Here is a 72,089-nt window from a genome sequence, read left to right on the forward strand (position 1 = left end):
TATTATAATTAAGTCTGTGAAAACAAATTATTCCACCAAATATTTCAAAACAGTAATTTTTCATCATCGCTAAATGTGATGAAGTGCTTTGTGGTTACTTTAAACCATGTTTTAATTAGACTACAGATCAATTATAATAATATATTGTTATAGAAGATTTTAAGTATGTTTCCCACTTCTATGAGTTTGATTATTTATCAGTTTGCATCACTGCAATTTTGAACAATGTTACGGCACATGACAGATTTTTCTCATGTTGTTGAGGCCTATTAATAAATGATTATCAATCACTTGTTTTTTGGTAAAATGATAATGGAAAACGGTTTTGATTACTGATTAATCACTTAATTGTAATACTAAATATTTTCTCCTTAAATTTGAGGGATTACTGAAAATCTCTTTTTTTGTATAGTTAATATATCTGAGTTTTGTACTGATGGCTGAACAGAACAAGAAATTGGATATTTTATGTATTCTGTAGTTATAGGTTTATGAAAAAGTGCTGAAAGATGAAAGTTTCAGAGGAATAATCTTGCCTAAAAACCCTCCTGCTATCGTTCAGCCACTGAAATCCAGATTGATTTCAGTCTTCATTGTTTGGTTACAGCTGTAAACAGCGAGTAGGAGTGTCACATCATACAATAGGCTACATTCATTCTTCTCTCCTGATTAATTTAATTGAGTTCATTAATTTGAGCTGTGAAATCCAACATGATTGCAATTAGCACTGAGAAGAAACTGAATGCGTGCACATCCAGGTTGAAGTATACGCATGCAAATATAAATAGCGCTGGAGGTCACAAAAGTACAATAGTCGAACACTGTTGGCTTCATATGAATAATTTAATTTGAAAACATTCTCTTATAAGGACGACATTTCGATTCAACAAATCGTCTTCAGGCCTGAGAATATTTTGAAATTAAATTATTCATTTGAAGCCAACAGTGTTCAGACTGCTGTATTTTTGTGACTAAATTAAGCTTCGGAAAATTATCATGCGTATTTGTATTTTAATATTTGCACATGGTTTTCATAACAACAGTAGTAGCATAAAGAGCATCTGACTTTATTACCCACTAGGCCCAAACCAAACATACACTGTGGGCTGCAGGCCCAGAGTCAACACCACTGTGAAATGTCATTTCACCAATCTCTGGTTTTTATTGTCATTTCCTTTTATTGTGGTTCCTGTGTTTGTGTTTTAGGAGGAAACACACTGTATCTGTGGCAGTTCCTGATGGAGTTGCTGCAAGACAGACAAGTCTGCCCCCGCTACATCAAATGGACTAATCCCCATGCAGGGATCTTCAAGTTGGTCAACTCCAAAGCAGTGGCCAGACTCTGGGGCAAACACAAGAACAAACCAGATATGAACTACGAAACAATGGGTCGAGCACTCAGGTACAAAACAGAACAAGTATAAGTCATATTTTATACCCTGAGGGTTTAAAGTAACAGTTTGACAGTCAGAATTAGGCTTATTCACTTTCTTGTAGATGGTTGAAGTAGACTCCTATCATTGTCAGGTATTTCTTTTAACCCTTTCATGCATGTTGTACAGTTATTCAAGCTTCAGTTAAAACCACAATATTTACAATAATTACTCCAAACTAATAGCAGTACATTAATTACCACATGGATTACCTGATAATTAATGCTTTGGTTATTTTTATAAATTAATGAGTCAGTAAAATGGTTACTGATGAGCCAAATTGGTCATAAATCTACTGTGTTTATGAACATGTTTTTGCAAAATATGATATTTACCATTAAACTATGTTCAAATCATCAATATGCAGTTGTATATCTCACTCAAAGTAAGAACTGAATCCAGTTGGACATGTCCGATTGTCTCTGTTTCTCAATAAGTCATGCATGAATTGGTTAAATATGAAGCTGCAGGAAACGGCTTTCCCAGCTCTGCTAAACCCAATCCACTCTCCTCCAGCATATGTACAAAAAAACAACAGTGCAAAACTCAGCTTGTGATTTTATTAGGACCTTTACGTGGGACTTTGTTTTGTCTGGGTGCAGCGATGCCTATTATCTGGTCGTTACCATCTGGTTGCCCGGCAACCAGTAGTAACGCCAGGAATTCACGTCATCTGGTGCACGGTAGCCCATTTTGATGTAAAATTCATTTTCTCTGCTATTTTAATTTTTTAAACTTTGTACATAGGATGTTAATATTGAGATGCTGTTCTTACTGTTGTGTCCATTTATGCATGTTTTTGGAGCATAGTTGATGCCAGTTGATCAATGTTGATCAGTTTTTTTTCCCCCTTTCTATAATGGAGGTTATTTCCAACATGTCAGTTTTTCTTGCAATTAAGGCGCCGAAACTATTTAGGTTAGGTTCTGAAAATGTCATGGTTGAAAGTATTTCCATTCTGGTGTAAATGTCATCGAATACTAGACCTGAACAAAAATAGGGCAAAAAAAACCAATGTTGACTACAGAGACCCTGGCACAAGTAATATAATTATTTATTCAAGCCCAGTTTTTGTTTAAGTCTTAGTTTATGTTACTATAATTAGATTAGATTAGATTAAATTAGATTAGATTAGATTAGACTTTATAGATCCCACAACTGAGAAATTTAATGGTCAAGGCAGCAACAGAATAAAGTGCAAGAAAAAGTGTGCATGTATTAAGATAGTAATAAAAAGTGTACAAATTATATAGATATTTACAACAGATTGGAATTCCAAAATGTCAGACAGTACAGATGAAACGCATACAGGATTAATTTATTCTTGATTTCTGTTTCTTACATAACATTTTGCCTGTTTTTATCCATATTTATGTAGATACTACTACCAGAGAGGCATACTGAATAAAGTGGAAGGTCAGCGTTTGGTCTATCAGTTCACATCACTGCCCAAAGACATGATCTATATCACCGACGTAGAGGGCACCAAAGAAGAAGAGGAGGAAGACCACGATGATAGTAGCGGGAATGATGATGCTGTGAGCGATGAGTCTGATGACAGTCTGTCTTCAAGTGACCATTCAGTGGAGGAGGAAGAAGTAGTTTCCCCGCCACCACAAAAAAAGATGTCGAATAGCTCTGTCCGAGCCCCGGCCGCCCCAAGGTCCAGGCAGACTCCAAAACCATCGGGCCAACGTGACACCGTCCTGCGGCCCGTCAGCACCGGCAGCCTGATCCAGGAGCAGCATCTGCCCATCGTGTCCGCTGAGATGCTGCGGACCTTCCAGAACCTGCAGAAGGTCCAGTCCCTGCAGCCGTCGGGTCAGGCTTCAGTCTTCAAAACGGCTCAGCTGCTGGGGAGTCTGTGTGAACGCCAGGCGGCTGCTGAGGTGGCGGTAGACCGTAAGACTGCACCGGCGATGCCAGAACAGAAGTCACGACGACAGACGGCGTCCCAAGTGGAGACTCCACATCTGGTGTCCATAACTAGCTCTGATCAATAAAGAAGACCACCCACGCCCCAAGCACACACACATACACACACACACACACACACACACACATACATACACTCCACAGACTCAGGACCAGTCACACATCTGCGTCATGCTGTCGTGTCAGTGCCTGAACTAAAGGGCATTTATTTTTTACATATGTTGGAAAGGAAGTATTGGTTTAGGATTCTAATTTTAGATCACATTATGGTTTGGTAATAGTAATCATACCTGATCATTCTTCCTTCCTGACACCCAACCTGTCCTTCATCTCAACCCTGTCTCACAGAAATAATGGTCCTAAATAACTAAATTGCAAATTGAGTCATGTTTTGTAGAAAACATAATGGCACCCATATTATGGGAGAATAGAGAGCACATCCAGTCTACTGTAGACTTTTAGGTCTAGGTAATAACAGCACTTTGGATATGGTTAGAAAATGATAATGGTGTGGTTCAAATATTAACAATCAAATTGGAAATTACATTTAATCACATTTTGGCAGAAGAAGGGTGTCTAACACACTTTAATAATTCTGTCATTAAGAACCAGTGGTTGTTAAACAAAATACACTGTGTCCAACATTTTCGCCCCTAAATTATTTCTTTAAATTATTTATATTTTCTCCAAAATGTTATTGGATTTTCAGTTTAGTTGTATATGAACAGAATTTGTGAGTTACAGATTTAGTTACACCATCTGACTTTCGATGAACAGGAACCAAAGGCTGTGTTCACACTGGAAGCTTTAGTGCTCAAGATGGATTTATTGCTCAGATGTTGTCTTTTTTATTTTATTTGCTTGTTCACATTATATTTTTTAAGCACTTGTCTTGTTTCTGTTGTGAAGTGGTCATGAAAGTAACCTGCTTCCACAACATGCAGTGTATGACCAGATCAAAACTGTGATGAATGTCAGTATAGAGTGACATAATACTTGTATGAATACCAATATGATGTGTTCAGACTGTTTTCACAAAAAAAAAAAAAAAATCAGACGTGGCCCAAAAAATTTCGAAACGAACCAACTCAGAGTCACCTTTGCCTGCAGTGTGAACGAAGCCAAAGTCTCACAGCAGTAAGCAGTTTACCTTCCATGAACACACAGACTATAAAATCCAATGCCCTTTATCTCAGCCTTATGTAACTTTTTATTGCCGTTAATTATTCAAGACACCAAAGTCAGACATGCACTGGAATCTACAGCCTCTCTGCGCCTTCTGCAGACACCGCCCTCTGCTTGCACTTCAGCTCCACTCGTCACGGAGCTAATTTTCTGATCATCACACTGTGCCCTTCTATTTTTTTTTTCTGACTCTTAATCTTACTCTTCCTTACTCATTCCTTTTATCCTCTCATGCTGAATCATCCCTCTGCCTTGAAAATGGCTTTGCACTAATGTTTACCCCTGCTGTATGTTGTCTCCTCAAAGTGCCTGAAGATCTCAGTCCATCCTGTTCCCCCGCTTTCTCCGGTTTCCAGTTTAATTATGAGGTTATTAAGGGAAACATTCCATATCGTTTTATTTTATTACTGAATTCCGTTTGTATTGTGAACTGTTTAAGAACAGAAAAACAAAAAAAACAAGGGATCACTGTTCTTTCTGAAATTGTAATTTAGCACTGCTGCTGTTTATAGTTGTGTCTACCGTGGACCAAGAATCATCCTTCGTGACAATCACCAGTGACATGCTCTTGTTGCTTTTTTATTTAGTTTCAGTGCCTTCTTTAGAGTTGTACTGCTATTATTTAGCCTTTCCGCAATGCACACGTTCTGTTTAGTCATAATATATATATTATAAATGCTTATATGGACCTCTAAAGCCTTAATGTCTTTGTGCATTGTCTGTTTATATACTGTATGTCTGTGAACATGCTTGATTTTGTGCCTTGTTGCCATTTTCTCCCTCAGGTTCATAAACTTTGTTCTGCTGCACAGACTGTATACTCCCTCTTGCACTCAAATAGCCTATGCAAGGAGTAAAACAGCTGGGCCTTTATGATGAAGTAATGCTACATCAAGAATCGCTTTCTCTTTAGTCGATATTAGTTCAGCCTCACAAAGCAAAGCCCGCAAATTTCACCTCACTCTGAAATGTTTGTTAGATTTATGCCGGCTTTGCGTGCGAGTCTGCTGTTGTTTAGGAGATGCTTGTATCTGTGCCTATGCAAAACTGTTTTCACTTTATTACGATGTAAGCCTTCTTATTTGTTCGAATCCCCTCTCTTGGCTTTATCTGGAGGTTTCTAGACACTGTACACTGAACTCATATGGATGTGTAAACTTGTAGCAGAGGGAGAGGTGGATTTATTTTATGTTGCTTTATATGGTGTGTTTGCTTTCATACAATCCAGAGGTGTTAAAAATATAATGGGCTATTATATAAAATAAAGTCAATTTTGTTATTGTCTGTGTGAAATTTATCCTCCCCTCACTCATTAATAATGCGTTTTTAGTCCTCTGAAACCACATTTCATCCGACAAATCCATATTTTCAAGTATGATATTTTAGAATCAAACTGAAATCAACCACGTTCACTTTTACCTTCGATTAACCTTTAAAATTCAACTAATTGTTTCACGTACTGAACATATTATATTGCTCTAATAATTGTTACACTATTAAAGTATCAGGAGTAGTTATGCAGTCGCTACAAAATAAACCTCAGTTTCCATAATTTATTTTAAAAAATCGCTGGAAGTATTTGTTAACTCCCATAGGTTCCAAAAGCTGAAAATAGACTGTGTTTTTCTGCAGCAATGCAAGAAATTCTGTAAACTGTAAATTATCAAACCCTCGACATTATACCTGGTAGTTAGTTCTTGGAATATTAATTGTTTTTTTTTATTATTTTTAAGCATATATCCTTATTTTATATATTATTTTATTACAAGATGGGATTTTGTTGTCATGAATTTAACTACACCTTATTTTTTTTCTTTATTAAGTTTGTATGTTGTCTTAAGTGTGTGAAATATGTATTTTTTGCCAGACTCACAGTAGTCCAATGTTTAATTCAAAGCCTATATTTATCCTTTATCTTAGCGTGGTTTTGTGTTTCTGGTATTTACTAACTTAAAGGCTGACTTAAAACTATAATACACTTCTTTTTTTTTTTTTAGCTTTCAATGCTTTATTGATGGAAATGAATAGTATGACACACAAACTTTCCATATCCAGTTGTCCATTCTTCCAAGTACCCACCCAAGTAAATAAATAAATAAAAATTGGAAAAGAGATCATGTATATACAAATACTGCAAATATGCTTAAGCCTATCCCACTGACACCAATTATTAGTTTATTTATTAGTCTTACTATTTAAAAAGTAACAGTAATACACTGTTGCTACTGCAAAGCCATGAAATGAAATTGGTCTTACTGTATGCATGGAGTGGGCCAAAAAGAAAAAAAATTACAATTCATAAGGATTACACTCAAGGGTTATGACAAACAGTTAAAATATTGCCATTTTTTATTACTTTCTCTCACTGCATATTTTAAAAAAACTGGTAAGCATATAATAATAATAATAATAATAATAATAATAATAATAATAATAATAATAATAATAATGAGAAGAAGCATATATTAAAATACAAGATTAAACATTTTAATACAGTGTTCATTGTGTGTCCATTGAAGAAATCAGATGGTTGAAAAAATAAAAATAAAAAATTCAAGGGCTTATTTAACTTACCGAAATTATTTAACTAACTGACTGAAAAAACAAAACAAAACAAAAAAAACAAAACAGAAAAACCTTGCCTGAATACACTCAGTCTGCTGAATAAAATGTAAAGGTGTTTTACTTAAGCCTACCACTCTAACCCTTCTATGCACAGTGGTCACTCCAGTGGACAGTTATTCTCCTGCTGTTCTCTTGTATATTCATGGCTTTTGTTGTTTTAGTTGCATATCAGCCAACACAGTGGACACTTATGCACCGTCCCATACACTGATATTCAAACCATTACTGTAACTTTGCTGTTCTTTTCCTAAACTTTTTTTTTTTTTTTTTCATGAAATGAGTAATAACTAGTATTAGAGTATGATAAAATGTGAGAAAACATCAGATTAGCAGCATCAAAAATGTTTTTATTTCATAGTTTTCACATAGTATATCACTTTCTGAAATTGCGTTTTAAATACACATTCCTTTGCTTCAAAAATTAAACACATGGCGTCCAGATGAGTGGAAATTTTTGTAACTCCACAAAAAATAGGTTCTTCTTTCTTTCGAAGGTCTTTTTATTAGTAACAGAACATGAATCAGACATTCACTATACAGGAAGGAGATCTTTGATTTTCTAAACAACATCCACCCATGACACAACACATAACCCTACCGAGACATGAAGAGATACAAACAACCACTGAAAAAAAAATTCTGAAAAGACAGAATGAGAATTATAAAAAAAAAAATAAAATAACAACCATGTTTAAACAGCATTAATAAGTGCAGTATAAAAGAACAATAAATTAACCCTTTCGTGCATAGTGGTCACTACAGTGGACAGCTATTCTACAGCTGTTCTCTTGTATATTCATGGATTTTGTTGTTCTTTTCGCTGTTTTTTTTGTTTTTGTTTTTTCTTTACACATATCTTTATTAAAGTTTTAAGACACTACATATCTTTTCTGACATGAACTGGTAACATTATGTAGATCTCTCCTGAGGATAAACCCCCAGAATCACAAACCTTCCCCACAGTTTTCACACAATTTGTCAGTAAATACATGTTTCTGTGCGTCAAAAATTAAACGTGTGGTGTCCAGCTGAGTGGACATTTTTGAAACTTCATGAAAAATAGATTCATAAGAATTTTTTTGTCATTATTACTTTTTTTTAAATGTATTTTTAAAAAAATTTTAAAAATTATTTTTATTTATTTATTTATTTTTTATTTTCAGAAGAAAATTTTCTATCACATTGTTTTTTTCATGCCTAAGGAGGAATAAAAACACTCAGGAAAAAATGTTGATTAAGGTTCTCATAATTTGTGCATGAAAGGGTTAAAAAAGACAATAGAAAAAAGAGCAGGCGACAAGAAAATAAATAAATAAATAAATAAATAAATAAATAATAATAATAATAATAATAATAAGAAGAAGAAGAAGAAGAAGAAGAAGAAGAAGATGAAGAAGAAGAAGATGAAGAAGAAGAAGAAGAAATACATTAAAATGCATTTATTACATGAAAAATAGGTTCATTAAAAAAAAAAATGATTGCATTGTTTTTCCATGCCTTAAGAGGAATAAAACCACTCAGGAAAAAAACCTTGATTAAGGTTCTCATAATTCGTGCATGAAAGGGTTAAAAAAGACAATAGAAAAAAGAGCAGGCGACAAGAAAATAAATAAATAAATAAATAAATAAATAAATAATAATAATAATAATAATAATAATAATAAGAAGAAGAAGAAGAAGAAGAAGAAGATGAAGAAGAAGAAGATGAAGAAGAAGAAGAAGAAATACATTAAAATGCATTTATTACATGAAAAATAGGTTCATTAAAAAAAAAAAATGATTGCATTGTTTTTCCATGCCTTAAGAGGAATAAAACCACTCAGGAAAAAAACCTTGATTAAGGTTCTCATAATTCGTGCATGAAAGGGTTAGTGCATATATATACATTTCTTAATAAGCGTCCAGAGCTGTACTGTTGTCCTCTATTACTCCTCCAGGCCGATAGGGTGCGCTGTGCCGCAGAGAGCCGGCTGTGGTCGGATGTTGACAGGCCTGCTGTAGCTATCACGTTTCCCACAGTCTCCGCACATCGAGAACTTTCCAGCCACTACAGTGTGTGTCCACATCCGCAACAAACCCATGGCAGCCGAACGGCAAGTACAACAAAACACTGTGTATAAATGATCTATTTGTGCATCTGTGTTTGTGTTCGGCCTGTTTAACGGTCGGTGTGTGTTTTTTGTTTTAGCATGTTCCCCGATACCTTCATTGACGAAGACCCACAGAAAGCCTTGGAGGTAAACATTAGCTGGACACAGGCGAATAAAAAGAGCTTTTTAATCAGTTATCTTAACATGTATTTGCCTTAAAACTCGTTTGTCTGGTTGTGTCAGAGTGGACGTGGAATTTGGTTTTAGTGAGGTTAATGTTTAAGGCGTTAGCATTATTGTTGATACTAACCAGCTAGCCAAATTAGCTAACATCACCTGTCAGTATTGCTCTGCCGTAGGATCATAGTATAAAACAACTGTGACCAACTTCAGTTAATATTATTGTTACTGTCTGAGCTGTTTTGCTGAACATTATCCCGATGTCGAGTAATAACCAAATGGTAACTGCAGCTATTGTACTTTCATTTCCATGGCAGGTTTCCTTTAACTATACAAAGTTGCAGTGTCATTTTCAATCGACTCCTCGTCCTAAAGCTTCTAATGTACAATACTGTGCAAAAGTCATCCTCCAATATTAGGTTTGTTGGTTAAGTAAAGTTCTAATGACCACTCATATGCATTTCTTTGTCTCTGTTAAGATACAGTCTGGGTATAAGGAAGTATGTGCAGCAGTAAGAACGAGGTTTTCAAGGAAGTAACAGCTTCTGTAAACTAAAGTGGTGGTATTTAGTATGACCTCCCTTTGCACCTAACGTGTCTTAAATCCCTTTTGTTCAGACAATATGAAATTTATTGCATTACTTTTCGGATGTTTTATAACTAGTTTCATTCAACACATGTCAGATGTTTCCAATTGTTTGTGCTGCTTCTTGTCATGGGGTCAGGGGTCAAACTAAATAATGACTTTAATTTTTGCAACCCATTGAGTTTAGTTTTTCATGTGTGTTTTAAGACTGTGCATGCATTTCTTGTATTTTCTTGTTGTGTCTGATTAAAAGACTGCAAAATACAAACGTATTCTCATTTCAACCCCACAAAAAACAAAACAAAACAAAAAAAACCTATAGGGGGCCAAATACTTTTGCACAGTATTCTATGTTGACATACTTTCTGCTGTTTCTTAGTAACACTTCATTGTTCAGTCACCACTTCTACCCTTTTGCTGACATGCAGTTAATAGATTTTTCTAGTATCAATATCTTAGTATTTGTAGTAAATTACAAGTGTATTGGGCTGCAACTAACAGTTATTTTGTTAAGTTTTTTTAAACTGCTGATAATATTTTCTGTTGGGTAATTGTCTACTTTATTAAGTGTAGCTATATCCTTTATTTAGGCAAATGAATCCTCATTGACATTTAAAGCCACTCGTCCAAGACTGAGCAAGAGAACAGAATAGGCATAGATTTTATGAATCATTATGCAATAAACATTCATTCACTATAAATCAATAAAATGAAAAATATCTTACTTTATCAGCCAGGAAATGTACTGGGACAAAGCTGAAAACAATATTGTAAAAGCTGATTTTTTTTTTTTTTTAGATATTGTGTGGTTGCTACAAGACTATGACACTATAAACATATAATTTCTTCCTGTAAATTAAATTACCCAACTGCTCATAAAGTAGTTAAATCCAGTTCAACCTTAATTTCCTTAAGTAGTAAATGGCAGCATACAGAAAAATTCAGCCATTATGACCTCAAAAACATGATATATCATTAAACAAACAATGAGTACTTTGAATTTTAATGCTTACATTTTACTGATAATACCTATTCTAATATGAAACACAGTGGATTGTTTAACTCCACAGCATGTTATTATTGGAGTAAAGATCTGAATCTTTCTATCTCTCTAGGCCCTTAATGAAGCCTTGCAAGGAGACTCTGACAACGCTGAGTGGTTTTGCCAGCGTGCCTATGCCCACATACTCCTGAAAAACTACAGCTGTAAGCCAGCACACCACATGTGTCATGTTGCACTCATCAGTTTTCATATTTAGAAAAGATTTAATGTGATATTCATATTGAAGAAAGTTATATGTAACATTATCAAGTTTATTGCGTTAAATTTCTGTTCTGTTGCATGATGTTTTTCACAGGTGCTGCTGATGATGCCAAAAAAGCCCAGCAGCTAAAGCCCAGCCTTCCCCTTGCCTTCATGCGAACAGGGTGAGTACTATTGTATACTAGTTCATGTACTTTATGCAGAGTTGAACATTGGCCTATCACAATTATTATGTAACTGTATTGTTGCAGTGATTTGTGCCAGTCACAGTCGTGTATTACAGTGATAATCACTTGTATAAACACAGCTCAGTGAAACTAACAAATGTAATATTTTATCACAGTTAAACATAATTGTACATTCTCATATTTGACTTCTATAGTTATTTAAAGTTACATAAACAGAAATACAATTTTACTTGTTCTAGAGTGCCATACCAATGAATAGCGCTTCTTTAGGTGTACTTTGTGTATAAATAAATTATTATAAGGCTTTTATGGAACTACTGGCATTTATTTTTATGAAACTGAATCATCAAGTAAAAATGTTTATTGCGACAGCACTTGTTCTATACTGAAGAACCTGCTAGTACATTACAATGTGTTAAGAGTTTTGAATTTAACTTTTTTTTTTGTCAAAATAGGGTAAAAGTAGAACATTTGAGCGTAGGTACAGTGAAAGTTCTCTTGCCATAAAGTTTTCATACATTTTTTTTTGTGGGGGGGGGGGGTGTTATGTAACTGCTGGAATACTAATAGGGTACATGATTATAATTTATTGTCAAATCAGATCACTTTATTTTTTGTCAGATTTGATCTAAACATGTATGACATTTTCTCTCCCCTGTTGACTGCAGAATAGCAGAGTACCACTTAAACCACTATGAGTCAGCACATGCAGCCTTCACTCAGGGACACCAGCTGGATGGTGAGTACAACCCTCCTAGCCTCAAGTGCAAACTTTCCATCATCCCACTCTCTACCCACTGCTGTTAGCAGCAGTACGTTGTCTGCTTCAATCTCCTCTGAACTTGTGTTCCTTAATTTTGTGTTACAAGTATCTGCAGGAAGCCACACATGTAAAACACAATCAGTTCTTCACCTGAATTACAAAACTAAACTGGTATGAACTGCTGGTGGCACTTGAAGCTGCAAAAGTCCATCTTAGAAGTAATTACCAGTATTAAGAGTTTGTACAAAATTAGTTCCCATTGTATCAGTCAGGTCACCATGGCAACAGCTGTCATTTTATTACCAAGAAATCCAACGGTAAAATTGTGCATAGTTTAATCCTGAACTGTAGCTGCCCTTTCTGCCTTATTTTTATTTGGGAATTTTTTTAAATTTATTTTTTATTATTATTATTTATTTTTTTAGTGTGACTTGATTCAGCCTCAATAAATTCTTCTCTGTTCGACCTCCAGTGTGTCCAAGTCTCACTGGGTGGACATATTTTTTAATAATTTTACAGTCAGAATTTTTAATCATAGGAAAATCTGTTATTTTGCTGAAAAAATATGCTTGGGCTGTTTTTAATTTTGGCATCTAAGCAGCAGGTGTTTTGTTTTGTCTTGTTTTTTTAAATTTTCATAGGAGTTGTGTAATGTAACCACAGTCTCATATTGTGATGAAGGTCATAATGATTAACTAATACAGTCCTGGACAAAAGTCTTGTTGCATGTATCTATGATAGTATGATGGGTACATGCGACAAGACTTTTGTCCAGGACTGTATATCATGTGATGATATACAGCATTCCACAGGGAAAGTTTTATTTCTTCAATTTTACATTCTGAATAATTTACTCAACAAAAGATACTTACTCATATTTGGATATTTTTTTCCTTAAGAACCAAATTTTCAACCAGACTTAAAACAGTAACATAAATATGATAAAAATGTAAATCAAATTCACTGTCTGCCTTAGTGTTGTATGCTCTGACCAGAAAGTTGTGTCATGTTATTAACATTCCACTGGTTTTATGGTGAATAATGTGTGTTAAGTTCAGACAAATTTGAAGTTTGTCTTATAAAAATGGAACCATTAGTGAAAATGTACACCCATCAGATTCGTATACCTGCAGGAAACTGAAATGACATTAAATAAATGAAATATGCATGTAAAGAAGAGGAAGAAAAAAAGAAAATAAACACTCACAGACAAGGAGAAACAACAGAAAAAAAATTTCACAATCTGCAGAAAAGAATGCGTTCATTTCCATATTGGAACAAGAGAGTGAGGAGGTTCAGAACTTATTTATCCCCACGCCTTCTACATAAGTTAATCATTACTATTTATTTACCCGGCAAACTAAAAACTGTGCTGTCATACCAGAGTCCTTCTGTTCAGAACGAGCCCGTTCTGTGTCATGTTCAGCCTCTGTTTATGTGTTGTCTTCATGTGGACTTCTTGCCTGTATTTGTTCTGTGTGAAAGAACACAGTGCGTCATCTGGGACTGGCGATGACAGCCGAAATGTTCTAAGGCCAAGTTTTGGTCCTGGATGAAAATTGCACAAACCAGATGTGTGTTTTTTTTTTTAGGTGTTTCTTACCTTTTCTTTATCGTCAGAACATGACAAACTCTTTCACATTTTCATACATCTATAAGTAGAATCATACAGTATATAGCACCATATCCCAGAGCTCTCATTTCACCTGTGAGTTGTTTTGGGAATTCTGCACAACCTATGGCAGTTTACAATAAACATATTTTTACCCACTGTGTTACTGCACCCTGAGAACTTTAAGTCTGGTTTTGCTATTTCAACAGTTTCTGACAAATCATTTGAGATCTGGATTAATCGCTGTGAAGAGATGATGGATGGTAAGTATAATTTATAATAATTTTATTTTTTACCCTTTCTTTCTTTTTTTTTTTTTTTTTTGCATTTAATATGCAAACGATCTTGAAAACTTGAGGTCTTACTTGGAATCAGCAAAATTTCAGAGACACTTCATTATACAGGTATTTCAATACTGATGCTTAATGAGAGAGTTGAAAAAAGGGCCACCTCTCACAGTCCCATTTCCATTTTCCCCTTGTCCTCCTGCACACTAAGGTTATAAGTAATTTTTTCAGGCTTTATAAATGATAACTGACATTCGCATTTATATTTCAAAGTACTTTATTTCAATACTTATGTAATTGGTCACATATTCAGGAATTAATAATAAGCCCACATTTAAGTAAAATAAACCTTTGGGTCCCTGTGTGTCCTGATTTGACATCATTTACACTTTTATCAGAGTATAGCCTATATAGCAGTGTCAGGGAGCTGCGGAGTCCATCTGATCAAACAAATGAGCACGAACACCTCAGTGAGTCTATGTGCTCACAGTTGCAGAGTGTTTAGGCAGAGCTGCTTAGTCCAATAAGCGATGCATGCCATGTCTGGGCGGTGTGTTTTCTGTTTGCTGCTGATGCCTAGGCCCTCCGGATCATCAAGTAAACAAGAGCATGAGTTTTGACAAACACGCTTCACACCCGCTCGCACACGTTCTCCCAGGAGCAGCATGATTCATCAGAGTTAACGTTACTGATGTTTGAAAGCCCCCGATGAGACCGAACCCCCCTCCATAAGCCCTGCTTGCAGACAGCACACACACAGAGCGCAGACCAAAACGTTCATCGCTACGCCAGACTTACAGAACCCTGCTTCCATTTGGCTGCATTCACACCAGGGGTGGATGTTTCTTTTGGTGCATTTACCCCCAGCCACCAACTAGTTATGCCGTCTTTTCTGCCAATAGGACATGCACAGCTTTTAATTCTTTTTTTTTTCTCCCCCTCTAACGGCCCCCCTCCTCAACATATCAAACGCGACCTCATTAAGACAACATTAACACGCCTCCTATCATCTCATCTCTGTCTTCTCTCTCTATGCTCTCCCTCTCTGTAATGAAATCTGTGAATAATGTATGATGGCATGCTGGTAAATGGTGATCAGGCTCACATGGGCTCGTACGGCTTTTACTAGGCGTGGATGGACCAGTAAACAAACTGGTGGCGAGACTGGCAGAGTGTGTGCACAAAGCCATGTGTCTGGTATCAGATTGCGTGCTGTGACAACAGAAGTCCACTTACAAGCCATGTAATTATGATGGTGCAGCTGTAAGAATGGGGTATCAACAGTGTCAAGTGTTGTAAACCTTAATTTTTCTTTTTTTGTCCTCAGGGGAAAAACAGAACGGCAGTGTTAATAGGGTGAGTTTCCCTTCATGACCACCTGGGGGCATTGTTGTTCTCAGCAACAGTGAAAATCAGCAGCTCCTGCTTCAAATAATCTAGCCTTACTAAGCTTCTTTCTGTTGTCATGTTCATTTTATACTCAGTTTTCTTTGTGTGTTTTTTGTTTCATCCCTCTGCTGATCAACACATCCTCTTCTCTATTTTTTTCTCTCGTCTCCAATGCTGAATGACCCTGCAGAGACCAGAAGCTCCACCAGTGAAGTAAGTGCATAATTATCAACACTCCTTATCTTCTGGTTATTATATGTTTTGTGTGTGTTTGTGTTTATCATGTTTGTTGTTACTTACCCGTGCGTCAGAGTCTCACGGTGTCAAGTAAATAATGAAACCTTCACCTGCAAATGTAACATGCAGAAACAATCCATTGGAAGTTTTTACAGTTTTATTAAGTTTTGCTGAGTTTTGAGGTCAAATAAACTTTCATTCAGACTTCCTCATCAGTTTTGTGTTTGTTTTGCTTGCAGACATGACTGGTACCAAACAGAAAATCAAGTTATCGTCACAGTCATGACAAAAAATGTTCCCAAGGATGGTGTATGTGTCAGCTTCATGGAAAAAGAGGTACAAACACACACTTAAATGCAGTATTGAAGAAGTTTGGCTTTGAATGAGTGTGATATAAGGGAGGCTGTGTTTCTGTCTGTGTGTGGAACGGGGATGGGTTAGCTCGGGTGTTTCCTCAGGGGGGCCCATTAGATGGGTCTCATACACACTCACACACACACTCATGCACACACACTCCCAGTGGACCCAACTATGCCTCCAGTGGTGCCTTGTTAACATTGCCCCCAAAGTACAGATCTAAGAACAATTTACCCTCCCCAGATTCTCCAACCTCCTAATTGTCTGTAGATAGAAGGCATAACTGATCTAGGATCAGCTGCAGAGCCCTCCAGGGACAACACTTTCTCTGTCTTTTTCTTTCTTCCTTTCAGTCTTTCTACTTCTCTTTCCCGCTCTCAGAGGGGTAACTGCAGGGCACCCCTGGGAACCGCTTTGTCTTTCCTAATAGAATAACAAACTGAATTTACCCCATTTCAAAAGAAATAGTTCACTCTCTGAATCACAGTCACTTGTTAAGCTCCCTCTGTGGTGTGAAGTACAGATAAGTTCATGTATTTTTTACTAGGTCAGTATATACAAAAGAAATTAAAGATGAAAGGCAATGGTTTCAGTCATTTTCCCCAGTGACTGAATGTGCAGCCACTGTATACCTACAGACGGTACAGGAATTCAACTGGAAATGAAAATGAATATTCAGACTTTGATAGTTTTCTGGAATTGCCCGAAAGCGACTTTAACTAACTTTCTAAGCCTTTATTCCCCCAAATTTTTTTTCTAAAACCAGAAAAGTCCACTTGAGTGAAATGGTAAGTGGGAATTGCAAACATTTACTAGTTAAGATGAGTTATTTGTCGACATAAGTGAGAAGAGCACAGAGCCCAAGTTAAAAACTTAAAAAAGACAGCGTTTTTCTCAGACTCGCAGCTTGTGTGAATGGAGAGCATCGTTTGCCAAGCGACATCTGTGAGGATTTGGGCGTCAGCCGAGGCTGTGTCCCTGAAAACAAACCACCCAGACACACAGTCCCAGTGAGTGACAAGCTGTTAGGACTGTCTGACCCGCCCTCGTCACTGGTCAGTCTGTGGCTGAAGGGGACGGAGCCACGATACTCCTGGCTGTCACACCAGCCAGATCGGATGATTATTCTCATGGACATGTTGACACCTCCAACCCTTCACTCCTTATCTTTTGCTTTCTTAAGACCATTTAGTACACTTTCAGATTTTCAATGCAGTTGAATATTACCACCAATTCTCAGAGCAGGTTTTTTCATTTAGTCACATCTGAAAAGAATGATGAATAGTTAAAAACAGGCCTGGGGAACCAGAGCTGCTGCAATTACTCAGTTAGATGTCAGCTATTAATTTAATCCCTAACTCTACTGGTAATTGATTCTTCTTCCATCTGAATATTTGATTGTTTCTCCTTATTACTGCTCATTGATGGAAAACTGAATATCATTAGCGTGTGGAACAAACCAATATTTGAGGATGTCACCTTGAGCACTGGAAAGGAAACGATCAACGTATTTCAGCATTTTAAGAACAAACAACCAATCAATTAATTTAAAATAATTGATTTTGGTAAATAATCATTAGCCACAGCTCTAAAATGTTCCAGAATGCTTTGATATATTATGTAAAATTTCTTTATAGTATTTTTTTTTTTTTAAATTTGTATTACCCCTGTGTGTATTTTCACTGTGGTGTGCATTTCTACTCCAAGTCAGGACTTAAATTTCATGTAGAGTAGGATTAAATTTGTATAGTCTTAAATTTAACTTGTTTATATGTGTATAAAGCCCAGTGTAGGCAACACACCACTTACTGTAATATTTCAAGGATGAAAACAATACAGTAAGGTCGATGTTGAAATTAGTCGATGTGGTGAAATGTGATCTCTTTGTTTTGTGATCTCCACAGCTCTCTGCCACAATACAGCTGGCGTCAGGGGACAAATGCAACCTCACCTTTCACCTCCTGCATCCCATCATCCCTCAACAGAGCAACTTCAAGATTCTCACCACCAAGGTATCACATGGTCCCTCTCAGCTTTATCTAGTGTAGTTTAATGCCGGAGTAACTGGTGATTGAATAAAAGTTTTAAGAAGAAGCAGAAGGTTCTCCTTTCGAACATACTGGATGTCGTCACTGCTCCGACGTTTCAGATAAAAACGTTTTATAGATGTAAGACCGATGAAGCAGAAAAAACTGCATGTCATACCCGTGTGCTTTCAAAAACACCAATTGTGTTAAATTGTGCAGTAAAGGGCATATCAAAGCTTTGCAATATATCTTATGTGACACACTGCTGTTTTTTTCCTCCTTTCCTTTCGGACCACTGCTGGGCCTCAAACATTGACGCTGTACACAAGGTTTCTATAGGTCAGGTACTTGTAGAATGTGGTAACATTTTATGAATTTCAGGTGAAGCTCTGCCATGGATTTTTTTTTCCCAGTCTGTTACAGGTTGTTTCGCACATACAGTTGGACTAGTTTAGACTTTTCCCCTGTCTGCCCTCCTGAGCAGCCCCCGCTGTAGTGGAAAATAAAATGTTTACCACTTAACAGCATGTGTGAGCCTGAAAACATAAACACACCAGGAAGACGCAGCATGTTTTGAGCCAAGGGAACACTCCTAACAACGAAGTTTTTGAAAGTCGGTAAAAAGTCATTGAATTTTACAGAATCCATTTTTAACAATGTATGTAGCCTTGCCATCATAGGCTTTACACTCAACAATAAAGTAGCGGAGCATTAAACATGTCAGGGGACATTTTTTATGTCGCTATAAAGAATATATGATGTAGTAATGTCTGCTACTGGAGAAATGCAGACTACTTGTGTGTCAGAGCTCTACATTTGTTATTTTCTGGGCGTATTTTTATTCTCTTAGCAGCCGTTATTAATACTTTTACAGGACTTAAAATCTTTGCAAAAAAAAAAAAAAATTGATTCATTTGTGATCATATTAAAAAGCCAGTGTATGCTTAAGCTGCTCACGAAACTACGACTGATCATTACTTAGTTACCGCACTGAGATTAGCGTCTAATCTCCTCAATGATTTAAAGCAGTATAAAGTAGGCTGTCACTACCTGTAAAGCCTTAATGCTGGGAAAGCCTACTGTAGCTTCAGACGAAATGAGAAAATCCACTCTCGCTGTATACCGTGAGGCTCCCATGGCGAAGTTCATGACAGCAGCTAACGGGAGATTCGCACATGTGCACAAATCCTCCCTCCTACACACACTGACACACATTTATTAGGGCTATACTCACTGAGACTTCCTCAGCACTGTTTAAGGTGATTATAGGCCTAATGAGTAGGAAGGGCACTTTTTACTATAGACTAATTAGTGTGTATTATAGGGGATGTGGGCTAATGAGTGTGCTGGCTGAGTGTGTGCTGATTCAGGGTTTAGACCACTGTCAGGTTTTAGCCCGCGGATCAAGACACTGGTTTTTGAGTGTTGTTTTAATGGTTTTTTAATCATTACGGGAGGGAATTCGGGGTTTTTTTTAGGCCGTTGATCAATCTGGGTTTGTCGATACAGTACAATATAAAGCTCTGTTCTCTCCCTCTGAGATGCTGTTTGCCCTGGCAACTGTTCCTCAGATGGTGATGGATGACCTTTAGGTGCTTTTGGCACGCTGCATCTTTCGAAAAATCCTTAGATTCGGTCCATTATAAGAAACTCAACTGGAATTGCTCAATTAGGTTGTGATTCATAGTTGGTAAGAGGTTGATTAACATGTTAAAGGTTTACTCAGGGTACATTCTTTACTTCAGTTTTATAAATATTAGGATGGAAGGACAGTTAACAGTTGAATGTGCATTTTTAGGGCTTGGATATCAAACCCCATTACTTTATTATTAAGCTATTATACTGCTGTGTATTTGCATTTATGATACATGACTTCAGTCAGCCCTGATTGGATAACTCGATCAGACACACAACCCTGTTATCACATACTTGTGTAGCCCCATTACATTCTCTTGCCATTTTCTTAATCTGTTCTTTGTCTGAAATGTTAATTTTTACAACTCACCACATGTAAGTGGACAACAACATAGATAAAAGCCTCTGTTTTTATAAGTAGTAAATTCTTTATTTGTGTATTAGGGATAAAAATGGTGAATTTCAGTCATGCTGTAACTGCTCCAAACTATAATTGCCGTTGATAACTGTGGGTTGAGCTGCAATGATTAATTGTCTGCTGAGTTAATGTATGTCAGCTATTTTGATAAGGGGTTTGGAAAACTTTCTAAGAAAAAGTCTAAATGTGCCTATTCAATCCTCTTAAATGGGAATATTTTCTGGTTTCTTACCTTGTGACAGGAAACTGATCTGAATATCTTTGGGCTTTGAACTAAACAAGTCATTTGAAGATGCCATCTTAGGTTTTGAAAGACATTTTCACTATTTTATGACTCTGTATATACTTTAAAAAAACAGTCAGGATTAATTGACAGTGACCCTAGCTGTGGGTGAATATCACAGTAGCTCATGTGGCACAGTACTTGACAGATTGGAAGACTGTTATCTGCAGTATCACAACAGCTCTAACTAAATTATGTATATATACTGTGTTTGTGGCACTTTCACATAATATCCCAAATGGATGTGAAAGGAAAGAAGTGCATTGAGGGATTACAACATTGTTGTCCTCCTGTCATGGTCTTTATTAAAAATATCAATATTTGACACCAGTGTACTAATAACATGATGCAAGAGGAAGTAATACATTCCCAATACATTCCTTTCAGGGTTTTGTCCCTCCTACATGTACATAAATAAGAAATCAACTGCATTAAGTAAAAAAGTGACTTGTGACGGTGTATTTAGTGTGATTACTCATGGGTAGACCATATGGAGCTGATGTGGTGTGAAGTAGGGAAACCATCGCAAACAGAAGTTCAAAACAGGCTAAAACCTCAATTTAGGATCTCTGACTGACATTATTTCACACATTGAAAAATTTGCTAACCTTAACCCTGTTTCCATACCACATATATATTAACCAACCAACACACAGAGCTTCTAAAAGCATTGTAGATATTAACTTTAGTTTATTTTACAGTGAAGGCACAGGGGGAATGAAAAGGAAATACAGTTCTTTTTTTGCATAATGCTGAAGAAGCAGAAAGATGTTGGGAAATTTGATAAGTAGCATAACGCAAACTACATTGGGAGCATCGTATCCAGTGGCTACAGTGCTGGGTAAAGCCTGACCTGCACAGAAACTGCCCCTCCTCGCTAAGAAAACACTCACTCACACTCACTCACTTTCTTACTTTTCCATGGCAACAGCAGACACTGCATACCAGAGGTGCACGTGGGTTGCAGCTTAAACAAGGGCTCAGTCTTACAGAGTCCACGGCTGAAGATAGTCTGCCTCATCTTTCCACAATTTCTCTTTTATTCACATTTCCTCATTTAGCTTCTTTGTCTTTTCTTTGTCAATCTCTACATGCCCACACAAATACACACACACACACACACACACACACACACATACACACCTGCTGCTGAGCCTTTTGTCTTGTCCTCATAGAAGCACACACCTACCTCTAGGATAACGAGAGTGTGTGCTAAAACCCTCCTCCTCTCCCACAAAGCCCTAACTGTTCTCTGGTCCACTGGGCTCCTCGGGTACACATGGCCCCTACACGCATACACACACACACACACACACACACTACTACCACCATGTTCTTAAGCCTTCATTGGTAAATGCAGCATTTAGAGGTAGGAAACAGCATTAAGGCTCCTAATCTTTTTAAACTTGCAGGTGAAATGGGTCCACAATTGGCTGTGCAAGAGACCCCAACAAACTGAGCAGCTCTGTCGAGGCGTGTCTCATTTAAATTTTTTGGAGCCGTTTCATTTTTCTGAAGCCAAGGAGCCACTGGGGATAAAAACATTCAAATGAACAACGGCATCAGCAAATCAAGTTTCTCCAGATTGGCATGCATCCCTAATGAGCGTTTAAAAAAATGCATTGCCCTCGGAGCTGTTGATTCCCAACCAATGTCGGTCTGTCTGTCTCTGTAATAGGCTGCCCTGCACTCTGTGCTCCACAATGTTTACGCTTCATCTCCTCGCTGTCTTTAAAGACAACTTAGCAGGGGGAAGCTAAGCCGGGTATGTGTGTGCGTGCGCTCACACACACAGAAGCTGAACAGTAATCTTTCAGCACACTTGTGTCATTAACATAAAGTATTTGGAGTTTGTGTGTGAGTGAGTTTGTGTCTGTCTGTAGCACATTATCGTCAGTGCGACCTCCTCCTGTCCTCCACTACGACAGACATTCCAACCGCAGGGGTCACAGCGACAACGGGGAGCCAATTACACACCAGTGTGTTTGATCAGAACAGACGGCTGACGCACACACACACACATATAGGCGTGCGCGCAGACACACTCGCAACGCATCTGTGAGACCACACTCGCTTCTTCATTCAGTTCCAAACTCATCTCTTTTCGGGAAATAGCTAAAGTCAAGTCTCCCCTCTTTAATTTGCATGCCTGTCAGTGTCTAAGAATGTTTATATTTATTTCATTTATGCATCTTTTCAGGCAAGTTTGTTTTGAAATCCGCGGGGATCTGGAAAAAGAGGGAGAAGAAAGCGAGATGAGGAGGTCATGGCGTGGAGGATGGGTGGAGATGGTTATAAACATGTGACAAGCGACACGGGACCCCAGTGCCCCTCTGCGAATAACGTGTGTGTGTGTGCAGTATTGGATAGTCCAAGCCCCAGGGTCCTGTGGGTGGTGGCCCCTGTATGTGGCTCTGCTGTCACATCCCTTTACGAGCCATCACTTGGCCTGTCACACACACAGAAACGCACACAGAGACACACACGGCGCCTGGCCTGCCATGTCCCTTAAAAGCCAGGAAACACAGATGTGGCAGCAGATTAATGTTGTATGGCCCAGGAGCATGCATAGAAGCACACACTTTGACTCACACACACAGCCTTGGCTTCAGCTCAGCTGCACTTAGCTCAGCAAGAACATGTTCAAGAAAAACTGTCACCTGGCTGTGGTAATTTTAACATTTAATTTTCTCAGTCTACAGTCATTGCCTTTCTTTGACTTGTCTGTGCAATACGCCTTCTATGATCATGCACACATTAAATTAAAACATATCAGTCAGACGGGCTGACTTGTTAAAAGCTTTGTTAAAACTTGAGCTAGTCTGCTGGTTAGATAACTGGAGTAAATCATTTTAGAATGAAATTAAATGAAACTGTTCATCTACTGGGGTCCACAAAAAATCCCAAAACTTAAGAGACTTTAGATCTAAAACCCCTCTAAAGTAAAGAATAACAGGGCTACAAAGACAGGCCGCCTTAGGCTGACTGCCAATTAACTGTATTCGTCACTTACGATAAGACTTCTGACAGTCATCACTTTTTGACGTACGGCAAGTTTTCAAAGCAGCACAGGACCACTAAAAGAGCTCAAGAGAGCATCTGTGCCCAGTTTGCAGGTGCACCTGTCAGAGTACTGAAAGATGATTTAATATGCTGCACAAACTGTCTCAGAAATCAATTGAAACCAGTTTATCAAACACTGCTTAGACAAAGAGGTTACAAGTGTTGCCAGCTGGTTCGACGAAGCAGCAGTGGAACACAGATGTCTTCTTACACAGATCATGACTCTTTAGACTTAGACTTTAGACTTTTTTTATTTTAAACAAGTGTTCTTTTTTTTATGTATTTACTGATTTATGACTGAAGTGAAATTCAAAGCATTGTCAGACACAGAATAGTTTATTAAACTATATAATATATTGCCTCCATTTAATGTTTTTGGATGTTTGATAAGAATATCTGAGGAATCATATTTGCTAAAATTCAGTGTTGTCAGACTCTTTTAAATACTACATTACTCACTAACCATTGTCAGAGGCTTACATCAGTGTAGAAAGTTATTGTGGAGTTTTCTTTCGTTTTTTTTTTTAATTATTATTTTTGTCTCCTTCCACCATAACGTATTATGTTTCCACATGTTTTTAACTTGACAAGATGGAGGGCAGAGTGTAGAAGTCCTATTCAATTCATGTCAAAATATTTTCTTTTTTTATAATTGCATGGGCAAATGGTGATTAACCCACCAAAGCTGAGTGTCTGCGCAAAGTGGCACTTGAAACAAGGCACAGCTCTTTTGAAAAATGACATGAATTATTTGGGCAGTAACCTGTATTCTCAGCAGAGATGTTCTTTTTTTAGTTTCCCAGCCCCTTAGCAGGTGAGCCAAAAAGTTAATTTCAGACACTGCACAGATGCCTCGCTGCGCGCACGGCCTTTTTGCGGGGCAGAAATCGCTGACACACACCAAAGTGATCTATCAACCCCGCGCTGGGCTCATCACGTCGACGGAGAAGGTTGGAGCGATCATACCGTCTTATTTCCCTCAATCTGCTCCTCTCACTCACACTTCACTCCGTTACCAGTCAGTCAGCCTCCCTGCCTCCCCATCTCCAACCTTGTCTACCTCTGGTTTCCTCCTCTCTTCTGGCACCCTCATAAATGAATCATCACATCGGCCAGCGGAGCAGAAATGTTCCTTAATTGCACCGACATAACCAGCGCTGTCTTTCACATGCACATGTTGGACATATCAAACACACATCCCATTAATGGCTACGCGGCGCTGCAGCTCGCGTGTGTCGCTGGTATGTGCCCTGTCAGTGCGGCTCAGTGTTAAAAGCCCATGTCCTCTTCTCTCCCCTCATTGTTTTGCTCCTCTCCCGTGTCCTCCTGGTGTAATGATTTGGATCAGATGCTGCTGTGTGGAATTAGGACCCCCCCACACACACACACTCTCACACACCCTCCCCTCCCCTCCCTCGTCTCTCACACTGGCCCCTCTGGCTGACAGGCATCTCGTTAGTGCAGTATGTCTGTCAGTGAGGTTTGAGATTGAGCTGTGCCCCCGCATATCCCTGATGTCTCTCTCGCACACAAACATGCACGCACACACTCGCAGGCTGAGCTGATGACGGCTCCGAACAGACAGTCTCTCTGGCCTCAATAATGATCTGATGTCCTGTACTTTTAAGATGTCACTCTAATGGAAGTGTTATTTTTGTCCTGTGCTAGCAAAGAGGACCATTTTGTTAAACATTGTTATCTCCCTTGTTCCCTCTCGTCTCCCCCTCTCTCCTCTTCTCCTCTCTCTTCTGTCAGGTGGAGATCAAGATGAAGAAGGCAGAAGCCATCAGATGGGAGAAGCTTGAGGGAGAAGGACAGGAGTCCAACATCAAACACTTCGATCCGAGTCAGTCTCCACAGCTTCAGCATTTTTATGCTCTTCTCCCCAGCTATTCTCCTGTCTCTTCTCTCATCTCTCCAGCTCCCCCTTTTCTCCCTCTTCTTATTTCTCTCTCACTGCGAAGATCAATATAAGCTCCAGCGTTGTCTGTTCTCTACCAAAATGAGAGTGGGCAGTCGAGCCCAGCAAGAGTCTTTCATTAGTCTGACGGCAAAAGTAGGCAGGAAAGAGAAAGGTATGACAGCGGAATATGACTCAGTATTTTAGCCCACACATTCACATTACTGACAGGATTAATTACTTATGTAAGTGTGTGTTGAAGGGGGAGAATGATGGTGGCGGCAGCGGTGATGGTAGTGGGGTGGGTGAGTTAAGTGGGCACCCGAACTCATCATTTCCACACAACCAGCTCAGCCTCTACGCCGGCTTGTTTAGAAGCGGCTGCTGATAACTTAACACGATATTTGACATCTGATTTTACGGGATCACAGTGCTGTATGTCCGCACTTGGCCTGAATATGTCTAGTGCGCGTCGGCTGCTGTATTTATGTAAATCTGTGTCTGGATTACATTTCTTGCTGGATCTGGATGATTCAGGATAGGACACATACTTGGTCATATTTGTCCCTCCTCTTTACTGTGATTGACGAGCTCTGTTTTGTTAAAGGGCCATTCCACAGAATTTTTTTGCAAGGTGCTGTCCTCCAAAAAATAGATTTATTTCTGCAAAGCCTACCTGTTTGCTATTTTATTCAGGTCCTTCTATTGTCTGTTAAGATCCAAGTTAATGTTTGATATAGAAGTAAGCTTAATATACAGGAAAATGGTGATTCACAGCAAACTTTCTGTGGAGAGTAGAGGTCAACCGATATGGGTGTTTCTAAGGCCGATGCCGATTTTTAAAAAAATTTGGTCAGCTGATGGCCGATATCTACGGCTGATTTTTGTGGCCGATATTTAAGGCTGATTGTTTTTTTTTTTTAAAGCACATTGACTGTAAAATACAATTGAAACTCAGATAATTAATATTTTTATGCAGAAATATAAATTAAATTATTAATTCATGTACATATAGCACTCTTTTAACATTTATTGAACTTCAGGTGCTGCCCACACAGGTCCCTGATGGAATATCTTATAACATTTGTTACTACTGATCAAATATTGGCTTGCTGATATTGAAAAAAATCAATATATCTGCCCAATATGTTGGCCGGCTGATATATCGGTCTACTTCTAGTGGAGAGGCAGCTACATTTCAACATATGAAATGATATTGACTTCATTTTTTGCATGTTTTTCTTTTGTTTTGGAAAGTGAAGCTCGAGTAAATCCATCAGTTTTGCAAAAATTAATGAGCTTTTTTGCAGTAATTGATTGATTTTAAAACATGAACACATTTTTCCCCAGTGTTGGAAAGTGTTACTTTCAGGTTGTGAAAGGATAGATGTATTTCGAGTCATAGAACCGAAACACCCAGAAACAATCAGAACAACCTTATTTCTCTGATTCGTTCCCTTCCCCTCTCGCTGCACTGTCTCTATATTTCAAGCCCAAGGGAGAAATATAGACAGTTAATAGTCTATAGTCTGCCAAAAAAAAATTATGAGTCTGTTAGGTGATTGCGAAGCCAAACACTCGCTACTAATAGCAACCAAAACAGTTCTGAATGATCACAGGACACAGTGGTTGGTACCTGATCATGCGAACAGCTTAATGAAAACCCAATAGTTTATATGGAGTCAAATAGAGTGAAAATAGTATCAGCAGGAGGTGTTGTTTTGTCATATTTACTGGATTGTTGTGAAAAGTCAGGTTAGTTATCATTTAAGGTGGTACATGTAACATTATTTCCTTTTAAGCTGATCTCTAATATTAATTCTATCTATGGTTTGGAAATTCATGTTGCACTTTGACATACACCAGGGTTTTGTTTTTATTTATGTTAATGCTGATAAGAAATACTCGATTTTATTTTAATGTAAATCTATAGTTAAGACAAAAGTCAAAGAGCTTGCTAAGCATAGCAGTTCTTTTTCATTTATTCTATGTAATATTTATGACATTTTTGTATCAATTATTTGAAGAAAATGTGATTATTCCATTTTGATTTCAGTAACTTATACCACTGATTATATTTTTTAGCTCAGTCCTAAAATACGTTTTATATGTCCGCTGTAAATCACATTTTCATCTCTCTACCTAAACAGCACAGCTTTCTGTCCATGTGCTGAGGGTGAATTAAATCACAGCCTTATATTTTTATTCAAGAGGTCTCTCCGTGTTCCTCGATCTCATGGCTGTGTTCTGTCAGTGCTGTCGGAGTCTGAACATGACTTTAACTAATGTTTCCTGTCCATTTTTACTGAACATTATCTTCAGTGTTCTGCTCATAACTGTGTTCATCCTGCGCTTGATAACCTTGTTCTCAGTAGTGTCTTTGAGATCAGCTAAAAATTGTTGGAAATTGGCACAAAATGACTCTCATGTAGCAGTGAGAAGGAGTAGATATGAATATGCTATACATGTGTCAAACTTACATAGGTAGGTAGGTAGGTAGGTAGGTAGGTAGGTAGGTAGGTAGATAGGTAGATAGATAGATAGATAGATAGATAGATAGATAGATAGATAGATAGATAGATAGATAGATAGATAGATAGATAGATAGATAGATAGATAGATAGACTTTTTGCATATTGAAGCATTAAAACTGTTATTTCTAAAACTATTATGTGCTATGGTACTATGCTATACCATACTACCCTACTATGGTAAACCTATTGCATTGGTTTAATCACAGTCACAGGTTACTGCTTGTGTTCTGTCTTTTTATAGTTTAGTGACTTCTATAATCAGGGGTACACAGAATATTTAAATGTATTAATGAAGTGGTCATCTCCATCACATTTTGTGTCGTAGAACAGTTAACAAGCATTCTGCATTTAGACATATATGAGCTAATGTTCCCTGGTTTATTAATAAATTATCAGTTACTTCAGTCAAATTAGTTACATTACATTAGTTCAGTTACCATACTATTTTAATGTGGTAATTACCATTTTCTTCAATCATATAATTAGATTAGATTAGATTAGATTAGATAGATAGATAGATAGATAGATAGATAGATAGATAGATAGATAGATAGATAGATAGATAGATAGATAGATAGATAGATAGATATTATTTTGAACGTAAGTAGGAAAAAGAAATGATCAGTTTAAACAGGACACTCCAATATATGGAAATAAATCAACTAAAAAAGAAAAACATATGTCGCACAGTGTATGACTATTTCATTGTGGCACTTAAACAAAATTTTATGTTTGGAAAAAAAAAAGTAGGAAGAAGCCAAGCTTACATTGGCCTACCCCAATTTTACATGACTTGGCTAATCAGCTAATGTATACAGTCCATAACAAAAATAACAAACCTTAGACAAACAAACCTAAAATAACTCTAGATAATAGAATGATATTGATAAACACTTCATTTGAATTAACTTTTATAATATTTTTGTGATTGTTGGATATCCGTGTACACCAGCTATGTTTTGGTCCTGACACCACTGCTCTTCTCCATCAGATAAGTATCCATCATCATCCCACTACACCTGCAAATGGGACAAGATGGTGGTGGACATCAGCGAGGAGGAGAAAACTGAAAAGCTGGAGGGAGACGCAGCGCTCAATAAGCTCTTCCAGCAGATTTACTCCGACGGCTCAGACGAGGTCAAGCGTGCCATGAACAAGTCTTTTGTGAGTATTACATACAGACGCTCAGTCATCTTTAAGCAGAAGTTTAACTCTTAGAAAGCCTGTGATGAACTGGCGTCACGTCCAGTGTTTACCTCGCCTTCACCCATTGGTAGCTGGGATAGGCTCCAGCACCCCGACAACCCTCTTGAGGAGTAAACAAGAATGAATGAATGGGTTGAATTTACTTCCATCTTTCTTTTTAGTGGGTTTTGTTTAGAAATGTGTATCTGGGTTTTATTCATTCACACCCACCGTATGACTAATCATGTGATATTTGGTCCAGGGTGGTATCTCATTTCATCAAACAGTTCTAGAAGTAATAAGTTAAATTGTTAATGTCAGCTTTCATCTTGTGTGTTCATTGAGCTTCAGTTTAAGAGCAGCACATATAGTATTTATACCTTTTTTCACTCACGGGATCAGCCTCGATTGACTCGACACAGCTCTGTTCAGGCATCAGCACAGTGCATTTCCACTGCAGGTATAGTCCATTGTTAAGTGTTTTTCAGGAGCGTATGCATTGTTTGGACTTAAAATCAGTGCATTTATCAACATAAAGCCAAGGTTTTAATTTAATTCAATTCTATTTGTAGAGCCCAATATCGCAACAAGGTCATCTCCCAGGGCTTTACAGAATTTGTTAAATATGAAAATAAATAACCGTCAAATAAACAGTCAATGAAGCAAATGGAATAATGTCCTGGGCATCCCCCGTCCTTAGACCCTCCTTCTTGGCAAGGAAAAACCCCAAAAAAGAGCCACAGTGAAGGAGAGATCTACCCTGATGGCAGACAGGCAGTAGATGTGACCAGGATTGATGGACATCCATTTGCTGTTTAGAAACAATGACATGCATGCAACAGTTCTGAATCAACCAATGTGTTATTTGAATGATTTTTGTCATGTTTTGTATCACTTCTGCTCACTTTGAACATCAACAAAGGTGATACTTTCATATAGTATTTACAGGGTTCCCGCTAAGTCCTGAAAAGTCTTGAATTTACAAATCTGCATTTAATACCTTAAAAAGTCTTTAAAGGTACTCAATTTGATATGGTTGGTCTTAAGTTATGTTGCCATAAACTTGTAGGCCATATTGTGTTTAAATGTGTCTGGGAAATGTCCAAGCTACAAAGAAACTAATGTTACTCGAGTCAGTTCCACACGTTTCAACCCCACAATTTATATTGAAATTAGGAACCAATTATCGCTAACTTTGCAGCCCCCAGTGACAAATGACAAAATGGTGGGAATCAAGGCGTTGGAGTAAATACATACAATTTCCTAAATTCTAGGTGTCAAGAATTTTTGTCCATATGGCTGTGAAATAGGCTGTGAGATGGGCATTAAATTCTGTTCTAAGTAGTCTTAAAGGTGGAGTAGGAGATCCTGGAAAAACAGTTCGAGCAAGGTGCATTTTGAAAATACACAATTCAAAAGTCCAAACCCCTTTCTTCAGACTTACCCCCGAAGCCACGCCTCCAGAGTCCACAGATCCATGCGTACCTCTGATACGTGTTCTAAGTAATCTAAATCTCAGGCTAGTACAAACAGCTGATTACAGTAAGACTGATGTAAGGCTAGCAGCCCATTAAAGTTTGCTGTGAATGCTGTAATCTGTGCATTTCACTATTATGTTTGTCGGCAGAACAGCCCCAGTTCATACCTATCTAGCTAACATTACCTTCCCTAGTGATTTATGTTACTGACAAACACCTTGCTGGTGAACTTTCCATCCTAATATAGCTAATATAGCCAAGCTCTGGCTCTAGCTTCGTTTCCTGTACAAGTGTTCCAAGCCTCTGAGAACGTGTAATTCGTGTATGGATAGGGTTACGCACAGAGGGGGGAGGGACAAATGGCAGTTGAGTTTGATAGACATATCACCGTTCAATCATTTTGATGGGCCGGTTAAAATGATTGGATGGTGTTTTTTCAGTCCTGTCCATTCCAGGGGTGACTAATTTCTTTATTTTTGTGTTAGAGCATTTATTTAATTGGTTGCAATTGGGGTGTGAAGGGGATTTTAAGCAATATGGTAAGGAAAACATCTCCTACCCTACCTTTAAAAAGGTCTTAAAAAGTCTTAAATTTAACTTGTAGGAACCCTGTATTTAGGGATCTCTTCTTTTACACAGTAGAAAGACCAACAAAAGCTGAGGGGGAGTGGAGCTGATGCCGTCAGTGGGAAAAAAGATACTAGTTCAATGAATTTCAAGCCCTCTGCAACCACTGCTGGAAAACGCTGAAATTATAAAGGTATTAGAGTCCCACAGAAGTCAGAAAAACAAAGAGGCTGCCAGTAAATACCTACCCTCAGCCAATATTGGTCTGTGGGCATCACCAGAGTCAGACTATGATTTCTCCCCCATATCCTCCATGTGTTACCAGTAGAGATGTTGAACAGGTCTTGAATAAGTCTTTAATTGTATTCAGAATTGTCTTAAATGGATGGATCCAGCAGAAATCCTGAAAAAGGATGAGGTGTATTTTCTCTGAGCTTTACAGAAGAACCCAGTAAGATTTAACTAAAAGGTTTTATTTTCAGCAAATTTTTTATTTTATCAGCTAATCATTAGCAAAGCTGAATTTTTTTCATCCGCTACATGGGTTAACAAAAAAACCGCAAAAGTAATAAAACACTTGAAAATTCATTTCACTTTAAATAACCCAAAGCACAAAGCATTAGGAAAACGCTGTGCTCCTGTTATACAGTATGATTCAGCATTATGAGTTCTTTTCAGCTTATTATGAAGTGGGAAAAAAATGTAAATTAAGAATTTCTGAGGAGGTTTCACTGTATTAGTGACTCAACTGAATGGACCCAATTATGCTGCACTTGACCTATCGAAGCCTTGAACCTTTTTAAGCAGAAAAGATGCTACAAAACTACTAATGAAATGGCATATTCCAGAGTAATGATTTCTCCTTCTCTTTCGTCTTTCTTCCTGTGCAGATGGAGTCGGGAGGTACAGTCCTGAGCACCAACTGGAGAGATGTGGCCAAGAGAAAAGTGAACATGAGTCCCCCGGATGATGTAGAGTTCAAAAAGTATTGATCGCCTCCTTTTCACTCCCTCTCTCGTTTCGTTCTCCTCTCATTCTCTATCTTTTGTGCATCTGAACTCCAGCGGGAGTCGTCTTTTCTCCGCAGTCTCCATCCACTTACCACTCTTTTCCCGATTCCCCTCAGTTGTGTTTCCACGTGACCGTGTTCCCACTTTCACTTGACTACACCACACACGGCCTGCCCTCCTCGAGAGCTTACACCCAGAGGGGTCAGATCATTTGAATAATCTGTCGAACGGATTGGTTTGCATGATTTGATATGATTTGAGATGGCCGGTGGACTGAAGAGGGAACAGAGGTCTGGATTAAAAAGTGACTGACAGAAACAGACCTGAAGTGCAGCACTGATTTCACAGCATCAATCCTCTTTTCTCTCCTGGTTTTCTTAACAATAAAAACAAAAAAAACACCACAGCCTTTCTATCAGGAGCCTTTTGTGACTCTTATTATCAACACTTGTATAAAAATGTAAAGTTGCTAAAAACATTCGAGAACTACGACTTCTTGGCTCATGCATATTTGCTGTTCTCTCACTAAGACCTCAACAGCAATACTTGGCAAACTGACTTGCCTGGAATCTGTGTGACATGTCAGCTCGTGGCTTAGCACCAGTCGTTCCCCTCAGTGTGATTCAAGCTTCAGTGTAAATAAAAGATTTGTTGTTTGGCTCACAAACTTTGTCTGGTCTGTTCGGGCTTGTTGTCTTTGGAAACAGTTTTGGACAGGTTGGGAAGTCGAGGAAAGGATCCATCAGACACAAAAACACCAATATATGATGACAGGGAGCCGTGCTCTGTGATGATGTGCTGGGAGGGATGAAATGTGGCATTACTGATATGAGTGCAGGCAGTTCAGATATGGCTGACAGCTTGAGGATGTGGGTTGCGTATCGTGGTTCGATTGGTATCGAGTCTTAGAGCCCGGAGTTGTTTAGCCGGGAGGTGAGGACGGAGCCGTCGGTGGAGAAGTGATTTACAGTGGGAGATGTGGGAGAGTAGGCACCTCCCGTGTTCCTCATCCACATGTATGCAGTACTGCAAGTGTGAGGGGGCGTCCTGCCGAGGCAAGAGAGCATTAATATGGATCAGCCTCCTAACCGCATCATCAAGCCTCTCACACTCAGTTAAGTGTTAAATTCATCACACATCGTTTCATCTCTCGTGACGATCAAACGCCCATTTGTGGCTGTGGATGGAACTCTTAGCTTCATAACACTCTTCTCTCTCACAAACACACACTCTCACACACACTCCCCCACTATCCCTGACACACACAAACACACCGCCCCCATCCTTACCCCTACCCCTGCCTAAGGCGGCTCTGTGACATCAAAAGGAGCTAAGCGCTTCGCATCGTGGGTAAGATCTGGGAGCGTGACGGCTACAGAGTCTTTAGTCTCATTAAAGAGTTCTAGAGCTGCAACTCTCACATTAAAGAACTCTGGAAACTTCTTTCTGCTCATCCCTTTGCAGCAGCTACCAAATGTGACATATCTTAAAGCTGGAAACTGGAAAAGAGATGAGGAGGGGTCTTCCGAAATGTGACTGTAAATAAACCCAGTGTGAATGTATGCATAGATGAAACAATAGCCATTTGTTCAATAATGGAAAAAAAGAGACTGTTTACTTAAAAAGTTTATTCAGTGATATTGCACTTGGAGATCGCCGTTAAAAGTACATTTAGAAAGTTTGAGAGAAAGCGTACAGTACATCATTTTAATGAGAGCTACTCATAAACACAAAATAGCAAAGAGAAAGCGTTCAAAACACAGGAGTCATATTTTTCACTAGAGTAATGAACCCACAGCAGATGCTATTTGAGCCAGCAGAAATGCTTTGCAGCTGAAATGTTTTGCACCCTGTACAGTACACTTATTTACAAGAAAAAGCAAAGAAATAAAAGGATAGATTATCAGCTCCATAAATACAAGCTTACCTGCTTTCCCTACAGATACATCGGTGGTATTGTACGTATTTAAATGAGATCCTGGTGTCAGCAGATGTCAACGCGTTTAACCGGAAACATGGCTGTCGGGTGTTTCGTATCTGTTCTCTGTCGGCGTGTTGTGCAGTAGTTCAGAGGGACCTAAATCCATAGCTGTTATGTTTTTTTAATAAGACAAGCTGTGCAGTGAGCAGGCTCTGCGCACCTTTACATGTCAGATCATGCGTGTCCTAGATTCATGCATGTATGTTGTGTGAACACAGTTACTGATGCTTATCCTGCCCTCTGTTAGTCATAGGAATATACTCAGACTAACATCTATCTTCAGTAGATGAGAATAAGAAGCCACTATTTCCCTTTCCTAAACTTCCCCCTTCCCTTCCCTTCCCCTCTCCTCCCCTGTCTTTGGAAAACAAGCCCCATCCTTCCCTTTTCCATCCCCACCAGGACTCCAGGGGGGTTTAAACAAGACCCAGGATACGTGCTACCCACCAGTTGCAGGGCATGATAACCCTGCAGACTACCCTGCAGCCTCGGTAGTTGTACGGCCATGGGTGATAGCCGCCCAACGGCTCGCAGACCCTCATGCAGTGGGTGTACTGGCGACGACACTCAGCGCAGCACACACCCTGGTGGTCCAGCATGGGGTCAATGTTCATGTTGCCCTGCTCCCCCTCGAGACCTCTCTGAAAGGACACAAGAAGAATAATAACCTCATGTATGTGGCACTCGGAGGCTACAAAGTACAAAAGCAGTATATTGGGATAAGGTAGTGTAAGAACAGATAGGAACAGGGTGTAAAGGCTTAGTTAAGACAAAAGATCAAGGTATGCAGTATGTAAGATGTTGAAAAAGATGAAAAACAAAAAAACATACAAGATGCAACTCAAGGCAAAGTAAAAAAACAAATGCAAATTGTTAAAACATGATAATACAGTCGCGGAAAAAAATATTAGACCACCCTTTGTTTTCTTCAATTTCTTGTTCATTTTAATGCCTGGTACAACTAAAGGTACATTTGTTTGGACAAAGATAACGATAACAACAAAAATAGCTCGTATGAGTTTAATTTCAGAGCTGATATCTAGACATTTTCCATGGTTTTCTTGATAATAACCAAAATCACTTCAGTTCTTACATCAATATCTATGGCATTGTACTGACAAAAGCAGTGCTTTTAGGCATTCCATGTTTTCTTTTCTGTTTGTTTTAGTCACATGATGCACACAGGAGTTAGTACTTGATTGCATAGCCATTGTTTATGATGATTTTTGATGGTCTAATAATGTTGTTGCGCAACTGTAGATGCAGAATACAGATGTAAACCCTTGGCTGCCTACATTTATTTACACCTATAGTAACTATGATGCAAATTAGTGACATTAGGCATAAACATCATAATAGTAGTTAATTTCCTATCTCAGGTATGTAGATTATTTTATTGATGCTGCTATTGATCAGTTATTCCAGTCAACAATAAAAAAAAACAAGCCAAAAATGATCCAAAAATCAGTAGAATGTCGTGAAATTAATAACACTGTTAGAAGATGCATTTATCCAGTATGTAAGATGAGAAAAAAGATGAAAAACACACAAAACATACAAGATGCTACTTAAGGCAAAGTAGAAAAAACAAAAACATATGCAACATGTTACAATGTGATAGTAGATGCAGAATACAGATGTAAAGCCCTTGCTGGCTGAAGTGGAGATTGTTAATTTGGAAATAAAACCTACAATAACTATGATGCAAATTAGTGGCATTAGGCATAACTGTCACAATAGCAGTTAATTTCCAATCTCAGGTATGTAGATTATTTTATTTATGCCGCTATTGATCAGTTATTCCAGTCAACAATACAAAAAACCCCAGAAATGATCCAAAAATTGTAGAATGCCATGAAATTAATAACACTGTTACAGAAACAGGCCGTTGAAATTGATCTATGGATGTCAGGGATCGTATATAACCAGCCATGTATCATATGTACATTCTCAGAGTTGAGCAGCACCTCATGACAAAAACAGTTGAATACTGGGGCAAATTTGTAACGATAGTCTCCAAGGGGTTAAGGCATAGTTAAAACAGAAGATGCATGTATCCAGTATGTAAGATGACAAAAAAGATGCTACTTAAACCAAAGTAGAAAAACATATGCAAAATGTTATAATGTGATAGTAGATGCAGAATACAGATGTAAAGCCCTTGCTGCCTGAAGTGGAGATTGTTAATTTGAAAATAAAACCTACAATAACTATGATGCAAATTAGTGACATTAGGCACAATTGTTATAATAGTAATTAATTTCCAATCTCAGGTATCTAGATTATTTTATTGATGCCACTATTGATCAGTTATTCCGGTCAACAATCGGAAAAAAAACAAAAATGACCCAAAAATCAGTAGAATGTCATGAAATTAATGACACCATTATAGAAACAGGCCATTGAAATTGATCCATAGATGTCAGGGATCGTATATAACCAGCCACGCATCATATGTACATTCACAGAGTTGAGCAGCACCTCATGACAAAAACAGTGAATACTGGGGTGAATTTGTAACAGTAGTCTACAAGGGGTTAAGGCATAGTTAAAACAGAAGATGCTTGTATCCAGGATGTAAGATGCTGAAGAAAGAAAAAAAAAGAAAAACACACAAGACACTACTTAAGGCAAAGTAGAAAAAAAAAGCAAAATGTTAAAACATGATAATAGCTGCAAAGTACACGGTGTTAAAACAAAGTTAAGATGGAAAATGCTATGGAGATAACACAAAAAGGCAAACGTGTCTATGTAAATAAAGACTCAAACCAACAAAAAGCCAACATCACATACAAAACTACAAATAAAAGCAGTAAAAACATGATGTTGCATGTAAGCAGATCAATCAAACTAAGTTTTAATAAGTCATCAGTGAATCTGCTAGTCTGTTTTTTCCCCTCAGGCACGTTGATCTGAAGCCCAACAGTAGAGCTCCACCTGAGGATCCACTGTTGAGCTGCAGACAGTTAAGTGGTCAGGCCGTACACAGTGTTTGTGCGCCTTTCTGACATGCGATTCTGTGCGTCTTTAGCAGCGGAGAACACTTGTTTCAAACCAATTAAAAATGGATTTCCGACAGGCAGGATAGGGAGGAGGAGATGTTGTCAGATGTGGGTTTTTGTTGTCAAATATTTTCCTTTTCAACACATGCAGCTCGTACTGCTTGCTGTTTACCCCCTTCTGTGGTTGTCAGAAGTGTGTTGCAGGGGTTGGGATAGGGGGGTGGAGGGGTGCTGGTGTTATGCTGTGAGAGGGGAAGAGGGGAGGGGGATTAGGGAAAGTGGGGCCCAACGTAAGGGATGAGGGTGAGGGTGGGTATGTATGTATGTATGTATGTATGGGAGACTGTGTGTGTTCAGCAGGGCAAAGGGCCTTCAGTAGAGGAGGGGGTCCGGGTTGTGTTTGTGGAATTATTCATACAGCCTCGGCGCTGAAAGGAAAGCTTTTGGACGAGCTGCTCCAAAGAGCTTCAGACTGCCACACACAGAAAACACACCCACGCATACACTTAGATTCGCGGTGACAATCCGGGCCCTCCGCCGTGACCCCGGCATCTGCTCATGTTCGCACAGCTGTGAGAAAACACTCCTGCACAGAAAAGCCCCCCCCTCAGGTAGCCCTTAGATGTGAACGGACAGTTGTGAACACAGGACGGAGATGGGGGATGGGGGGTAGGGTGTGTGTGTGACTCACCTGATAGGGGTTCTCTGGGTTGAATTCGGCCTCGATGTCCTCTTCTTCGTCGACCCCGGGTGCCTGGCGGCGCTGGCGGGGGGCGTCCCTCCTCTTCCTCTGTCCGCCTGTACACATCACAGTCTTACTATCTGACAAGCAAACCAAATTTAGCGGAGTGGCACTAATGTGGCACAGCCGCTTCTCAGGCAGCATTTTTTTTTTTTTTTTTGAAGTCGTCAGATGAAGTAGAATAAAATTGTGTTTGTGAGAACTTTTGACCTCCCAGCATGCTAAAAATTGTACACTCAGTAACTTCGAAACTTCAAAAGAATGTGCGCTTTTCTTTTCAGACTTTATTTTTCCAGGAGCTTTTTAACAACTGAGATGTTAAATGGAAATACTTGAGCCCGTTTGACCCATATCCTCTTTTTTTCGCTTTGTGTCTTCAAAATACAACGCTGACTGTATAAGAGGAACAATTGTGTTTTGGGCTCCACATTTTCTATTCTCTACCCCTGAGCTCTAAGGTGTCTGTCTGCTCGCTTACTGGTGGAGTAGGTGGGGCGGAGCCAGAAGATTGGCAGGTCTCCACACAAGTCTTTAATCCTGTTGCTGAGGAAGGCAGAGTCCGAGAGAGGAGTGTCAGCTGCCACCCAGATCAGATCGTCCTCAAACTTGGCTGGCATCACCTCGTCTTCCTTCGGGGGGGGGGGGTGTGAAGAAAGCAGAGGGAAAAAAAATGAGCTACACATTTAAATGCTACACACTTTCTGCATTCTGTCCGAGTCTAATCTGCATTAATGCGGCGCTGTTAATGCTCCTTACAGCAACATAAAATCAGGTTGTGAAAAAGAAACCCTTGAGGCTGTCGAGTACACATTCCTTCGCGCTAACATTTCGCCGTACACAAAACGTCAGGACTCATCAGGATCTCAGGGGAAAGGGAGATTGGATGACCTGAATTTACAGGTTTGGGGAAAAATAGCCGCAGATAAACTAATGAGGAGGAAAACCTGTAAACATACATCCAGTGTGTCCACAGCCTGCAGGTAAAAGGGGAAGTCTGTGGGGATGGTTTTGCCCAGAGGCACTTGTTCCTGAGGGCTGCACTGCACTCGCCACAACCATGTTTAGGGAATGTTATCCTCCAACCTTTCAGAAATGCTGCTTTTTTTTTTTTTTCCCCCCCAGCTCAAATGATTTGCTGGAGGGACAAATAAAAGCGGGGGTCCTTCTCCCCTGCTCGGCTGATAAGAGTTTATCTGACCCACTCTCTCTGGATGAGGACGTTTGTGTCTCTGTGTGTGTCTGTGTGTGTATGTATGTGCTTATCTAGCCCACATTTGCCATCACTCTAAATTATAGCAAATGACCAGCCTGCAGCAACCATTATAACAACATCTCCCTGTCTCTACACACACACATACACACACACACACACAGACATACACATATAACACAAACCAAACGATCATTTATGAGGCAAAGACAGGCAATAACACAAACACACACAAAAGCACAAACGTGAAATAAATGATCCTTTATGAGCCAGAGAGAGGCAATAAGAGCAGCCCTGCGTGATAATTAATTGTGTACTTGTATATATGGGTGTGTGTGTGTGTGTGTTCGTGCACGTACACGTCCATGAGGGCAATTCCGGTGATGTAGATTTATGTGGATGTGAGGCTTATGCAGAACTAAATGATTTTAATTATCAGACAGGCTCATATTAAAGGCGCTGGGGTTTTTGGGAGTGATAGTAGGATGGTGAAAATCCACACTCGCGGTGCGTTCAGGGTCGACCTCCTGTGTTGTTTTTAATTCTAACGGAGTCCATCTCGCTTTTAGCACACGGGGTCTGAGGGTACTGTCTGCTGATGGGACTTAAATCGTCTGTGTGCGCTCTCAGCTCGCATGATTCATGCTAAAACCACGGCAAACACCGTATTAAGTGTTCCTACGTGAGTGGAATTGGTAGTCCAGCTCTAAATCTCAGTACAGTTCAGTCATATCTGGGGGCTGCATGATTTGGTGAGGAAGTAATGTCATGATTACTGTGGAAAATGCACGGTTTGAAGGAAAATGCACAAATTACTCCAACTTAACCTTGCATAAAAAATACAAAAATGTGATTTAAAACAGTTTTAAACACTACTTTTCTGCTCAGTGTCAATAGAGGTGTTTCCATTAAGACGCTTAATGCACATTTGGAGGTTTTGCATTAGGAGCAGAAAATGAAAATGGCAGATTTTATATTAAAAAAAAAGTTTTTCCACTCCCTTGTAGTTTTTCCTTTTTTTCTTTTAAATACATCGTAATATCGTGAACATTTTAACTCCATAACTGATCATTTATTTGCAGTATGTTCCCTGAATTGATGAAAAAGTCATATAGTGATTATTCTGAACAATTTATATTTTAGTTCCACGTGCTTGGATATCGAAGAATACACACTGGTTACATATTTTTTTGTATTTTTTTCAACTCACACATGCTACTCTTTAGGATTTAGGAAAAACCTGTCAAACTTCAATTCCTTTTTTTGTCTTTTTGTGCTTTTCTGCTCAGTGTCAATAGAGATGTTTCTATTAAGACGCTTAATGCACATTTGGAGGTTTTACATTAGGAGCAGAAAATGAAAATGGCAGATGTTATTAAAAAAAACAAAAAAAATTTTCCACTCACTTGTAGTTTTTCTTTTTTTCTTTTAAATACATTCTAATGTAATGAACATTTAACTCCATAACTGATAATTTATTTGCAGTATGTTCCCTGAATTGATGAAAAAGTCATGTTGTGATTATTGTGAACACTATTGCACTTTATATTTTAGTTCCACATGTTTGGATATCGAAGAATACACGCTGGTTACATATTTTTTTGTATTTTTTCAACTCACACATGCTACTATTAGTATTAGGAAAAACTTCTCAAACTTCAATTCCTTTTTTTGTCTTTTTTTGCTTCTCTGCTCAGTGTCAATAGAGGTGTTTCCATAAGATGCTTAATGCATATTTGGAGGTTTGCATTAGGAGCAGAAAATGAAAATGGCAGATTTTATTAAAAGAAAAAAAAAAGTTTTTCCACTCGCTTGTAGTTTTTAATTTTTTTCTTTTAAATACATCCTAATATAGTGAACATTTAACTCCATAACTGATGATTTATTTGCAGTATGTTTCCTGAATTGATGAAAATGTTATGTTGTGATTATTAGCATTATTGCAATTTATATTTTAGTTCCACGTACTTGGATATCGAAGAATATGCACTGGTTACATATTTTTTTTGTATTTTTTTCAACTCACACATGCAACTATTTAGCATTTAGTAAAAGCCTGTCAAACTTCAATTCCTCTCTTTGCTTTTTTCTGTTATTCCACCTTATTTTGACCCTAAAACACACAGTAAAAGCAAAACCACTGAAGAAAAGGAACACAAACACATACTCACAGCAGCAAAGTTTACCTGAAATAATGTCTCAGGGGTCAAAGGGTTAAGTCAAATTTAGATAGTGGTAGTTAATCTGTTCTTCAGTTGATTTTCTTAATATTTTATTTGGTTCATGTAGATTTTTTAATTACATACAAGTGAAGCTGAAGGATTCTGGAGGATTCATGCCATTTTGATCATAATATACCAATAAATAATAAATATTCCAGAGGCAGCAGAGTGAGTGAGGAGTGTCTGTGAAATCATTTATTTTATGGTGAATGTTGTGGACACCAGTCAAGTCTAGGTGTCAGACTAACCTTGACAACCTAAGCAGCATGTTTAAGTGAAAAAATTATCACTCCATAAATTACTGAACACTGTTTATTAATCAGTAGTGATTTATACAGTAACGCTGGGTTTGGCAGTTATGAGATACCCCCTGGTTTGCCTCTTAAGTCAGGTGTTTATTAGAAACTCATGAGCCCTTACTGATGACTGGTGACCTTTTAACATTGGCGGTATAGATTGTTTATCAGCAAGGGATTAGGTCATCGATGAAAGGTTCGGTCAGGCCGAGGTGAGGTTATTTTAGTACTTGAAGTTCATTAATTGGACTTTTTTTTTCTGACCCAGTGAGAAAAATGAAAAAAAAAAGTGGAGCCAAAAGAGAAATCAACATTTTGCATTTCCTTTGTCTTGTTTTAAAAGGGTCATATTTTGTTAAACCCACTTTCATTAGTCTTTGGTTCATTTATTTGTGTATGTGGACTCTAATAGTTCAAAAAGTTTGAATTTGAACCCTCTAGGTGCTGCAAAGCTATCTTTATATTCATTCCGGCAAAAACTGAGTGGATTTCTACAACCTGTTTCAGATCCTTCTTAATTTGTTACGTTTACAACTAGTCACATCACGAAATTTGCACATATAAGGTCGAGACTTCCGACGAACATTTCTCCGAGTCAGCAGCAGCGGTTGTAGTAAAAACTGAAAATATGTCCAAACTTCGAGCTGATTACCTAAAATGTTAAGTCATTGCTTGTATTAACGAACTCAAGTGGCTGAACGGGACAGAAAGAATGGCCAACAACCTGGAAGGGGGTGGGGTCACGTGCATTTAAAGGGCCAGCGCTCAAAACGACCTTTTTTGTATCATTACTTAGAAATAGTGTTGAAGATGGACCTGTGGATTTTAAATTAATGAAGAATTCAGACCCAAGCATAGCATTTACAGTTTATGTAGACCACAGGGAAATGTTTTAAAATGCATAATTCCATTTAAAAAAGCTAAATATCACTCCTTTAAAGGTGCAATTTGTAAGATTAAGATTGAAAAATAATTCCATATGTTGACAGAAGAGGCAGCATTTGACCAGAAAGTTGGCGTTGCATTGCTTTCTACTTCATACAGTTAGCTTCCGACGTAGCCAACTTAGCAGCCTATGGAAAACAGTACAAGATTAGCATCAAACTCATTTACTTGTAAAGACCTGTAGCAGTAGAAAACCTCAGCGCCGAGCTTAACGAGTGTATCAAATTCTGTCTTGGATTTCTGTTTTCGTGAGTAAATGCCCCATGGAATCTTACTTTGGAGGGAAAGTATTCCCAGTTGCAAGACTTTTGCCTTCAACAACATATGTGACTCATTTTTACTACAGTTTTTGAGAAGTGGAAAAGGATTAACCCTTTAACAACAGCAATCTCTCTGGCACTGCATTTTGCACTTTACAGTAAAAAATGACTGTAAATCTTGAACCATTTGCACTATCCTCAGAATTCAAATGTATCTGAAAGCTGAGATCCTGAGCTTTCCAACACTATATAACACTTTATGGCAGCAATGTGGGACTCTATTACAAGTAGAAAGGAACTGTTTGAGAGACTTCCACACAGGCTAAAAAACACCAGGAAATGACAAAAAATATGAAGCCATAATACAGGGTTAGAGTTAAATTTAAGACTTTTTAAGACTGCTTAGAACAGAATTTAATTTGTTCATTTCACAGCCATACTTGGAAAAAAATTTGTGACTCCTAGAATTTAGGAAAATGTATATTTTTACTCCTATACCTTGATTCCCACTGTTCCGAGTCATTTTTCACTGGGGGCTGCAAAATTGGGGGAAAATTGGTTTCTAATTTCAGTATAAATTGTGGGGTTGGAACAGGTGGAACCGAGTCGACTAACATTACTTTCTTTGCAGTTTGAACATTTACCAAACACATTTAAACACAATACAGCGAACAAGTCTATGGTAACATAACATAAGACCTACCATAACAAATGTAATACCTTTCAAAGACATTTTTAAGGTATTAAATGCAGATTTGAAAATTCAAGACTTTTTAAGACCACGTGGGAACCCTGTCATATGGATACTGAATGTTCAAGGTAAAAAAAAGTATGTTTGAGCAGATGTAAAATAGTTGAAAGTTTATTTTTGCAATCTCAAAAAGTTTCAGTATGGAAATTTACTGTTGCCTCTGCTAATAAATATGCTAAAAACTTCCAGTCTGTTTTTTTTCTTTTTTACGAAAACACACTGTTTTAAGCATTTATTATTTATAATAATGATAATTAATGGGCAGAGAGTGAAAGTTTAGTTCTTCCTGAAAACAAATGTGCAAAATAATTGGCAAAAAAGACATTTTCTGACATTTTTGTTGCAAAGAAAAAATGCAGACACCTTGGCGACCTGTTATAATGGCAGTCTTAAAGCATAGTTAAAGGGTTAAAAGAGGTGAAAAGCACTTCAAATCTGGTTTTGTTGAACTTCAGAGACATTGTTAGTGATTCGAAGAAACTTGTGCAGAGATAAAGTTTGGATTTTTTTAGTTGGTAGTTTTCATAATTTCTATTTCTTCTTATTTCCTTGACTTGCATAAATGTATTTTTAATTTGGCAAATATGTAAATCACTGGTTAACAGACTTTTTCAGCTAGGAAAAAAAGTTAATTTGATGTTACCCAAATGTAGAAAAATACACCAGAGATTGCCATGAAGTCTGCATTTTTACTGACTCACCATTAAAACAATGTGAATATTATCTTCCTCATGTTATATATTTCCCTGCAATGACCTGGTGACTTGTCCAGGATGTACCATGCCTTCGTCATCAGGCTCCAGAATCCCTTCAACCCCCCAAAGGATTAAGAGGTTAGTAAAATTAATGATTTTTTTTTTTTTTTTTTGGTTATCATTTGGGTCTGTTCCATCAATTTCATGTCATCACAATGGATTATGTATTGTAGTTGTAGTAGTAGTAGTAGTAGTTTTTTCGGTCGTTAATTACTTTAAACAACAAACAAAAACATATCCATTGTTCCATATACAATATTATTCCAAATATTGTTGAGTCTTTAGTGCTATTTTTATCTCTTATCTCTAAATTTTGCATTTTTGGTGAGATCATTTTTAACTTCTCAAAACACCCTACTATTTATATTAGCAAAATTAATTCACATGTCATACATATTCTACATAACTCACTGCTTTATCAAGTGTAAAGGTAGTAAAGTATTACAAGAGGATGGGCTTAGGCTAGTTGATTAGCATGCTAACTTCATAGTTCATTTAATCTCTTTGACATAACATCAAAACTTATTTCTTCACTCTGAGGATAATTTTAGTTCATTTTTTATAAAACTGAAAATACAATGTTCACTTGTATTTAGCTAATGCTGCCATTATTCAAAGCCAGGGGTTAACGTGCATTCATTGCAAATAACAAAGACATTCTGCTCTGTGATGTTCTCAGAAGTATAAAAGTAAACAAACACATTTCCACTGGAGGTTTCTGTGCGGAGCAAACTGAACCTCACATCATACTAATATAATGTGGACTAATACATACTGAAAATAATGACCATTAACTCCAAGAAACGAATCACATCAATGTTGACAATACAAATCAAAATAAAAAGATGGTTTTTCTACAAAATCGAATCTCCCCTTCCTGTTTTCTCATTAGATCATTGCATCATTTTTGTCTTGTTTCATTTTTTGTGTGTGTGAATAGATTATTTTTTGTTTCATCGATGTACGTCTTTTAGTCTTGATGTAGGAGAATAAAAATGAGTCGTCACTCTCCTCGACAGTACAAATATTTGTGTTAAAATGTTGGGAGTACAAGTATAAAGTGTCATATAAAAATAAATATAAGTATAAAATAAGTACAGACTAGCGTGTTGACTCGTGTTCTAGATGTGGCACTTTTTATGTCAGGGAGAGCCGACGTTTGGGAAAAGCTAAAATTCCACTAGCATTTTCAGTTGAATAACCTCTCAGCTGGCATGTCTGTTTCTGCACATGAAATTCGACACCATGGCAACATGGCTCTATTGTTTATCTGTTGCTAGGTAACCCACTTCAGTTCTATGATTCTGGGCATGGCAACATGATTGTAAGGCTATTCTATTCCAAAATTATCTCCCAAAATATGTCTTATCAACTGCCGTTTTTGCTAGTCTCTTCCTTGCCCAAAAATACAAACATATGTCAAACTGCAGCAGTCAGCACTTTCTGGATTTTGTGTCATGCCCGAGACACACACACACACACACACACTGAGTCCACTTCGCTTTTGTAATATACAGTCGCAGAAAAAAGTATTAGACCATCCCTTGTTTTTCTTCAGTTTCTTGTTCATTTTAATGCCTGGTACAACTAAAGGTACATTTGTTTGGACAAATATAGTGATAACGACTAAAACAGTTCCTAAGAGTTTAATTTCAGAGCTTATATCTATCCATTTTCCATAATTTTCTTGATAATAACCAAAATCACTTCAGTTCTTACATCAATATCTATGGCATTGTACTGACAAAAACAGTGCTTTTAGGCATTCCATGTTTTCTTTTCTGTCTGTTTTAGTCACATGATACACACAGGAGTTAGTACTTGATTGGATAACCATTTTTTATGACTTCTGATGCTCTAATAATTTTTTCCGCAGCTGTAGAAAATATAGATACCTGAAAACTCAAGCTTAAATGTAGTATTTGTATTTTTAATTTTTTTGTGTATTTTTTGTATTTTTGTATTTTCCACCTGTATTGGTAATATACATCAAAAATATTTGGCTAATAAAGTTCACACTGATTCTCAATGATATTGTTGGACTAAAAAGTTGATAAAGGTATAAACTGACCAACAGGTGCTAAAGCGATAACAGGAGATTCAGGAAGATGCAAATGAAGTTCTGCTGGAACATGTCAACAGCGCCCAAGCAAAGGTTTAATCAGTTTAAACATTTAGTAAAATCTGGTGAATTCCACCTTAAACAGTTCAGAGAAAACAAGGAGAACCCACCAGGTCAAAGGTCAAGGAGTCCTTGTTGAGAGCCTCCACGTCCGGCAGACGAGCCTTCACCTGGGTCTTGATGTAACACTTCTCTCCTCCTGCAAAACGGATCCCGGTGATCCCCTGGGCACGTTAATGGGACGACAACAAAAACATGGATTTAGAGCTTCATTTCATGGAACTTCTCTGGCCCAGCATATTGAATCCTCTGCACCAGTTTCACCAACAACAACAAACAAATCAATAGCATAAAACACATTGAAAATAACAATGATCTCAAAAATATTTACAAGTCAGCTTCATAGTTGCACAAAAGTATCCTTTCTTGACCAACATTTACCCAGCCTGGACTGTATTCCCTGGCAGCTTCGTCCATATTTTAACAGAACACCGTCTTAAAAAACTATCTTCTTCCTATCCAAAGTCTGGTTTATTTGATGGACGGACAAAATTTAACAAAGGATGCACTTCAGCAGTTTTATCAACGACTAGTCCATGATTAAATTATTCACAATATTCAGTTTGAGCCAAAAAGGTCAAAATTCTTCAATTTTAGCCTCTTAAATATGAATATTTTCTGTTTTCTTTCTTTTTGAATGACATGAAATTCAATGTTTTTGGATTTCAGACCAAATAAGACCTTTGAGAACATCATCCTTGTGCTTTGGGAAACACTTTTCAACTGATTAGTTGAGAAAATAATTGTTTGCAGCCCTGGTAATAGAGGTCCAATGTAAAAGTCTTGATACACACATTTACATTAACTGTAGTTTTACAACTGTTTCCTCTGCATTATGGTGTTTGAGTACGCCTATTCAGATAATTATCAAATGGAATATTGCATTTTTGTGTAATTATTCTGTCTAAGCTTTTAGTTTGCCCTGGATTAACCCATAAAGACCCAGTGCTACTTTTGTGTCAGTTCCCAAATGGTGTTTTCTCTATTTTTAACCTTTCTTCAGTGATTTATCACCATTTATTTTAATATTATGCTCAGTATTTTTGAAATTTTTAAGTAAAAATCATGTAGTTTCCTATATTTCATTTACTGATCATGTAGATGTTCATAAAAATTTAAAGTTGAGGGTTATTATATAAAAAAAAAAAAACTGAAGAAAAAGAGACTTTTTCAATGCAATATCATTAACTGAACATAAACCAAGTATCTCCATCCATTGTCACTGATCCAACTCAATGGGTTTTACTGGTGAATCAATGTTGTAGAAGATGACGGTGTTTCCATGGTAACTACAGAGTCTCTGAATGTCCAAATGGGTCATATCTGATGACCATGAAAAGATGACAAACTGTGTTTTACCTGAATTATTTACATGTATTGATAGGATTAATGGATCGACATGTATTAAATTCTTTAGATCAGTAGATGATGTTGGTCGTCTGTGGATCTTCGGATCTTCATGGGTTAAAAATGTTAATAATAATGGTTTAAAGGCCAAAACTGCTGCTTCAGTAGTCTGATTGCACTGATTGGGGTGACTTTAATTAAAGGTCAAAAACCAGCAGTCCGAGTGTAATGAAAATTGGAGGGACAGCGTGTCTTGACACTGATTGGCCCAAAGGGGGATGGCATGTTATTCTTCATTTCTGTGGTACTGAAACGAGCCAGTTTCCCCACAAGACTCCTTACAGTTTCAGATCTGATCGACTTTTCTGATGCTCCAGATAGATCAGAGCAGAGTGTTGATGGGTTTCTGCTTCTCTTCCACTGTGGGTTATTTCTGGTATTTTTCAGCAGTGGACGAAAGATTCAAGTCTTTTTACTTTAAAGCACAATGTGATCTTTTCCTTTAACCCATAAAGATCCAAACATCCACCACGGACCGAAAACATCCACTGATCTAAACTGTTTAATACCGGTTGAACCACTAATCCTATCAGTACATGTAAATAATTGGTGTAAAATGCAGTTTGTCATCTTTTCATGGTCATCAGATATGATCCATTTGGACGTTCAGAGGCTCTGTAGTTACCGTGGAAACACTGTCATCTTCTACAACATTGATTCACCTGTAAAACCCATGGAGTTGGATAAATAATAGTGGATAGAAACATTTGTTTTTATGTTCAGTTATGGATATATTTTGCTGAAAAACTCACTTTTTCTTGAGTTTTCTCAGTTTTTGATATAACCTCAACTTTAATGTGAGTTTTAATGAACAGCTAAATGATCAGCAAATCAAATATACAAAAATACCTGATTTTCACTAAAAAAAAACCCACAAAAGACAGAGGATAATATTATAATAAATAGGGATAAATTGCTTTAGAAAGGTTAAATAGAGAGAAAAAAATGTCAAACAATAAGTATCAGGCAATACTTGCTGATTTCGGCCAATAGCAGTATCAGCATAAGACGTCATTTCAGTGACGGCCATATCTGTTGTGGTATGTTAACATAAATTTGTGTGATTAATTTGTGCTCATACTTTATTGAAGAGCTAAAAACATTCAAGTTAAGTTATTTTTATATTAACAATGATGACAAAAGTAAAATATACAGAAAATAATGCGAGTACCACAATCAGCTATCCACTCAATTGTCGTCTTAAGTATCAATATCAGTGTTGGTCCAGAATTTGGAGTCAGTGTGTTCCTATTTGTGTTTTAAAACTTGTTATATTTTCCATTGTAAGCAAAATTATTGGAAAACTACCGCCATTGGATAGATAGTTGAGTAAAAAGTACAAAAACGTCCTCTGAAATGTAAGGAGTGTAAGTGTTAATTTTCATAAAACTAAAATACTCAAGCTCCTCTAAGCTGTACTTGAGTATATGGAGTAGAAATCACAAGTTAAACATTGGATGAAGGAAAGCCAAACCTGTGACCATCAGTCGATTGTCCTCACTGTGTTGTTTTGTATTTTATGATGTTTTGTCAGTTGTCTTTCTTGTCATCTGCCAATAGGGACTACAGATGGAAATTAGCACTGTTCCTACAATCTGGCATATTTACAGCTGCAACTGCTATAGATCAGGGGTGGGCAACCTGTGGCTCTTGTGCCCTTCTCAAGTGGCTTCATGTGGCTTTGTCAAAAACCTATGGAAATGAATAATGCTTATTTTTACACATTTTGCTCTTCCTGTCACAACCATGAATTCATTCTGATGTAATGCAGATGTAAACATGTCCACACCAAAAAATAGAAGTAGTAGTAGTAGTAGAAATAGACTACTTTAGTTTATGACACTGAATATATTCATCTGTATTCTTCATTGCAAAGAAAGCCTTCACATGCCAGTCCACAATAATAACAATTTTGCCATTTTGTCTAGTGTAGTTCTGTAATTTCTTTGTATTTCTGTAAATGAACCGAAACTTTCATTTATTCTGTACAAACTAATCCTAAACAGCTTCTTAAACAGTCCCAACTTTTAGGTAAAACATGTAAAGATATCTTTTGGCTCTAGGCAGCTTTGTTTTTCTATTTTTGTCCTAAAATGGCTCTTTAGAATGTAAAAGTTGCCGACCCATGTGTAGATGTTCATTAACCCTCCGGCATCCGGGTGCGCCTTTTAGGCACACTTTGCACTTCATGTTAAAAAACTTCATATTATTTTTCACAATTTAAATAAGGTTAGAATTCAAAAGATGTTCATTTTTGCATGATCTTTTAAATTCTGGCCACCAACTAAAATTTGCACATTGTAAACAAAAGAAAATTACAAGACTAGCATATGTCTCCCAAGTGTGTGTAAAATGCACTATTTCTTCCATTTAATATGTATGATTAGGGCTGACCTTGATTTACAAAAATAAAATCAAATTAGAGCAGAAAAATAAATCAATATATAATATTTAATAATTTGATTTATAGGTGTGCACTTTTCGCACACTTGGTGACAGATGCTAGTATTTTTGAACATTTACCCCATCGCCAAAAATAATAATGCAAATTAACCGACATTGGAGTTAATCATTGACATATGGCAGGCTGCAAAAATTAAATAAAATGTAATCCACTTTTAATGTAGTATATTGAAAAAAAATAATTTTTTGTGTCTTTTACATCCAAAAAATGGTTTGTTTACATTACAAACATGGCATTTAAAGGGTTAAAAATGTGACAATTATTGAGTATTTGGTATTTTTATTTATGGCTCAAGTTGATGAAAAAGAAAAAAGTGTAAAAGAATTAAAAACAAACTATATGAAATTTTTTTTGACATTTTTCCACAAGTGTGCCAAAAAGGCACACTTGGTGCTTAGTAAGGGCCTTGCTGGATGGGATACCGGAGGGTTAATATGCACTGTCTCTAATAAATAAATAAATATATGTACTCAGTTACTCTCCAACACTGGTGTTTGTGATGAACTCAACTCACAATCTCAAAGTCGTGGACTTCCACAGCCTCATCAGCCCCACTGCCGGTGCTGAATTTCTCCATGTTATTAGCCGAGTCGATCTCCATTGTACCCTCCTCCACTTTGCCATTGATGCTCATGCTGTAGTGGACATTGTAGACCTACACACACACACACACACACACACACACACACACACACACAGGTTTCAGACTTCCAGCCTGGCATGTAAGGTATGAGAGCCCCCACCTCCACCTCCCTCTTTCAACACTCCCCCTCCTTTTCCAATCTTACCCCATGCCTTTCCCTTGCTTGTATGACCTCTCTTTTCTCGGTTTTTCTTTCACACATTCATTCAGACTTGGTTAAAAAAAAAAAAAAAAAAAGGGAAAAAAAACACAATCTTTGCAGCCGCCGGTGATGATGACCCCTCTACAGAACATCATGTCTTTGCAGCCTCAATAGCATTTCTGATAATGGAGAAAAAGCACTCAGAAAGCTGCTTCTCATTTTGCTCCTCATCTCTTACACCTCTTGCACCTTTAGCATCAGCCGGACCAAAGACCCCCCCCCCTCCTTCTGCCCTCATACCTCCCTTACACCACCACCACCACCCTCCCACCACCCAGCCCTCTCCCCTCCACCCTGCCAGGCTCCTCCAACCCACCACATACACACAACGCCTCCATTCACCAGCCTTCGCCTCAGACTGTACCATGGAGCTGCAGTGTTTAATTTGCATTTTACTGTTTGCATACGCTGCAGAAAACTCCTCTTCAAACCCACTGTGGTGACTTTAGGAATAATATTTTCATTTAAACAAGGAGCAAATGTTGAGATGATGACACAATTTGACTTGTGTCCCTTTCAAAACAACCTGTTTCAACAGTTTCTTCAATCAAGCTGCATTATTTGTGTACTGTGAGCATAGAGTGGGAGCTGCTTCTCCTCAGGGCTCCTCCTTGGGGCCACTTTTGTTTGGAAAGTTTTAAAGAAACTAAGTTGATGTTGCAGATCTGACTGAATATATGAAAAGCTATCACACAGTTGACTCTCTTGTTGGACTTATGAGCAGTAATTCAATCATCTTACGTGTTTTTCATTGTTGTTCCAGAAGTAGAAGGCTCCCACGGCCCCCAGCAGCAGCAGCAGGGCCCCGGCGATGAGCACCGCGATCCCGGCCTTAAGGAGGCGGCCGGTGGCGGTGGGTTTCACGGCCACCGCGGAGTAGGCCTGCGGTAAAACAAACACATCATATCAGTTCTTACCTTTGCCATCCAACCGGGCAGTCCGGATGCACAGAGGCCCGTGTGGAATGACTTAACCCGGGTTAAGCCCAGCTCCACCGGACCTGAAAACACACTCACCGGAGGCATAAACTGCTGCAGGTCCTCCGGTCCCGCTGAGGCGATCGGTACTTTCTCTGAGCTCCCGGCCATGACTGGAGACAAACACCTGAGGAAACCCAGTCCACTACGGACCCCCTCCCCTCCTACACCCCCACCACCTCCCCTTCGCCCTCCCTCTCTCTCTCTGTTGGAGGATGAACACTGGGTACAGTCACGAGTGTTTATTCCCACCTTCCTTCCTCTGGTACAGTAGAACACTCCAACCTAAACTATGACCAGTAATTATGCAAGCTGGGATTCTGAATGTAAAAAAAAAAAGAATGTGAATGTGAAGTGGTTGGTCGTTAAAACTACCTTCGGAATAAGCCAAAAGTTATGCGCTCACATGCGTATTAATCATTTTTTCTCTTTGAAGCGCATGAAAGCTGCATATCCAAGCTCCATACGTTTCATTCGAGTTAGGTTTCATATCATTAAGCTTCATTACAGACCAGGACCTTTACAGGAGTTAATAAGATGAAGTAAAGTGGTCCTGAAGTCACCTTTCTACACAGCAAACACGCCGTTTTATTGAAGACGTCTGGAGCCAAAAAGGTTAGAAACTACTGGTTTAATCTTAAGCAATGTGCGGTAGAATATGTTAACAGCTCCTCATGTTTTCCATTGTGTCAAATGTTCATCTGAAAAGCATTCATACGACTGCAGTAAAGTAAAAAAGTAGAACATTTCCCTCTGGAATGTAGTGGAGTGGAAGAGCCAAATTGCGTAAAATCAAAATACAAGTACAAGGACGTGAAATCTGTACCAGAGCAGATGTCTTTACTCTCCTTCCACCAATGGTATTTTGGATGAAATAAATGAAAAGAAGTGCTCCTCAGTTCACCTTGGTAAACTCCCTCTCTTCCTCCTCCTCCTCTTCTCATCCCTTCTTTCCTAAAGCCTCCACAGACTTTCAGGTCAAAGGTGACTCTGGCGGAATGTCGCATGTTTTCTCCAGTTCATGGGCTGCATTTACGTGGCACTGCGCGCATCTCCGGTTCGGTGGACAGACTTCAGTGTCATTTATCTATATCTTAGATGTCTGAGTCACGAACTGCGTTGTAGTTATTAAAAATGCCCTGAATCCATGAATGATAATGGGGGATTACGTAAGGGCGCACCGTGCGCAATTGGCAGTCAGACAAAAAAAAAACAAAAAAAACACTGACAGGAAACCGTAGAGTAGAAAGATTTTTCTCACAAGGACTCCTTGTTATTCAGGAAAAAAATCACCTGTGTTTGGCTGTCTATATGGTATGTCAACTTCTCCCTGACTCCCTCAGTCCTGCCTTTAGGAGGAGGGCAGTAAATGCATCTTTACAGTCGCTCTCATTATGCGTGTCTCGTCCATGTGCACCTCGCCTCTCAGGTGGAGGTGATTAATTTATGAAATGGCAACCTGGACGTAACTTTATTCTTATCTCGAAATAACACGGGCAGGTCTTTGGCAATAAAAAACAGTTATTAAATCTATTAAAATGAAACAATTATTGAAGGTTTTTGCTCTTGGTATTCTCGAGGTGACCGAGCAGTTTGCGTCTGCTCTGGCATTCTCCCAGCAAAATCGTATTCACAGAAGAAAAAAAGCTCAGCTGACCTTCTCCAGTGGCTGCAAGGACAGAGGCTCACTACTGCAATAACAGCGACGCCTGTTGGCTAATATTCCTCTAAGGCATCCCCAAACACCCTGCCCAAAATCACCCACATCACAATCTCTTCAACAAACACACGAATGTGGTCTCAGGAACAGTATTTCAAAGTTTATTTTCTCTCAGAATATTGTGATAATAAAAAAAATCCGTACAATTACGTTATTGCATTCAAGTATTTTCATTGATCATTATCAACTTGATACATCGTGGGCCCCAAAACTGATCAGTTCCCGGGGCCATTTTAAATAGTAAGCATGCTTAAGGATCAATATTTACAATTCATATTTACATATCTTCACTTAATTATAACTTTTATAAAAAATAAAATCTCTTTATGTACAAAACTTGCATATTATACACTTCATGTCCAACAAATTTGTCAAAGTGATTGAATGGACTTCAAATGTGGCTTTTACAATAAAACAAAAACGCACAAATATTAGGATATAAACTTATATATGCACACTCTCCACAATAATATCAAATAGTTACATTATTCTCATTGTCATAGGTTCATAAATTAAATTCTTCATTATACATTTCTTTGAGAGTGGGCAGAGTGTGTATGTGCAGTTGTCTCTTTTACACATCGTCGTTGGGACAGTGTGTTGGAGTCGGGGTGTAAACAGGGATGCTTATATCACTGATCTCCTGGACCCTCACAGGCCGGGGAGGGGTCACCAGAACGTAGTCGTACTCTCTGTGCAGGACCTTCTCGTACACGCTCTGCAGCCCCACCGTTTTGGGGATGTGGGCCTGGTAGTAGTTGTCTCTGCGGTGGGGGTCCCGGGGCAGGGAGGCTGTCTTAGGTAAGCTGCTGAAAGAGGTGAGGGTGGGGGCTGGAGAGGGTCCTGCATTGGCTCTTACTGCTGAGGGACTCCAGCAACGATCCGAGTGACCCAAGACCTTACACTCACTGGTGCACGCCCACAGAGCTGGAGGACAGAAGAGACTGAGTTAGATGTACTGTTTGAACTTCATATTTATTTATCTTTCTTATTTCTTATTCTATTTTAGCTTTTGCTGTTGTGAGGCTGTAAATTCCCAAGTGGTATGAGTAATGAAGGATCATCCCCTATGTAAGTGACATATATGCTCCTATATGAAGAGTGATGTGTTCTTTAAGGTATGTATCATTGTCACATATGGTAGATGTTGTATAGAAGTACGTAGAACATATTTGTGTCCTTCATGTGTTAGATATTATTTTAGCATGTATGGGTTCTTATCTTACACTGATGACTATGTTTGTTTGCTTTTTCTTACCATTTTGGGGACCCATGGGAGGACCTGCTGCCCCTTCTTTCTTCAGGCCTGTGTCTCCACTGACATCACTGTCACTGTCATTGAAGTCACTGTCCCCTTTGCCGCTGTCTTTGCCACTGAAGGCCGGGTCTCTGGCAGAGATGGTGGTGTAAGAGTTGCCCTTCCAGATGGTGATGGGCCTCACTGCCTCCTTTCCATTCCCATATCCGGGCAGGGTGGAGTAACCCTAGTGCAAGAGAGAGAGAGGCAGAGGTTAGAGTCTGGTAGATCAACACATCGCAGATTGTTATTGTTTGTGTAGCACCCCCCCCCACCCACCCACCCCCCCTCCCCTCCCCTCCTTATGTCCCAGAGGTTCATCTCACCTCATGTTTATTCCCTCGGGGCTTGCTGTTGCTGTCTGAGTCATACACACAGGGCACCTCGCTGCCGTCCTCTGAGGCCGAGCACATGTCACTGCCCCCGGGGTGAGGCGCGCTGAACCCCCCGGGCTGACTGCTGTACGAGTGTCCGTCAAAGGCCGCTGCCCCCCCGGCCCCGTGCAGAGGCAGGAGGGGGTTGTCCGCCACATGGTTCCTGCCTCTCTCCAGAGTGCCCTTCTCTCCGTACGAGTCGCTGTCCTCTCCACTTTTGTCCCGTTTGCGCCGGTTGCAGGTGGTGGCGATGAGGATGATGGCCAGCAGCAGGAGCGTGCAGCTCCCCGCGAGGACAACGATAATCACCACGGACAGGTCCCACTGCGCGTGGACCTCGTCCCCGCTGCCTGGCTGGTACACTGCCCTGTCACTCGGCGGGGAGCCGGCGATGATGAGGAAGTGAAGGGTGGCTGTGGATGTGAGCGCGGGCCTGCCGTTGTCACTCACCGTGACGGTCACGCTCAGGGTTTCATCCACTTCGTGGCTGAGCACCTGGTTGAGGTAGATTTCCCCGGTGGCTTTGTTAACGGAGAACACCGAGGGTTCACCGGTGGCCAGCCCGTAGGACAGCTCCGAGTTCACGCCCTCATCCGCGTCCCGCGCCTCCACCCGGGTGATGACGTAGCCGGTCGGTGCGTCCCGGGGCAGGAGGACTTCAGCGGAGCCGTTATTGAGCGCCGGCTGCGTAATGACCGGTGCGTTATCATTCTGGTCCACGATCCGCACATAGACATTCGCGCTTCCGGACAGGGGGGGGGGAGCCGCTGTCACTGGCCGTGATTCGGAGCTCCAGCTGTTTCATCATCTCATAGTTGAAGCTCCGGAGCGCGTAAAGGGAGCCGCTGGCCGGGTCCAGGGACACGAAGGTCGAAATGGGGGAGCCCATGAAGTACGTGTCCGCCAGTTTGTAGTTGACCTTCCCGTTTGACCCCATGTCCATGTCCCGCGCCACTACCGTGGTGATGTAAGCGCCAGGTGCGTTATTCTCCACCACCGCCACCTCGTACACCGGTTTACTGAACACCGGAGCGTTGTCGTTCTCGTCCGTGAGCCGGATTGTGTACTGAGTGATGGTCCTGAAGGGAGGGGAGCCCAGGTCTTCAGCCACCACTGTCAGGTTATACTCTGGGATCTTTTCACGGTCTAGTGGGCTGGTACTCACTATCATGAAACTGTCCTCGTACGCCTGCTGCAGGCGGAAGTGGTCGTGTCCGTAGAGCGTGCAGTGCACCTGCCCGTTGGCACCGGAGTCTCTGTCCGAGGTGCTGACCAGAGCCACGAAACTCTCTCTGGCCGCCGCCTCGGTGATGTACGCTATTCCGGCCGTGATGGAGGTCATAGGGGTGATGGAGATCTCCGGTGCGTTGTCGTTCACGTCCTGTACCTGCACTACGATTTTGCAGATGGCGGGGCTCGGGTTCGGACCCAGGTCGGTGGCTTGGACGTCAAACTCGTACGTGTTCTTACTTTCAAAGTCCACCGGGCTCTCCAGGGTCAGCCGTCCGGTCTTCCTGTCCACTCGGAAGAGTTGTCGTATCTCTGAGGGCACCTGGTTACCGAACCCGTACACCACCTCACCGTTCAGCCCCTCGTCCGGGTCCTCCGCGTTCAGGTCCAGCAGGAGGGAGCCCACCGGTGCGTCCTCGGGCAGGTCAACGGAGAAGCTGTTTCTGTCAAACACGGGGCTGTTGTCATTGTAGTCTTTCACCTTGACATTGATGCGCGTTGTTCCGGTGCGGGACGGGTTACCGCCGTCCATAGCGACCAGCTCCAGAGCATAAGTAGCCTGCGTCTCCCTGTCCAGCTCCTTCATGAGCACCAGCTCCGCATATTTAACCCCGTCGGCCCTGCTGAGCACGTCAATTGAAAAGTGGCTGTTGACGGAGATCTGGTAGCTTTGGATGTAGTTTACTCCAACATCCTCATCCACGGCAAAGTCCAGCGGGATCCGCGTGCCCACCGCTGTGTTCTCGGAGATCTCCAGACTCGACTCTTTCCGGGGGAACTCGGGGGAGTTGTCATTGATGTCCTTGACCTCCACTTCGACGTGGATGAGTTTGAACTGCTCTTTGGAAAAGCTGACCACGTCGAAAGCGATGAGACAGAGCAGGGTGTGTTTGCAGATCCGCTCCCTGTCTATCCTCTCACCTATGGTCAGCTGCCCGTCGCTTTCTCTCAGACGAATGAAAGAGGAGTTGAACTGTTTCATCATCCTGAAATTGTTCCTGGAGCTCCCCGACGAAGAAGGAGAGGAGGAGATGTCCTTGGCCAAGTTTCCAATCACTGTTCCTGGTGCGTCTTCCTCAAATGTCTGATATTTCACCGTCTTTCCCAGTGTGACAGCAGCCAAAGAGGCGCACAGAAGCACCATGAGTCCGTTCCATCCTATTTCTCCCATCTTGACACCTTCACTCCAAAATAACCTGGAATTGGTAAACTGTCCCTTCAGCCTCTTCAGTATAATAAAAAACAAAACGCAAGTGTGAAAAAAGCAGTTTCTTCCCCTCTTCTTCACTGTCCGGGGATGTTTTTCAGAAGAAAGGTTGTAATAAATATTCCATATGTCTTTCAATGCGCACTCTGGATGCGCTCCGCTCTCTCTCTACTGGAGGTGTGCTGCTCTCAGCGCAAGAGGGCTGCAGTGTCTGCAGGAGGGTTTATACGGCGAGGCATGCAAATGAGCCGCACTGTGACCAATCCGGGCTTTGACAGAGAAAAAAAGGGGGACTTCTGAAAGACCTCTAAACCCTGTTTAGAGATTCCTGGACTGTGCGCAGAAACTTGGCACCCAATATGTGGGCTAAACGCGGGGCTTGATTTAATACAGCTATAGTTTCCGTTGCTTGTTTATGGTCTTCGGGCTGTTAAATGAGTCTGCGCACCGACACATGGGGAGAACAGAGATGCGCAGTGTCCCTGAGCTAGAGGACAAAGCATTTGAATAGGAGTGTCTGTTCAGGATGCTATACCCTATAGGCGCAGATTGAATGTAAAGAGATTTATGCTTAAACACTGTTTGGTTGGATCCCCACGCACGTGTCCCGTGGAACCACTGGAGTAAAAGCATCCACTGGCAGCCTGAACTGTCCCAGTGACCTCTCCCCTCCTGATGAAGGAAAATAATTTCATGTGTGCAAGAACGGGACATGATTGTCATTTCTCCAACCTTTGAGTGCCCTGCTCCACTCACCCAGACAGATACAATTTCACATAATGCACTTGTGATGGACCTCTAATGCTGAGACAGCTTAACATGCTGAATAATGGCAGGTCCACTGATTCATAAGAATGTGGTGTAACTGGTGGTAATAGCAACATTTTATTGCTCATTTCATTCTCATTAATAAATTCCATAAATTCGCGCTGTCTTATATTATTCATCCCCCCAGTGTGTTGTAATCCAGTAATTATTTGCGTATGAGATCATATCGGCGGCACGAAAATGACTTTATCCACTTAAACATTGATTTTATTCTAATTTGGTCTCAGCTCAGATTGGCTCACGAGATGTCTTGTGAGAGACAGGAGGAGAGAGGGGATTTTTTAATTAAAGCCGGTGTAACGGCCCGGTTTAACATGCGGCTCTCCTTGGCCTCGCCTGCCAGAACAGGGGGGTGCAGGTGAAGACGACACGCACGCACACACACGGTCCACTCACAGCCTTTCACCAACCCGTTACAAATGGGATTTGGCTGTAAACGCAGGGGGGATTTAGGGGGATTTCAATAGTGAGATTATATCAAAGGCATATGAAGCCCTCGTTAGTAGCGGCGGGATAATGGCATGGCAGGGTCTCTCTTTGCAGCCGTCCATGCCGGTATTGTGGCCCCTGAGCGGGTCTGTGGGGACCCTAACCCCCGCAGCCTACACGCAGCCCTCCGCCTAACTGCAGCATAATGAGGCAAAACCACATGCAGCCTTTGTACAATCCCTCCAACCCTTTGCCCCCCCTCAACCCCCTTCCCCCAGACCTGCCCCGGTCCAGGCCACGACTCCTTTCATTACAGGGAGATGGGAGATGAATTGCCCCGGACATCAGGGCCCTCCTATTAAAATACATTTAGAGAGCGGTCGGGGCCCCGTCACGGCTCTTTAAGAGATTTTCTTAGATTTTCTTTCTTCCCATTGGACTCTGTCTCTCTTTCTCTCTCCCCTTATACTCCCCCTCCCCTCCCCATACAACAAGCTTTTTCAGGGGCAACACTTGCCTTGCAGTAGAAGCTAATATCAGTTGGCATGTTTTATAAAGAACCCATCTGCCACAGAAAGTCAAATAGCAGACACCTGAATGAAAAACATCCAGTCAAGCAGCTTGCATGTTAGATACAGTCAGGCCTGTCCGACATGATAAGACACTATCATTCAGTGATTGATTAAAGACATCACAGCAGAATCAGCTTTTACAGCAACTGATGAAAAATATCACTATACTTGGCGACATGGTGACCTACAAGAGAGATATTGTAGATTTGGAGTTAGGAGGTGGTGTCTTTCAATCATTACGTATTTCTGACCACATGAGCAAAAATGATGCAGCCCTGCCTTACATTCCAGCCATGCTTTACAACCATAATTAAGTAATAAAGTCATTAAGTCTGACTATTGGTGGAGGATGCATTCAGTTGCTTTGCCTTAGAGTAAAAAAGCTGTTAAAATACTTCACTTCTAGTAAAAGTTCTGCATTCAATACCTGATTTATGTAGTATGAAGAGTTAAAGTGTTCATTGCACAGTAAAATGGTCCCTGGATTCATTTTTCTGCTGCATTAATGTGTAAGTTGCATTTTTTGGCTCTACATGGTATAGAGGTTGAGCTTATTTCAAGTACTTTACGTACTTTAATCTACAGTACTGCATCGTATTCTATAGGATCATCATATATTTGTTGTTCATATCCTGTGAGAACCCACTACACCTAAAAAAAAAATCATGAACTCACAAAAACAAGGCTGTTTGATGCGTTTCTCAGCAAATCTGTGACATTTTTAAAGACTTTACTTACTTCAAGGAGGAGGAGAATTTCTCAATGCATTAGTTTATCACAAACATTCATAACATAAATTGGGAATATGTTGTTTTTAACTCTTAAAGACCTATAACTATTTTTCTTGTGACCTACAAATGGATGTTTTTCCCTTCATCCAACCTCACTCAAGTCACTCTCAACAGTTACCATATTTTGGATTTTTTCAATGAAAACTATATTTATGATGTTCGCCAAAGCTCAGGGTTAACCCTTTATAGGGCAGTCATAGAAATACTCTGAAATTCAAAAATTCAACCTTAGCGTGTTATTGGAGGACATAACAAGACTATTACTTTTGTGAAAATTTTCAGTTTTTTTTATTGTTACGTAGAAAATCAAGGTCAATGAAGATACCATATTTGGTCCCTTACCCATAAGTGGCAAAAAAAAAAAAAATACACAAAGAAAAAAACACGTAAGGTGAAAGGAACTTTAAACCAACATCAGTGCTGATTCAGACCCCTGTCCACATCCACATTATCCCTTTGAACATCATTCCTTACATTAGTACCATTACTTCATGGTACCTAACAAAGCAGGTCCACTCACTGTTCATGCAGAGGTGGACCTTACAGACCCTGGAGACCACATTGGACCTGAGATTGGTGACTCATTGTCCTCATTGCAACTGTTGCTATCACTGTCTTGTGTATGTGAAAATGACCAAAAATAGTCACTTACCTAATAAAGGGTTAATTCAAGGTCATTACATCAAAGGTGTAAAAGCACTGAGGGGTAGGATTAAAAAAGTTTATACTTCTTCCTACTCCTTTTCAACCATGCAATATTCAGACTTGTATGTGCTTGAAGATAGATTCTGTCCATTTAAATGTTATTTTGTTTTTGTCTTAATTTGCTTTGTTTTGTTTGATTTTGTTTCTTTGCATGTTTGAAATAAATAAATAAATGAAATGAAATTACATGGGAACACAGAAAACTTAAAAAATGAGGCTTAGTGTCTGCAACCATTGTTTTTTTGTCCAACTATACATGGGTTTTAATAGTGAATCAATGTTTCAGAAGATGACAGTGTTTCCACGTTCACTATGAAGCCTCTGAACATCCAAATGGGTCATAAATAGGCCCGATATGCCCAATATTGGCATAAAAATGTAATATCGGTGAATATCATTATCGGTTTTTTTGCCTATCATTAAAACCGATAAAATAATGCCTTGATTTCGCCGGCATTTACTGATGCGTTAAATGAAGCATTGTTTGTAGCCAAAAGAAATGTGCAGTTTTTCACAATTGTACAGTAGAGTTGCCACACTGTAATAGACTTATGTAGGGAGGAGAGAAAATAAATAATATGGCATTTTTCCCACAACTTAAGTTGAACTATCTTTGCACAGACAGTGTTTACATTTTGAAAGCCTTGTTGCATTTGAGAATGCATCCAATGGGGCATCACAATAAAATTAAGCATGATGTGTTAATTCTATGACAGGAGATATGTGATGTTACCTAAAATTGGTTTAATATCCCACATATATCGCCAGCAGTATCGGTAGATATCGGAATCGGAAATTAAGCGTTGGACAATATCGGCATATCGGTTTATGGCAAAAAAGCCAATATCGGATGTCCCATATTGGCTTTTTATGACTCATAAACTGTATTTTACCAGAATCATTTGCATGTATTGAGAGGCTTAGTGTCTCCAAATGTATTAAACATTTCAGATCAGCAGATGCTTTTGGTTGCTGGTGGCTGTTTAGATCTGTAGGGTTATAGGATGGAGAAAAGTAGAGCATTTTGTGGAGCAGAAGTAGGCTATAATGGAAACACTAAAAAGTGCATCAAATTTGGACTCAAGTAGTGGAGTAAGATCTGGTCACAACAGACACAAACATGAATAAAACGGAGATGTGGTGACTCTAAACACCCGTGTGGTCTTGTTTTCTCTCTAAATGGGTTGTGAAGAGTCTTTTCAGTCCAGTCCGGACGCACAGGCTCCATTGAACCTGTGTAATAATGTTCTCACCGCGGGGCTGTTTTTATTCCGTCGTGTGAGAATCGTCATGTTTATTCCCATTTCTTTGTGCATTTAGACTCCGTAGGTATTCAGCATTCTCTCACACACACAGAGAAAGACAGAGCGATCCACAGCACATCACACCACGGCCCGTCTCGCCTCGTGGATTAAAAACTTGGCGCACGAGCACGCGCCCGTGCGCCAGCAACACAAGGAGGGATAATGTTCTCTGTGTATGGACAGGCTTTTGCATCTTCACACCCCCCCCCCCCCCCCCCCCCCCCTTAAAGAAAAGCAGAAAAGCTGTCATTTGAAGGACACACACTCACTCACTCACTCACACATATACCTAAAAAAAAAAAAAAAACTCCTGTCACGTGATCAGCGTGTCAATCTCGCCCGTCTGCACGCGAGTTCAACAATAGTAGAATTAGAGAGAGTCCTGAAATCCCCTCTATTCTTCACGGGATGTATTAGCATTTTCTTTAACATATATAAATATATCTTCAGTGGATCCCCCCTGTGTCCCCCCCACCCGACCCTCCTCTTTTTCTTTCTCCACCATTGTGTCACCATTTGCTCTAGTGATCGCTGGGTATTTGGGGTCTGAAGCCGTGTCGCCCGATCCCTGCCTCTTGTTGGGGCTTAACTCATTGAGATGGAAATTGGCGATTTGGGGGTCTATTGTCCAAAAGATAAGCGGTGGAAGGAGAAAGTGTTGGAGGGAGAGAGAGCTGGAGGCTGAGAAACAGAAGATGCATGTGTCTGTGGGGGAGGTGATGGAGAGGGATGGACGGGGGTGGATGGATGGGGTGTGTGTGTGTGGAGGGGTGGGGTGGTGGTGGTGGTGGTTGTCCTCCCTCTGTCTCTCTCTAATCGATCAGAGCCTTAGACCCCCTTTCACCCACCCACCCTTTCTTTCCCCTCTCAGCTAACCTTTGCTTAACTCGCGTGCCATCACAAGCACAAAGTCCTAATTGGTTCCCAGCACTACTTATCCAATTATCGCCTCCCCACCGGAGAACCGCACTCCAGGCTCCTCTGGGTAATGGCCTCATCCTCGACACTATTGATGAAAATGATTAGGACTGAATGCGCCCATCAGCTCAGAGTGCAACACTTGAAACAGTGGTGTCACGGCCTCAGTGCGCAGGTCTTTAAGTGAGGAGCGCACTTCACTTCCAGAGGTTAGATGCGCCCATTGGACCCGCATTATTCCAACACTCTTATGGAAATTGAATTCATGATAAAGTGGTGTACAGGTTAATTAGGCTCTTCAGTGTGGGACACAGGAGGTTAAAAAACACTAAAGGCTGTGGGCTCAGACTTAAAGGTCACGTCGTTCCTAAGTGAAATATCCACTCGAAAGAATGATTTGCAAGTCTGAAAATGATGCTAATTCTACACCACGTTTATAACTGAGATGACTGTCTTCAATTGGGAAATGAAACATGACATATGCCCCACTGGTGATGTTTCCACAAGGATTACAACAGCCACGCATTGCAATATAAAGCTGTTCCAGTTTGCAGTTCAGGGGAATAATTATTTAAACCACTTATGATTTTCTGTAGAAATACCATATATTACTCCCTCATATGACCTTTTCATATTATGATCATTGTTTGTGGATTGTTTTCAGCAGCTTATTTCGTTATTAAATTTATAAAGCAAACATTCCCTGCAGACTTCTGGCTCACTTCTGCACATAAGAAACCAGATGGCTTTACAAGTCACATCCAAAGCTGCTATTACGCACCATATTGGAAGGTTTAGTATGTGGGGTATTACTTTATATTTGGGTTTTAGCAACGTAATCGAGGTCGATGGTAAGAGTGGCACACGTGGATTTATTCTTGGTTTGATTTAACACTTTCAGGAACATTTCTGTGTCTGTTACACCTCTAAAAAGGTACATTTCTGAGTCTAATCCAACTTTACGCACGATCAAACTAACATATCCGAAAAAGCAGGACTTAAAATATGCATCCCATTAAATCTCATGTTAAATAGTGTTCAGTGTCTTACTTCAGGCGCTTTGATTTAATCAGATAACTGCACCAAACCGCACCACAGGCAAACTGATAATGCTAGAACAGAATATGATCATGTTTGGACATGATGTGGACTTTATGTAACGCTGGCAGCCGTTTGCGCCAATGTGAATAGACCAGCAGGCAGAGACTGGCACCAGAACGCCACCAGATTGATAACGTCCAGTTACATTAACATTTATTCTCTCTCTCTCTCTCTCTTTTTTTTTTGTTGCTTCTCTTTTTCTCTTAGTTAACTTCTGCGCCGATCCATCACCCTCCAGCCCATCTGTCGCTGATAGCTGCAACACTTTGAATAAATTCCTCGCAACAAAACAAAACGGTTAACATCTCATGAATACAGCTTTTTTTACACCCCGCGCACAGATTGAGGGAAACTTTAGGGGCAAGAGGAGTAACTAGTGTAAAGAAATCTGTCCCGGGACACTCCCTCTCCGCTTCCACTTCATTACCGGTATTGTGGTCGGGAGCGCGCAATCTGTGCGGCCGTCTCCGCCCGGCCCCGCCAGCTTTCTAATGACTTTCCAATGATGATTTAAAAGCTCGCATGCCCCCCCCCCCCCCCCCCCCCCCCCCCCCCCCCCCTTCCCCTTCCCCTTCCCCTTCCCCATATCATTCTTCCTTTCACTGCTTTTGTGTCCCTGTTTCCAGCTCTGGCATTCTGGGTCTGATTCAGGAGAGGTCACGAGGAGCGCACATAAAGATTCACACATCAGGCCTGAATAAAGACACGATATACAGAGGAGTTCCAGACCCCTGCATCACTCTGTGGGGGCAAGAATTAGAGCAGGGGTGTCAAACTCAATTTGAGTTCAGGGGTCACATACAGACTAATATGTTATAAAGTGGGCCGGACCAGTAAAATAATATAAATAATAGGATAAGAACTGATAAATAATGTCGACACCAAAGTTTTCTCTATGTTTTTGAGTGAAAAAAGTAAAATTCCACAATAAAAATGTTTACATCTATGAAGTATACTTGAACATAACATGAACAAATATGAACAACCTGTAAATTCCTGAGAAAAATAAGTGCAGTTTTAGCAATATTATGCCTTAGTTTATCATTTAAACAACTTACAGATCACAGTGGATCTACAAATACACACAACATTTAGCAACAGGCAGAATATTGGTAAAATTCGACAAACTTCTCTTATTATAGGTTATTCCCATTTTTTGTAAAAGGCTGGTCTGTAAATGTAACCATTTTTGTGTAATTTTACTTTTTTTTTTACTCCAAAACAAAGACAAAAATGTGCAGTTTTCATTATTTATATGATAGTATTTTACTGGTCTGACCCACTTTAGATTAAATTGACCTAAAATGAGTTTAACTTCCTTGATTGTTAATATCTTCAATGTCATTTTTGCACTTCACAAATTCATCCCAGGGGCCGGATCGGACCCTTTGGCGGGCTGGTTTTGGCCCCCAGGCCACATGTTTGACACCTGTGAATTAGAGGCTTGTGCTCTAGTGAATGCCTTATATCCTCATTTTAAAGTTAAACAGAAACTAAAAGTTAGATGTGAGCTAATGAAAGGCTCGGGGGCTGAGTGTGCGCACACCTGATGGTTCCACAGAGCCAGATTGTGCCGTGCTTTGGATGAACAGATGGGGTTGGATGAGTTAAGAGAAGCATGGAGGAGGGGAACGGCAGACGTATGGAAATCAGTCATGTAAAGTTATGTCTCCCCTTCTTGCAGTTTGATCACAACAGCTTTTAATTAATAATCTGTTTGACCATGCCTCGAGTGGTAACACTGCAAAAATAACAGAAATTTTTAAAAACCTGAGCCTCTATAACGTGATCAGGAGGAAGACGGATGGTCACAAGCCATCAAACAAAGCCGAGCTGTTTGTATTTTTACGCCAGAAGTGGCATAAAGCACCAGCAATGTGAAAGACTGGCACAGACAATGCCAAGATGCATGAAAGCTGTGTCTGAAAATCAAGGTTACTTCAGCAAATATTGATTTCTGAACGCTTCCTAAGTGAAAATATTAGTGTGTTCTTGAAAAAAATGAATAGCAACTGGTTTTCTTTGCTTCTGTTACACTGGCTTTTGGTTATTTCTACAAATAAATGTTAAAAAAAAAATAAAATCAATGATCCCCAACCAGGTGTATTTCTGTTTTTCTGCAGTTGCTCCAGGGTTCTTGGCAAGGAGACATGATAAAAAAAAAAAAAAGATATGAATCCACATGTATTTGTTACTGAGGAAAGCAAATAGGGTTATAAACTGATCTTCTGATGCTGATATTTAGTATATTAAGCTGAATTGAAATCTGAAGATAAATGTTAAAATATGCTCATCTAATAGGTTGCTTGAAGAGTAAAATAATAAATACCTAAATGTACGATTAGCCCATAAAGACCCAAACCTCCACCGATGACCAAAACCATCTACTGATATAAACTGTTTAATAACTTATGATCCATTAATACAGTTTGTCACCTTTTCACGGTCATCAGATATGACCCATTTGGATGTTCAGAGGCTCCATAGTTACCATGGAAACACCGTCATCTTCTACAACATTGATTCACCAGTAAAACCCATGGAGTTTGATAAATGATAGTGAATGGACACACTTGTTTTTATGTTCAGTTATGGATATTTTCACTGAAAAAGTTACTTTTCCTTCAGGTTTCTCTGTTTTTAATATAACCCTCAACTTTAATCTGAGCTTTTATGAACGTCTACATGATTGGTGAATTAAATATAGAAAAAATACATGATTTACACTTAAAAAATGCAAAATAAGAAAGGTGATATTACAATCAATGGTGATAAATCACTAAAGAAAGGTTAAATATAGAGAAAATTTCATTTGGGAGCTGACACAAAAGTAGCGCTGGGTCTTTATGGGTTAAACAGCTGAAATGGTCAGTTTCTAGAGTATATTCCACTGGGTTGCTTCAACACATGCAGATAAATAAAGCTGATGATCTCTTGACTTTTGTAATGTGAGCAGAAGGTGGTTTTATGTTGAGTTGAAATATACACGGATGTCACTGGAAAAGTTACCGTCTTACAGGCACCATGTGTACGACCATATCAGTCCTGTGCTCAGATCTCTGCACTGGCTTCCTGTGGCTCAGAGAATAGACTTTAAAACAGCTCTGCTCGTTTATAAGTCTCTGCATGGTCTAGCACCAAAGTACATCTGTGACATGTTGGTCCCATATGAACCATCTCGGACCCTGAGAACCTCAGGGACAGGTCTTCTGCTGGTGCCCAGAGTCAGAACTAAACAGGTGAAGCTGTGTTTCAGTTCTATGCAGCTAAACTCTGGATCAGTCTTCCTGATGATGTGAGACAGGCCTGTACTGTGACAATGTTTAAATCCAGGCTGAAAACAGCTCTGTTCAGCTGTGCATAGAACAACTGAAAGGGTTCTATCTGCACTCTGACCTTTTACTTTGTTTTAATTGATTATTATTTATGTTTTATTGATTATGTTTTAATTATATTTGTGTGTTTTTAATCTGTCTCTTTTCCATTTTTGTAAAGCACTGTGAATTGCCCTGTGTATGAATTGTGCTATACAAATACATCTGCCTTGCCTTGCCTACTTAAACTGTACATTACAGAGGGATAGATGACCTTTGCCCTTTGTGGTGACATGAACCAAGACCATGTCATGCACTGGCTTATGGACTCATTGCTGTTAACAGTATATAGACCAGTGTTGTGCAAGTTACTTCAAACTGTAATCCATTACAGATTACTTGTAATTGTTATTTAAAAGTAATTCTTTAAGTTACAATATTACTGTCTCAGAATTGTAATGCGTTACATGACTCCTGTGTTACTTCTGAGTTACATACAAACCCTCATCATATATGGTGCATGTGCAGTAGAACCCCCCAAAACAAGAGATAGGAGAACCTTGGGATGCATAAATTTGTGCTCCGAAGTACATGCAGACAGATTGCTCCGTAAGTAACGCTATTGTCTACAATGTTTGAATCTCAGCAGGAATGCTTGCATTTTTTTCAACATTTTACAGGTTCAAACAGGAGGTGCGGCACTGAGAACGTCGGCAGATAAATCCACAATTGATACAGAATTCTAATAACTAGCCATAGAAACGTTAGCTTACCTTGTCATTGCTGATCACAGGGATCATGCTAACTAGCTTCTTAAAGCAGGGTTAGGGTTAGTAATGAGCAAACGTCCATGTCACCAAAGTACCGTCTACTGCAGTCTTCACCCATTGGCTGAACACCAACAGGAAATAGAACTTTCCTGACGCATTTTTGAATCTTTAAGGTCTCACAGTCTTGCTGTTTTTTTGTTTTTTCTTTTTCATTAAATTATGGGCGAAAAGTGTGTTGTAATGCAAGCGCTATTGAACATGTACCAACTAAAATATTACTGAAAATTGATTATCTTACACTGCTGCGTTACGGCAAAAAGTAATCAGTTACTGTAATGGATTACATTTGTAATGCAGTACTCCCAACACTGATATGAATGGCACCTTCTTGGCTTCATCTTGAGAACATGCCATCAAAAACGGCAATCATTTCTTCCACAAAAGACAAGAATATTGTTTGGTTTGAGCGCCGTCTACGGCCCAGAGACGCCCACAACCTTTCTGGACTGTTCCTTCCTTTGGGCACAGCAGTGTCTGAACTCTGTATTGTGGAGTTTGACAAAGGTTTGGCAGAGTAATCCTGACCCATGTGGTTCTGTCAGCTCTAGATAAATGACTGTTTTTGTCGTCTGAGGGATCAGAGATCATGGTGCTCAGCTTAGGCTTGAACTCTTGTCCTTCCTTCAATGTCCTCATCCAAATCCCTTCCTATCTTTACTTTTTCAACAATTTTCACATTAATTTATGGATAAAATTATAATCCTTGGACTATGTTGATCCCAAAGGATTACACTGTTCGCAGATTCTTCTTCTTCTTCTTCTTTTCTTTTTTTTTTACCAAACACAATTACAATCACCATCATCATTTTGAGCCATTATTAGTCCTAAATTGTGCCTTTTTCTTGAATGTGTTGCACCCTAAATGTAAGGAACGGAAGTATGTTTACAAATAAAATTAAGCTGTCACTAGTCATTTTTCCATTGGACATCTGTGCAAAACTTTACTGATAATTAGTAAATGCCAAAGAAACAGAAGCGCGTAATGTTGTTTTTTTTCCATTAACTCACAATTATAATTTGTTCATTTATTATCGCAAGATGACACAATAAGTCCTTCCAAAAACATGATGATGAATGTAAATATTGTGTTTATTTACAGATATCTTCATTATTATTATGTATTACCCCTCTATCCCGTACTAAGTTAAAAAATGATTGGGCTTTCTGGTGTGTCCACACATATTGCACCATATTTCTTTTAAAACTCTTCTTCGCTTGTTGTAACATCCGTCAACATCCATTTCTTTTTCATTCACCTGACTCTAGTTGTGGGTAAAGGTCTTTCCATTGCAGTTTTGAGTGATATACCAATTGCACTACGCCCAAAAAAATCACCTCTTGCCAGCGCAAAAACTTTTAACATAAAAACAAGAGTTTTGGTGAAATTGTTGATTTTCCATTAGGTAAATTTTTAATGTGCAAGTTATATTCGCGCAATTTGAGGGTCAATGGAAAAACAACTACTATGTACAATGAAATATGTCTCAAAGTACATGTTTAAATCACTGTGTTCTTTTTAACTCTTTATAGGGCACTCACAGAAATACTCTGAAATTCAACATTTAAACCCAAGTGTGTTATTGGAGGACATAACGGCCTTTATTACTTCTGTGAAATTTGTAGAAATTAATCAAGAATAATGAAGTTACCATATTTGTGTGTGTGTGTTATTGGAGGACATAACGGCCTTTATTACTTCTGTGAAATTTGTAGAAATTAATCAAGAATAATGAAGTTACCATATTTGGTTCCTTACCCATAAGTGAGGGGAAAAAAAATCCAAGAAGTATATATAAACAATACAATAAAAATACATGTAAGGTGAAAGGAACATGTATTTTAGAACATTAGAACATCACTTTTAGAACATTAAACCAACATAAGACCCCTGTCCACATCCACATGATCCCTTTGAACATCATTCCTTACATTAGTACCATTACTTCATGGTACCTAACAAAGCAGGTCCACTCACTGTTCATGCAGAGGTGGACCTTACAGACCCTGTAGACCACATTGGACCTGAGATTGTTGACTCACTAGTTGCTTTTCTATTTCCATTCCTTTTTTTTTTGTTTTTGTTTTTGTCATTGAGTTTGATGTTCACAGATGCAGTCATTTATTCAGCTATTTAGTATTTGGACAATAGAGAGCCCCTATCCTGATTTATTTTAGCTTATATACATCTTATTTATCTTCACACAATATAATTAACTTGCTCCCAATACCTTGTCTGAATTAATGAATTGTTTTGTGGCAACAAGATAAATATCTTCATCAAGATATTTAACTTGAGATGATATATGTGTATAAGATTACCACAGATCATCCATATGACTAAGATGTTCACTTCAACACGTATCCAGTTGCTAATAATTAATATCAAGGTGGCTAAGATGGCCAATTACTGAGAAAAGTTGTTGTCACTCTCTTGTAATGCATGCGGAAACGACCAAAAATAGTCACTTGCCCAGTAAAGGGTTAATTTTAGTGTTCTGCACTGTCCAAGAATTTTCATATTTGGGGTTTGTAAAAGTCAATAGATATTTGTGCTTTTGATGAATAGAATTTAAACTGTACTGAAAAGGCTGCATTAAAAAACAAGGCACCGCTCTGTCTTCATACTGATGTGAGACCCAAAAAAATAAATTCCTCAGTTCCCCTCGATGAGATCAAAGAATATAACCTGCTTTCTGACAAACACATATGTCACTTTTTTTTTTTTTTGCTTTGTGGGCCTGTAGCGTTTTATTTTTTTTATCCATACAGACATAAATATACAGACTCCTCAGCTAGTGGATGATTCCCATCATGAATAAAAACATTTTGGGGCTTATTAGCTCTTTAACTTTAAGCAACCCACTAACCTACTTTATAAAGTCTATGAGTCACACAAGACAGTCATAGAGTGCATTAGCAGCCAAGGTGGAAACGGTTCTTAAACTTGCCTGTTTGATCGGCAACAGAACTCCCACTCTCACTCACTTTGTAATTCCTCTCTCTTTATCTCCTCTCCCACTTCCCCTTCCATCTTCCCTTTTCCTACTTCTCTCTCTCTCTACTTTTTCTTTCTGTTTCAAGTCCCCGCAGTGCTATTTAGAGCGAGGCACAGAGCTATATTAATGTAACTAAAGAGGATTGTACAGGTAACACAAGTCCAGCTGGCTGTAAACTCCACGGTGCGGTTCTTCTCTCGCTG

At 39.3% G+C, this 72,089-nt stretch overlaps 4 protein-coding genes across 4 annotated transcripts in view; 2 read left to right on the forward strand and 2 right to left on the reverse strand.

Annotated features, from left to right (window-relative positions):
- Positions 1-5,830, forward strand: part of LOC115437836 (ETS-related transcription factor Elf-1-like) — a 13,251-nt gene extending 7,421 nt beyond the window's left edge. Inside the window, 2 exon segments of the mRNA XM_030161189.1 lie at positions 1,207-1,402; positions 2,812-5,830. Coding sequence (XP_030017049.1) covers positions 1,207-1,402; positions 2,812-3,436 — 821 coding nt within the window. The 3' untranslated portion in view covers positions 3,437-5,830.
- A 3,313-nt stretch (positions 5,831-9,143) lies between these two features.
- sugt1 (SGT1 homolog, MIS12 kinetochore complex assembly cochaperone) lies at positions 9,144-32,898 on the forward strand. The gene is made up of 13 exons (XM_030160537.1): positions 9,144-9,271; positions 9,367-9,415; positions 11,150-11,240; positions 11,393-11,462; positions 12,155-12,225; positions 14,071-14,124; positions 15,476-15,504; positions 15,728-15,750; positions 16,014-16,110; positions 18,036-18,143; positions 25,313-25,403; positions 28,983-29,155; positions 32,112-32,898. Exons 1-13 carry the CDS (start codon positions 9,258-9,260, stop codon positions 32,211-32,213), a joined length of 972 nt encoding a protein of 323 aa, XP_030016397.1. The 5' UTR covers positions 9,144-9,257; the 3' UTR covers positions 32,214-32,898.
- Positions 32,899-33,844: 946 nt separating this feature from the next.
- LOC115437323 (leukocyte cell-derived chemotaxin 1) lies at positions 33,845-52,426 on the reverse strand. Its single transcript, XM_030160539.1, has 7 exons — positions 52,310-52,426; positions 52,035-52,175; positions 50,963-51,103; positions 46,628-46,741; positions 38,435-38,585; positions 37,906-38,012; positions 33,845-34,853 (listed from the first exon to the last, which is right to left on the reverse strand). The coding sequence occupies exons 1-7, from the start codon at positions 52,379-52,381 to the stop codon at positions 34,629-34,631; spliced, it is 951 nt and encodes a 316-aa protein (XP_030016399.1). The 5' UTR covers positions 52,382-52,426; the 3' UTR covers positions 33,845-34,628.
- A 1,642-nt stretch (positions 52,427-54,068) lies between these two features.
- On the reverse strand, positions 54,069-58,280 carry LOC115437844 (protocadherin-8-like). The gene is given in 4 exon segments (XM_030161197.1): positions 54,069-54,917; positions 55,249-55,474; positions 55,614-56,420; positions 56,422-58,280. Coding segments are annotated over 4 exon segments (3,027 nt in total). The 5' UTR covers positions 58,063-58,280; the 3' UTR covers positions 54,069-54,564.
- Between the last annotated feature and the right edge of the window lie 13,809 nt (positions 58,281-72,089).

Source organism: Sphaeramia orbicularis, chromosome 17, assembly GCF_902148855.1.
Source record: "Sphaeramia orbicularis chromosome 17, fSphaOr1.1, whole genome shotgun sequence".
Classification (NCBI taxonomy): domain Eukaryota; kingdom Metazoa; phylum Chordata; class Actinopteri; order Kurtiformes; family Apogonidae; genus Sphaeramia; species Sphaeramia orbicularis.

Excerpts from the sequence above, each read along its gene's own strand:
- sugt1 (XM_030160537.1), top strand. Across the intron at positions 11,463-12,154 it reads CTTGCCTTCATGCGAACAGG|AATAGCAGAGTACCACTTAA; the intron begins GTGAGTACTATT and ends TGTTGACTGCAG. Across the intron at positions 18,144-25,312 it reads TCAAGATTCTCACCACCAAG|GTGGAGATCAAGATGAAGAA; the intron begins GTATCACATGGT and ends CTCTTCTGTCAG.
- LOC115437323 (XM_030160539.1), bottom strand. The coding sequence starts at position 52,381 with ATGGCCGGGAGCTCAGAGAAAGTACCGATCGCCTCAGCGGGACCGGAG. Across the intron at positions 51,104-52,034 it reads GGAACAACAATGAAAAACAC|GTCTACAATGTCCACTACAG; the intron begins GTAAGATGATTG and ends GTGTGTGTGTAG. Across the intron at positions 46,742-50,962 it reads AAGTCCACGACTTTGAGATT|GGGATCACCGGGATCCGTTT; the intron begins GTGAGTTGAGTT and ends TAACGTGCCCAG.